Source organism: Psittacula echo (genome assembly GCF_963264785.1).
Source record: "Psittacula echo genome assembly, chromosome: 1".
NCBI classification, from domain to species: domain Eukaryota; kingdom Metazoa; phylum Chordata; class Aves; order Psittaciformes; family Psittacidae; genus Psittacula; species Psittacula echo.
Genome location: NC_137735.1, coordinates 126,221,810 through 126,288,490, shown reverse-complemented (window position 1 = coordinate 126,288,490; position 66,681 = coordinate 126,221,810). Strand labels below are relative to the sequence as shown.

General features: G+C 39.0%; 1 protein-coding gene across 6 annotated transcripts; it reads right to left on the bottom strand.

Moving 5' to 3' along the window:
* Positions 1–6,553: 6,553 nt before the first annotated feature.
* On the bottom strand, positions 6,554–49,287 carry ZFC3H1 (zinc finger C3H1-type containing). 6 transcript variants are annotated; one of them, XR_013956500.1, is made up of 36 exons: positions 47,265–49,287; positions 43,015–43,428; positions 40,078–40,148; positions 39,626–39,824; positions 39,199–39,425; positions 37,485–37,608; positions 35,755–35,852; positions 34,574–34,780; positions 33,662–33,826; positions 30,331–30,468; positions 29,811–29,929; positions 29,323–29,469; positions 27,618–27,792; positions 27,293–27,424; positions 26,047–26,595; positions 25,860–25,969; positions 24,690–24,821; positions 23,508–23,629; positions 22,849–22,950; positions 22,364–22,480; positions 21,292–21,475; positions 19,531–19,717; positions 18,881–19,072; positions 16,711–16,948; positions 15,436–15,541; positions 15,160–15,358; positions 14,615–14,709; positions 13,527–13,637; positions 13,074–13,178; positions 12,811–12,976; positions 11,966–12,066; positions 10,691–10,792; positions 10,057–10,096; positions 7,971–8,033; positions 7,473–7,845; positions 6,554–6,681 (listed from the first exon to the last, which is right to left on the bottom strand). XR_013956500.1 is itself a non-coding variant. In XM_080614429.1 (35 exons), exons 1-35 carry the CDS (start codon positions 47,848–47,850, stop codon positions 7,708–7,710), a joined length of 5,961 nt encoding a protein of 1,986 aa, XP_080470555.1. In that variant the 5' UTR covers positions 47,851–49,287; the 3' UTR covers positions 7,071–7,707. The 6 variants fall into 6 exon arrangements, 4 of the variants coding, with proteins under 4 accessions (XP_080470555.1, XP_080470556.1, XP_080470557.1 ...); XR_013956501.1 differs by lacking the exon at positions 6,554–6,681 and adding an exon at positions 7,071–7,253; XM_080614429.1 differs by lacking the exon at positions 6,554–6,681 and having other exon boundaries at positions 7,071–7,845.
* Between the last annotated feature and the right edge of the window lie 17,394 nt (positions 49,288–66,681).

Sequence of the window (66,681 nt, the reverse complement as noted above, 5' to 3'; positions counted from 1 at the left end):
AATGGTAGGATGACCCCCGGGCTCAGGTGACATGGCAGGACACGTAAGGACATCCCCACTTGAGGATGGGTAAGGTACAGTGCATTTCTGTGCACTCGAACTACCTCAGTAACCTGCTTCAGATTTATACAGGTTTTGAAAGATGCTGAAAAATGTAGACGTCAATGCTGCTACCTCTCTGTACTCCCTCCAAGCTCACCACATCTACAATTACACTCCCATTATAGGATAGAGATGTAGCTAGTAGATCTTGTATGTTAGATAAATAGGTAGAGATATTCAGCTAACAGTCTTTCCACTGGATAGCACTGAGATACAGATGTTTACATTTAACTCACTTAGAAACTATCTTCGAAATCTTTCAGCTGCAAAGGTATGACATGGCATGTAGCAAGATTATTCAGATTATTTCCATTTGAGATTGGGAAGTTCAGGTTAGATATAAGGAGGAAGTCCTTTACCGTGAGGGAGTGAGGCACTGGAATGGGTTGCCCAAGGAATGCTCCATCCCTGGCAGTGTTCAAGGCCAGGTTGGACAGAGCCTTGAGTGACATGGTCCAGTGGAAGGTGCCCCTTCCCATGGTGCAGGGGTTGGAACCTGACGATTTTAAGGTCCTTTCCAACCCAACCCATTCTGTGATTCTATGATTCCCAGCACAGAAGAAATTAATTACTTTATTAGCCAGATGCTGAAAACTGGTTTTAAGAAACAACTGGCAAGTAAGTTCCAGAAACATGAAATGGGCTTGATCACATGCAGTTTGGTGAAAATTCTGCATTCCTAAACCATGCATTCTCCCTACTCCACCAAAATCAGTGTTGGTAAAACAGCCTGTGATTTTCTGTGGATATACAAATGGTGTCCTTCAAACCATGAGGACGGAGCTTAATTTGTTCCACAACAGTTCAAGAAGCTAATGGCTATCACGGGAAAAAAAGGAAGACAAAACCAAAGCACAGGAAGGTATCTAGCAGAGATGTGACCAGAGTCAGGCAACATAAAACTGCAGAGAGAAATGGGTTTGCAATTGCTGTGACTATCTGCCCATCTCTTGGCAACCTTATATTCAAAATCTGAAGAAATATCACTACTGGGGAGAAATTACACCATTAATCAGATTGTGCTGCCATGTCCATATGGAAGACATCTGCTCATAACCTAAAAAGCTGATCAGATAACTGATGCACTCATTTCTCAGCTGAATTGCTCCCTGACATAGATTTGGGTGATCAGACTTCTCATTCATTCACGTAAAGCAGAAACTTTGTTGCCCTGTGATTCTGAATGACATTTTATGGGACACAAACTCAAATAACCTGTGAGGATGGAGGGGAACCCATCCACAGATCTAGTGCTGGGCAAGGCAAGAATTATTCTTTTGTTTCTATCAGAAAATTGATTCAAGTTGATCCCATTGAATGATTAAATCAACAAATATAATCTGGTTTTATGATTTCCAAAATCTTGAGGTGGTCTTTATGGTCCAAAGGGAAAACAAAACCAGGCAACATCCCAAAATGCTGTAAGAGAGCAGAGTTAACAGAGGGCCAGGCTAAGTGGTCCTCAGGAACACAGAGAAACGAGCTTCTGCAAGGAAGATGTTCTTATTTTGTGATAGTTTTCTTCCTTCACTGATGATTAACCTGCTTCCAAGGGGCAGCCTTCTGGTATTTGTGCTTGTTTATGGTGCGTGTTTCCTATCGCTCCTCCTCACTGAAGGCCAGAGTCTCTGACAGTCCTCTCTGCGTGAAGGACTCCTCCGTTTTAACCATCCTGTGAGTATCTCAGAGGGGACAATTTCTCCAGAGATCTGCAGCTTCCAGATTTTGAAGAGTACAACCATGACAGCAGCTGACAATTTATATATCTGAAGGCCATATGAGGACCACCAATTGCTTCCTCAAACATGTTACAAGTCAGTTTTTCTTGATCAAGGAAATTTCAGCTCATCCATACATTGCTATCCAAACATCCCAAACAGGAGAAACACGCTCATGATCACTAACTTTACTGGGATAATCGCATCTCTGTAATAGTCATCATGGTTTGCAGTTTTCAAACAGTCCAGCTCAAGAGTGCTCTGAGTCCCATCACCTCTGCTTGTCTCAGGAAGGCTTCTTCTGACACTTGAGTTTGGGGTGAAGGGTGAAGAGAGTGTGTTCAATTTGCCACAGTCAGTAAGGATACTGAGTGGTTCATCAGTTTTCTCCGATAAATAAAGATTATGCCATCAGCAACATGTGGCATGGAACTCCCAGCTAATTGTGCCTGACATGGATGATCTCTCCAGCAGTAAGGGCTGAAGAAGAGGCAGAAGTCACAGACTATTCTGACATCTACTTACAGAGATTTGGCCATTTTATTTATCCAATGCTAGAGTAAAAGGTTATCAGCAGTTGATAAGAACTGCAGAAGGAGGAAGAAACAGCAGCAAGGATGATCTCTGCCATTCCTCATTGGATTTATTGCTCACCACATAGTTGTTGTTCAGCCCCTTAGGACTGGGAAACAATGATTAATCCTTCAAAGGATTTTAATCCCAGGCCGTAGGTGCCAATTACAGCGAACCCACACCTGACCCTCACAAATCTGAGGCAGGGTCTCAACCACCTGCTGTACAAGATCAACAAGTGTCCTTATTCTTCTCAGTTTAAACCACTCGATTTTGTTTCTGCCGATCACCTAAACAGAAACTAAAACCACATCTTTCATTAAAGGCCATGAGAGTGGGAGAACATCTCAGTACAAGCACTAAGGAAACTGTAAGTCCATAGCTAGCTCTTAATCTCCTGTATACATAAGAAGTATTTACAAACAAAGTTAGTGAAGTGCAGGAGACCACATGCTCACAGCTCCCACAGCCAGGGATGGCAGGAAAGAACCTGGATTGCTGGCCTGGTGCCATGCTTTTTGCCCTTGACTAAAGGAGCATGAAGGCAATTAAAGGCCAGGTGCAGCAGATTAGACAAAGGTGGTGAAATCACACAGATTTAATGTACACCAGGCACATAACAGCCACAGAATGGCTGAGGTTGGAAGGGATCTCTGGAGGTCACCTTGTTGCACTCCCCTGCTCCAGCAGGGCCACCCAGAGCTGGTTGCCCAGGACTGTGTCCAGATGGCTTTGAATGTCTCCAAGGATGAGAGAATGTCATTCTTTCAGTGCTTCCAAGGATGGAGACTCCACAACCTCCCTGGCCAAGCTGTGTCAGTGCTTGACCACTTTCACACCAAAAAAAGTGTTTCCTGATGTTCAGCCGAAACGTCCTGTTTCAGTTTGCACCCGCTGCTTCTAGCCCTGTCACTGGGCACCACTAAGAAGAGCTTGGCTCCATCCTCTATACACCCTCCTTTCGTGCACATTGGTAAGATCTTCCCCCATGTCTTCTTCAGGCTGAAGAGTCCCAGCTCCTGCAGCCTTTCCTTACATGTGAGGTGCTCCAAGCTCATTCTCTTTGTGGCAGCTCTGGGCTCTCTCCAGTAGCTGGGGAACTAGACTTGGACACAGGTGTGGCCTCATCAGTGCTGAGGAGAAAAATCACCTCCTTCAACCTACCGGCAGTGCTCGTCCCAGTGGAGTACAGGAGGCTCTTGGCCACCTTTGCTGCAGGGGAACATTGTTGACTCATGTGCAGACCTCCGTATGAGTGACAACATCACAGTGGCTGTTAAATGGGCTATTAGATATAAAATTGGCTATGAAATCTGTAATATTGGCATCCACTTACACACCTAAGACTGGTCAGGTTCTGATGGACAGCTCTAACATCTCTTGTACTGGCCAAATCGGTACTCCAAAAAAAACCCAGGTGGAAGGCTATTCATAGTCAGCACGGATGAATCACTGAAGTGAAGGGAAAGGGACATCACAGGGTTCTGCCTCACAATCCCAGGCAATAAGACCAGTTTGGTGCTTTTCTCATTTTTATGCTTTGGGTAATGGGAGGCACTAGGGCCCCAAACACAAGCAGCATGACGGAAATGAAATTAATGCAGTTTAGTGGAAACCAGTTATTTCTAGCAGCACACAGGACAGTTTGCGAGTCACAGCGTGAGAACTTTGGTTTGTCTCATTTGCAGATGGCCAAGTAGTCCCCTAGGTAGTGACCGATAACTGTAAGAACGTAAGAGCGATGTGCCCAGGAGAGCAACGCTTACGCGAGGTAGCAGGGCAGCTGGCAGGAACTAAAGATAACGGCAAGCTGGACAGTGCATCAAGCTTCTTGCAAACCTAGAAGCTCTTTTGAAGGGCTTCCAAGAGCTCAGCAGCAGAACAAGAGGTGCCCAGGCAGTGCCCACAGCACGCTAATTATGCACTGTTGATACAGTCAGGCTGAAGTTTGCTGGCTGCTCCTGTTCCGTTAAAGCAGCTATTTTGTGTCATGTTCCCAGCTTCCTGTGTACTTGCACCACATCTCTTTAGTTCTGCCGAACTCTTCATACCTCTCTTGAAAAGTTTGTAGCTCTGCCACTACTGAGATCAGGCAAACCTGCACACTTGTTCATTTTATTGAGATCAGGCAAACCTGCACACTTGTTCATTTTAGGTCACATTCCTGTGACATCAAAATTTCCTGGATCTTTTACGAGTTTTATTTACACCAGTATGAGTTTTCAAATCTTTCACCTGAAACAGGGCCCGCAAAACATGAAAGGAGATTTGTATCTGCTTTTTAAGAGTTGCCAATTCCCACTAAATATTGCTATATAAAACACAATTAACCACTGGGCCTAGAAGAATGAATAGGCTCATCCTTTGAACCAAGTGAGAAGACGTCTTGTGGAAAAACACTGCTGATCCCAAAACTTAATTATAGGAAAAGACAAGTCCCAGTTATCTCAGAAGGGTTAAGACCTCCGTAAGCCTTTCTATCTAAATGTCTTACCTTAATAGTTCTCTAAAACCTGTTTACCCCCTTATTGCTTCCCTCTGCATTCACTTTCCTACATGCCTCCACCTTGGCGTTGTGGAGAGCATGTTTGTTTCTAACAAAGCTAGGTTAAAATTTAAGTTCTGTGAAAACTAAACAGCGCACCAGCCCATAACATGATCATTGCCTTGATGACCACTAGAATGGCTGAGATTATCTTCATGGAGATGGTACTAAACAAACAGTGATTTCCATTTATTTTTCTTCCTAATAAATGCAGCTGAACGTTTTGTTCATTTTGTGTCCTTGCAAGAGCCTAATGAATATTATATGAATAATGAATAACAGCATAGTGGTAGTAGCTTGATGCACTGCTATTGAAGACCTAGACTTCATTTCCAGAAAGACCTAAGGCTAAATAGATCACTATTCACACAGTAACTATACCGAGCACTGAATATGCAGCAGCATAGTTTTGTGTTAAAAATCCTACAGTAAGTCTCCCTTCTCAAGCAGGTTTAAAAGACTAGTATGAAGATTAATTTAATACCCTTGGTTAAATTTCACTCTTCCTGGTGATGAATTCATGAAGTTCTGGAAGTGACAGAAAAGAAACCACCTTGTTTGTGTCTTAAATGGAATACTCTCCTTGTAACTACTGGAATACTGAAGCACAGAGAGGATTAAGCAGTTAACTGCAGACCTGGGGAAGCACTAGATCATTCCTGGCTGTTCTCCATTACTCACCAGTACATTTTGTTTCCTGCTTAGTGAAGTAAAGTGCTTGTGCCACTCAAAGACTTGACAGGTTCCTCATACTTCTTCGTTCCAGCTCCCAGATGAACAATTCCCGTTATGATCAGCCACTTTCACATACCATCAAGCCAAGCAAAATTGGGTCAAAAGCCCACATATAAAGCAGGAGCATTTTAATTAAAACAATATGGACAGAGCATCATGAGGTTTTGGTCCCCCCTCCCCTTGTCTCCAAGTATGTGAGAAGCCATTAAGGCAGACTACCTGTGATTAATCCTTGATGAAAATGTAAAGCTCAAGGTCTCCTTAGAAAGAGACACCAGACCATGTTATAAAAAGGTATCAGAGTAACAGTTGTAAGTGTAAGAAAAGCCTAAACTAAGGAACACATAAGACAGCATGAAAAGTGCTGTAACCCCTGACAGTGGTAAGCTTTTCAATCTTTAACAGCAGAGTAAGTGGTATCCCATTAAAATCAACCGGTTATCAGCAAAGTTTAAGACATTGACCATACCTGAAGTGTTTTTAATGAAACAAAATTAAATGCTGCACTTTTATGGTCTTCATGTTTTCATTCTGAGCTGTACCATATAGGAAATTTGATGAAATTAGGATACTACTCTACTACAATGAAGAATTAACGGGTTTGAGTCACCTTTTCTGACAGTGGTTGCATGAAATCCTGACCATGGAAGTGGGTAGTTGGAGTTTTTTATTTAAGCATGAGTTACACAGTAAGAGTTGTCTAAAAGGCCTAAAGTGCAGAATCACCCTCCATTCTGCCAGACGAAAACCAGTATTTCCCACTTTTCTCTCCTCTGAGAGCTGTTTCACATGTAACTTCAGATAAAGTAAGGGTTTTGAAAGGTACTGGAAGTCCTATGCACAAACCACTTTACATCCAGTTGGCTTTCTACCTGTTTTTTCCATCTGTGCCAAATCATCTCAAAATGGGGTTGTACCACTTGCATGGGTGATTTATGAAGATGGCAGACACATGGTCTTCACATTTGAGGTAAACAGCCTCATTGCTGGTTCAGTGACAGTAGATCCCTGCAATGTGCATGTAGTGACTTCATAAACTATGCCTCATTTCATTAAAGATGAAAAGAACAAAATGTAAACTACTTTCCATTACTGAAGTGGTATTACTGACAGGAATAGTTGTGAGACAAAAAGGTGTGTGCCTGAGGCAAGAGAAGAAAGACACCTACTGAGATGTAGTTATTCTACATCCACAATAGGTAGCTCAACCTCAAAATAACAAAAGACAACAGATTTATTAAAAAATCAGCCTGTATTGAAAACCTCTCTGTAAAACGACCTGTAATTCTGCAGGGTAGTACCAATGCAAGACAGATCAATATTAGCTTTCTTTAAACTGTTAAACTTTATTATAAATTAAAATTTCTTTACAAAAAATTGCACATAATTGACCACTCTTAGGTTCTGATGCACTGGCATTTGCAATAGTTTCTTTAATCTTCAAGTCTAATAGTCTCTGCCGTGAGTCCAATGCAGAAAAGGGCAGTAAGCAACCGTCTTAGAGCCTTCAAGTGCAAGAAGCATACTTGTGGCCACGGCAGTTACACTTTCCTTAAGAGCGGCTGCTTTTGTTTTAAATCCTGTAATGAAAAAGTCTCAAAAAAGGTTTTAAAAAAAGCAAAACCCCCACAATGGACTACTTGCTTTTTACTGTAAACACAGCCAAGTAAATTAATCCCAAACACGGATCTCTCAGGCATCAGTGAGAGTGTCAAGTGAATCAGGAAGAGCAAAACAAAAAAAGAGAGAAAATAAAAACATAAAAAATAATGTCTGTCATTTTGAGTAACTATACTTACGTAGATGACGTTATGAGAATCTGGCAGGGCCCAGAAGCAAGGCCAGACAGGGAGTTCATTGTTCCAGAGGAGGGTCACGTTAATTGTTTCCAGGTTCAAGGAAAGCAGACTGGAGACTTGATATGCTCAGCAATACTCATCTGCCTTAACACAGATCTTAGGCCTGGATCAGCCTGTAGAATCATTCAACTGATTTTGGCATTTAATAGGACTTATGGCTGACCATACACAGTGTTCAGTGATTCTTGCTTTCTGTTCTGCAAGTGTTTAAATTTAAAAGCTCATCTAGGCTGACTCCAACCTCTTGGCACTTGGAAACTAGTTTTCTCAGGTTATCAGTTTTACCTCCTTCTGACGCTTCAAACAAGAGTTGCTGTAAGAGATGGGGAAGCAGATATAAGATTTAGCCAAAGCTTGAGCATCACCACATCTATGGATATGGGATATGCAGAAAATTTATATGAAACCTCAAACTGAATCATAAGGAGAAAACATTACATCTTTCCACAGTGTTGCACATAGAGGTAACTTCTGAAGGGCTCTCTGATATAAATGATGGACCTGTAAAATAAAAACAATTATGAAAAGTCAGCAGTTTCATGGACTCAAAATGAGTGATTTGAAGCACAAAAATCTCCTGCAAACAACGTTTAAAATCCATTTAAAAAAAAAAGAAGTTTCAAAGTGTTCAAATGCTGCTAGAAGCAAAGGCAAGTTTATGTCCAACCTTAATTCTGACCCTTGTATGCACATGATTAATTGTATGAAGACACACTAGTTTTCTTCACAAGATTCTTGCCTCATTCATTGCACAGGATGGAACACACTCAGGGAATGAAGCACCTTACTATTTGTCTTTCATCACTCAATAGGTAGTTCTCAAGGTCTTGCTTATTGCATATCATGCCAACCCTGCAATGAAAATAACTGTTTCATAGGCTTTTCCTTCAGCATCTGTCTAGCTGTGTTTTCACAGCCTGTGTGCTTCTTTGCAACTCTCTAAAAAGAAAAAATGGTTTTACTGTTTTATGGGTGGAAACAGAGGACCAAAATGTTTTATGCAAGAACTCGCTCAAGTCTCCTTCAACTACTGATATCTGAAGTACCAACTTGAATCAGAGTCATTAAGTGAGGTATCTGTTGGCATTTTAAATACTAATACCCATTTTTATAATCATTTTAGCAAACCTTTACATGACCCCTGAAGAGAATAAATCAAGGGATCTCCAGGAACAGGAAATCAAGAGTCTGAATCACAATTCAATACCCTACCTGTTTACCAGAAACTGCTAACTGAAACAGTCACTGATTTGTATAAACAATTGTCAGTGCTCACTAACACCCCAAACTAAGGCTTGGCCCCCCCTCCCCCAAAACCCCAACTTTTCTGTGTGCACCTAACTTAAATGATTTAACTCTATACCATACAGTCAGGCAGCTGCAGAAGAAAAGCTCAGGATTTCTTCTGGGTGTAATCCAGCTACAATGTTTTACATATGCCTTCATCCACTTGGTTCATTTGCTTCAAGGACCCTCTGATTCATATGAAATACATTTTTCTAACTTTCTAACCAAACAAAGCAGAGATCTTTTAAGTCATCAGCCCCACTGGTGACTAAAAGGCAGTGCCTTAAAATGAAGTCCATCTAATACAATGACTGAAGCAGGGATCTGTGACTAATTACAGATTACACCAAAACATCAACACTTGAGACAGAATTAAGGTTGTGTAGGCAACCATGCCTTTGATATCTCCTGACTGTGAACTATTTGATCTTACAAACCAAGTAACTGTTTGCTTGGAGGATGTTCTTTTTAAACAGTCCTTTTAGAGGACAGTAAAAAAGAAAAGAAAATATTTCATATGTGAATCTAACAATAGCCATGCTACCCATTATGGGTCAGTTAAAGCTTCAATACTATTTCAGAAGCAAAGGACGCTGAGAATCAGCTGCTACATGGATGACAAAACCAGATACAGCAGAGAAGTAGTTCAAGCACCACCACCAAGTGGTGAGTCACAAACCCAGGGCCTCAAGATCCCTCACCAAACACACTTTCCACAAGCAGAAGAGTATTTTGAAGGTGACAGCAACAATACCTGGAAGATCCACTCTGCTTGAAAAGTGACTCACTTGCTGTGCAAAAAAACCTCTTGTATTTGTATAGAGTGATGAAAATATTTCCCTTTCCAAAGTACAAATGAGTAAACTTGTTATTTTTGGAGAGAAAGAACTGGTGTCTTTGGTGGGACTAGGAACTACTCAAACTCTTTACATCCACCGACTTAGCAGGCCCACCCTTCAAACTACTTGTAAAAGTAACCATTAGCATCTTCCAGCATAACAAGTCGAGCACAACAAGGCTGCACAAGTACTCATGATATAATTCTACAATTCTACCTTGATTGTCAAAGATACTTCTCACGCTTGAGGCAAATGCTTTGCTGTTTGTACATAAGAGTACTTAAAACTATCCAGAAATCTTGGGTTTAAGAGCTGACCATTGCTTTAGATAAAGCCAAGGTATGAAAAGATTTACAGAGCTTTGTAATTATTCATTTTAGCAAGCTGTGTTGACTTACTTCTCTTTGTCCCATTAGAAAGCATTCCGCAGCAATGGCTCTGAGGAAAAGAAATATATGAAAATATTTATTCTTGAATCATTTTAAACACCACTAGTGGCAGAACACTGACTGTGGAATGGAACTAAAAATTCCTTGAGAAAAAACTAACTTCCAATGATGTTAATCTACGGTGAAAAGATAAAAATAGCCATTTTTTTAAAAACAACCTTACATGAGCAAGAAATTTCAGTGGTTCCCACATTATGAACAAACACTGAAGGAAAAGATCAGTTCAGCATCACTGGACAATGGAGATTACCGCTATTGTGATATATAAAGGGGGGGTAGAGAGGGGGAGACAGAAGTCAATAATTGAATTAAAAAAGCAACTTGTAAATACATCATTCATATTTATCTGCATAATATCCACTCACATAAGCTTCCCCAAGAGGGAGATTCCATTCCTCATTTTAAAGAAGTGACAGTACCTCTGTCTGTTGTAACAAACAGTTACCATTTAAATAATAAGCTAATGAAAGAGAGACTTCCAATACAAGCCAAATTGGAAGGACATTTCAGATTTACCTTTGTGATGTAAACCTTATAAACAAAAGCAATATCTATGAAAACAGATGTATGACTGTTGCATTACATTTTCCAGATGGCCAGGCATGTTGGGATATTATATGTAAACATCTTGGCTTGCAGTTTCAGAATTTGAACATTGCTCTCCTCCCAGTACTGCAGAAGCATTCTGTAAAAGGCATTCATGAGAAAGGAACACTGCTCTAATCACTGGGAACAGAAAAGCAATCCAAAGATACAAACACATTACACAAAATATATTACACCTAACCTGAGCTAAGAGTTGCAATCAGGAAAATAAACCCAAGCCACCATATACAGCATTGACTGAACATGCTTTCAGAACAACAAAAAAAAAACCAAAAAAGTTGATACACTATCAGAGAATAACCAAGAAGTGTGAAATCAGAGAGAAAATGCAACGTTGGCACGTTACAAGATCAATTTTTAGCATGCACAAGGTAAGTGTACATTTGAAAGGAGATTAAACAGTTTTTGAGAGTCATGTGGCTAGCAGATACTCCTCAGTCAGTTCTGCTCACCCATTTCAGGTAGTATCAACACTTTCTAAGGAAACTGCAAATTCCATCTAGACAGAATCGTAACTTGGTTTAAAACGCAGCCATTCAACTTTGTGTGCCACAAGCAGGCACGTCATACTCTCCCCATGCCCCCAACCACACACACTTATTTCAAATCTTGTTTTGAATTCTTTTAGGTCACTGCTGATGACGAACAGTAAGTGTCTGGGGACTTTTCAAAGTTATTCATCAAGCATTCATGAGCTCAGTGCAGAATACAGTAACTCAAGGACTCGCCAATCCTGGAAGACTACATTTTGAAATCCTGCTCAAGTCAGAACTGGTGTGATACTCAATACATGAATAGGTTTTGTTTCCCCGTAAGATTTTTCTGAAAACTAAGAATGGTTTACCTTTGCTAAATAAATGTCAAGTTAAGCATTAAGGTAGTAGCACTGTTATTCACTGGTGTATCCAGCTTTATTTGTTCTATGCTGGAACTGTACTTTTCATTAAAAGACCAACAAGATTTTAATAGGAATCTGACATTTCTCTATACACTTGAATTTTTGACAACTTGTACTCATGTGCAATGCAGAGCTAATTCCTGTATAATTATAATATTTCTGTAAATAGAACAGAACCCTGTCAAATACAAGAAAGACTAAGATGATGTCAGAAGACACACTATGCCTCAAGCAACATGTAATGAGAGGAAGTGTTTAGCTTTTGTAGTAGAAAGCAAGTCATGCATATCTTGCACAAGAAACAGTAGTTATGATAACCAGCTTCATGTCTTGATTACAAATATTTTTACATACCTCAGTGCAAGTCCAGGATTAGTAGGCATGGTAGAACAAAACCGTTCCAAGGTTTTGGAATGTTCAGATTTTGGAATGCAGCTCAAATAAAAAAGAATTACCTGTAGAATTTGAATTATGAACATTAATCCACTTTATAGCTGTCTGATCTTGCTTAGAAAAGCGGAATGAAAAACTGACCAAAAACCTATGAACATTATGACTAGAGTGAGTTACCACCTACCAACCTTGTCACCTACAAACCTTATCCCTCAAGGGTACAGAAATCATTTTGTGTAATAAGAAGTTAGTGTCAAGTTGCTAACACCAATATTTTAGCCCTTCCAGCCTGCATTTTGTGAACAAAGAGAAATAGACTGGATGTTAGCAAAACGAGACCCAAACTTTTTGCAAGCTTTATTCTGTTTAAGTGCTCAACCTACTCTTTTTTCTCTTCTGTTTCTCAACCACTGTAATTTCTATGATCAAAACTGACAGCTTAAATACTGCTTCCATCTGCCAGTGTTACAGCTGTGCAGATACCTCTTGCTCAACCGTCTCTTTCCTCCCTTACACATTCTCCCTATTCTCTAGGAAAGAATAGTTTGTCATTAACAGCTGTATTCACAATATTAAAACATGCCATAATAAAGTTTTTTTGCCTTACACACCCTTTATTCAAAAGGTCACTGCTAGATACCCTTCTCAGTACACTACTCTCCTCAGATACTCATTTATTTTTCTACCAATTCCTAGCTCTCAGTGTTCATACACTACTAGTGCTGTATTAGAACAAGTAAATTAGAGGTACCTGTTAAAAAGTCAGCAGTCTGTTTAATTAAGGCTGTCCACAGACACATTTTTACCTTATTATGAAACTCATAATTGGTCCAATAATCAGCAGTACTAAAAGGAATTGGGTATCGTGTGGGGACTGTAACCAGACATCTGTTCACTAGGTCGGTAAAAAGCTTGAATTCTTGAACTTGGTTGCTGGATCCAACAACTTTGCTATTGACAAAAACAAGGTAACTGGAAGAAAAAAAAAAAAGTAAGAATAAAAGATGGTTCTGGTAGCCTTCACTTAATAGCTTTGAGATTGATTTACTTTCCTTCATGAAGAACTTACTCCAGCCAGATGTTCTGAACAGTTTCCTGCTGCATCACTGCTCCCAGAGCTGCTTCATATGCATCCAGTGCTTCACCAAAACTCGCATGGAGAGACTGGCACAAACTGTTTATATTAAAAGTTAAAAAGCATTGTACATCATGAACAATGCATGTTCTTATATATTAAGACGTAAGATGATCATGTGAGATGAACACTCTATTACTGTTCCCCCAGGGAAGGGCTTCTGGAAGACTTCTCAAGTGGAGAATTTAAGTTAATGTGCAATTTACAGCTCCATAAAATTGTCTCTATTGTGCAGCAGGCAGGTAGGTTCTCTAAGGACTGGCAGATCACTTACTGAAAGAACCCAAAGTGATATACCCTTATGCAAATAACAAATGTTCTGCTTTTGAAAATGAAGTTTACTCAGACTCAACAGCTGTTTCTCAGAAATACTTCAGAAAGTCTCACCAGTAGATCTGCCATAAATACGGGATTTGCTGGTTCACAACATCATCTGTAAGATCTTCTTTATAGACAGGTGATGTAAATTCAATTGGCATTGGAAAATTCAAGAGATATCTACAAAAGAAAAGAGTAGTATTAAATAAGAATATTTCTCTATATGAAGAGTCCTATGTGGATGCAACATTTAGTTCCTAAATCCATTTCACGAGACATATTAAAAAAAGATGCACTTTTCCTATATTTTACTTAGCTGTATCCAGATACAATTTATACAGAAAATGTTACACAGAAATACAGAAAGCACGTACTCCCTCATTATGTACAAAATTAAATGTCAATTTGTATCTCACACTTTCCTCTCTCCACATAAAATACATCAAGTTACGTGCAATCATCTACATACAGTCAGCTAAACTGCATTGCCACTACCAAGTTTAACATAAACAAATGTAAGCAGGAATAAAATCTAACACCTGACTTGAAGATAAAAACACTTCAAAGCCTAATCTGCTTAAGTGTTAGCACAGAAGGTCTTCCTTTGAAGGCCTTCAGAGGCATTTATTTTGACTATAGCGAACTTGCATATCTCAAAACTTCAGGAAGTCTCACAACTATGTGCTAAAATTCACGTGGAAAATCAGCAGGCCAGATATGAACCTGTACCTTCGCAGCAATAATAATCTACTGATTAATAACATGCTGGACCTCTGGATTGAGGTCATTTGCAAGTCTCTAAATCTAGTATTTTAGGTATGCAATTTTAGGCTCCTAGCTTGGGGAAGGGGAACAAACCTCTCGAAAAAAAAAACCCCACAAAACAATTTTGACATACATGAATGATTTTCATTGCCCAAACCCAGACTTCCAACTTGTTGGCTGTTTCATCTTTAAATGCTTGTGGTTTTACAATTTAGTGTACATACACAAACGACAAATATAAACCTTATAAACTACCAAATCATAATTCACTGAAGTTTGAGGAAAACACGCCAAGCTAAAAAAAGAGGTATTTAGAACTTCAAGACCGTCTTGTTTTTCAAGACAATGCCAATATTACTGAAACTTAAACACAAAAAACATTCTAAGTGTACCTTAAGAGATCTATGGGACCATGCTGTTGGCATGTATTCTCAAGGAAAGCTTCCAGAAAATCTTGCAACAGTGGAAGAACACTGCTTGACCTTTCCTGTTTGGGGGGTTTATTTTTTAAAAAGAAAAAAATTAAAATCAGACATCAACCTGAAAATGACAAGAACAATTTAAGCACAATAAACAAACAAGTGGTGTGTCTTATCTCTGCAATACTCCATTGTCTTCATTCTCTCAAGAATCAAGTCTTAACTGGGTGAGTCAGCCAGCAGCAGATAAAAGCTCAAAACTTACAGGGTTTATGGTGAGTATAAATTATTCTTAATAAGCGTATTAAACATGAATTACAACAATCTGAGCTATAACTTTATTATTTCCTGTAATTCCTTTGACTATTTTTAATCATGTCACTAATTTTATCAACTCCATTTTTCTCATCTTTATAAAGGAATACTAGACATTACAAAAGCATTGTGAGGAGTAATCAAAAGTCCAGACTTTATAAAGCCAACAGATCAACAAAATGAGTTTTGGAGTTGAGCATTACCTGTGAAACAAGGAATTTACACAACTGATAAAAGATTTCTGCATTCTGAGGATTCCTCTCAAAAGCTCCAACCCACACGTTGTAGGCGTTGTCACTCTGCTCCATCTGCAAATACAAGGTGGCCAAACTCCCCAAGAGCTGACAGTTGTTAGGGCAGATCTCCAATAAAGATCTACAAAGTTGTGCAGCAGACTCCCACCTTTAAAGAAAAGTAAATGTAAGTTTTCAAAAAAGCAGTTGTGTTCTCCAATTAAAAAAAGTCTTGAAACAATTTACCTTTCCAGAAGTTTCAGCAAAGCTAGCATGTTTCTGTAGAGAGGAAAGCAGACAGGTATTCTTTCATCAGCCTCAACGCTTTCATCAGTGCATGCTTTGACTGCATCTTCAAAACAAAAGTGTAAAATCAAGTGTTAGACCTCAAGCAAATGTCAAAGTTATTTGAAGCCTTCACATAATAAAAAGTCACATTTAACATAATGAAAATAAGTAAGTGTGGAAAAACATTTGTAAGAATGCTGCTTTTGCAAATGCTTAAACCAAGACAAAGATTGCCATCTTTGGAAAAGCTTTCTTAATACCTATCACCACAGTGCAAAGACAAAAGTCTTTCAGAAGTTTTATCCCTTGCTTTTTTAAAAAGCAAAAAACCATCCTACCAGTGAAATGTTAAAGCCACATTAGAGATAGCAGTGTATCCCCATATTTAAAACTTCATTCCAGGATTGCTGGCACTGCTGCTGAAAGCTACTGAGTTAAAGAAAGCTCCTATAGGGTATTATTTTTCTTCTCAGCATAAGAAGTTACCCAATAATGAACACTCCGCTCATGGCTAGACTGCCTTCTCTTCCACAGCTGGACTACTCAATTGATCCCTGAGTATTTCCACACTGCATTACCACCTGTAGCACAGATATATTCTCTGAGGCAATTCAATACTGCTGCTGGCTAACACATTAAGTACTGACATTTATAAAGGCTACCTTTGGCAGCACCACAAGTCAAGAAGTCAATTTCTTCTAGTATTTTTTACATCTCAAAAAATAATAAAAAAAAATTCTGTTTACTTAAACTTTGAGTGAAGGCACACACATGCATCGCTCTGTCTCTTTTAAGGGAACACACTAATCTTCCAGGAAAGTAAGTTCCCAGTAAACATATCCCATTGAGGTGAGGAAGGGTACAAGAAAAACAACAGAAGCTCAGCTTAATGCTTGCATAAGCCCAAGAAAATGCTCCGAGTCAGACAGTCACAAGCCACTAGCCTTTACCTTGCCAGAATATCATAGGTTCAGAGAACAAGCGTGGCTTTGACCCATAGGTGAAAAACTCAGAGAAAAAGTGCGTGTGCTTTGCATGTGAGTTCCTCTCACTTTCCACTCAAGAACATGGACTTTCCTCACTACTCTGATCAAATCAAATGTCCACTGGATTAACATCCCAATAGTTTAACAGTCATGAGCAATATTGCACAGCCTTGAAATTCCAAAAGTTGGATAATATTTCTTGATACAAGTGAGTAATGTATTAGGTAGTTTACCTCCTTAATCTTACCTTCAAACATAGCTAACAGTGTATCAGGATCAGTTTTCACATCTTGAACTGTTTCCCATGGTATTAAAAATGGCTCTTTTTGCATGATCCTTGAAGGACTGACATTAGCTGGATCATAAAACTTGACTGGAAGAATGCCAAATTCAGTTACATGTATGTAAGTCAGCCAAGCCAAGCAACGGTCACTTACAGTAAGATGTTCTGATATTATCTTTTCATTTGCTGATTTTAAAGCATTCTGTAAAGGTTAAAAGAAATACATTATATTTCAGCCATAAAACATTTAAGATCTAAGAATAAGAAAAGGAAACAGGAAGATTAAGTTCTAACATTCTCAAACCTTTTCCACAGAAAAGACAGGAATTCTTTACATCAATCACGACATTTGGCTTATGTGAACGTGTGACTGTGTTCAAACCACATGCATAATTACTAATAAGGGGTTCAGAAAAACTGTAGAAGATTGTTATTTGGAAAAACGAACAGAGGCAGACTTTGAAAACATGCATCTCCCAACACATGCTCCATTTTTCTGCTTAATTCTTGGACAATCACTTCCAGTTGCATAGAAATAATTAGCTCTAGAGAATACATCTATAAGTTGGATTGAGCTTGCTATATCCTACTGCATTTTGTTGAGGGATTTTTGTTTGTTGGGTTCTAGTTTTTTGCTGGGTTTTGGTTTTGGGGTTTTTTTGCTGTTGGGTTTTTTTTTAAGTCCTAGTTATTCAGCCACTAAGCTACAGCTATTCAAATCTACTGAAAGCACACTTTAGACATACTGTTGTTGGAAACACTGGCAACAAGGATACTGCTTCAAATTCTCCTACCAGCCATAGGCAAAACTAGAATAGCCCAGTTAAGCTGGCAGATCCCACATAAAAATCATTACAGCATGCAATCAGACAAAAGTCTAAACACAATTGTTCTTAAAACAGAACAGAATCTCATGGCCAGTAATGTGTCAACATTTTTCTGGATAAATGCAGTATGATCAAAGACTGTACTTTCACAGGAATGAAAGTACATGCAAATACAGGCAAAATTCAGCAGGACACTTGCCCTGCAATGGGAAAACCTGAAGTTTTAAAATATTTCACTCATTCAGCCTGCCAAATAGTTACTTCAGGAATCTGCTTTCAAGTTTTCAGAGACACTTTGCTACTTACTCTGAAGTAGCATTTACTCAGAAATTATTTCCTCTTAAATATGGTTAAAAAAATCTTTCCCCAAGAAATTCTTTTCAACTACACATTTCAAATTAAAATAAAAAAAAAAATTGGTTTTTTGATAATGTTTTGGGGAAAGGTAAGAAAAAACAACGTTATTCTCCCATTTATGCTGGATTTCCATGTCAATTTGACACAAACTGAGTTTTTTCTCTTTGCTTTTTTTGTTCATTCAGTCAAACATTCAGAGTTACATTTATGAGTACTGCTGCATTCAGAATAGCTTTTGGAGAAAGTCAACACAGCGTTACACTTCCCTACTTAAACTACAGCTATGAAAAAACCAAAAGCGTTACAGCCTTAAACCACAGAATTTAGAACCTTTCAGAGTGTAGCAAGCCACACATGCCATCTGCTGGTAGGAATGAATCCACTTGCAACTGACACTACAGCAGCTCCCACTTTGAGCAGGGGCTTATGTCAGCAGCACTGTTTCTCACCTTCATCCACCACTTTGTCTACAGAACAGTGACTTAAACTCTGTCTACAGTCACAATAAAAGCTGAAGATAACTCCATGACTGAGCTGGGCAATGCTTTTAGGTAGCAGCATACTATGCTCTTTCCCAAGAACTACTGGTTTGATAATCTCTGTAGCAATAAATATTAGAGTACTTGAGGCAACACATTAGTCACAGGCACTTCTACAGTTTACCAGAAATCAAAAGGTAAAGCAATTCCCTGGGAATTATTTCAAAACATAATGGTCTACACTATTAGCTACAAAGCAAAGCAGAATAAAAAAATAAAATAAAATAAAAAAAAAAAAGATATATCCAAATTTTAGAATGGCATCATCTCTCACAAAAGAAGTCTCTAGGAGAACTCCTTCAGCAAATAAAGGAAGGAATAGTTCCTTCTGAAGTTGACACTATCACAGTCACCGGCATTATCAAGTTGAAAGTATGAAGACAACTACTGGGGTGGGAACCTGGAAGTTACCTGCAGCAGAGCAAGAGCGTTCTGATGTCTTCCCGTAAATAGGCTTAAGTGAACCCTGTACAAGAGAGTCTCCAGTAGCTGAAAGGACACGAGATGTTGATTTTCTTCTCCCCCTGTCACTTCCACTAGGAACCGTAGCATCCTCCCACATACGTAGTCTTTTCCATCAAAGGAATTTTCCAAACTCAGAAACTAGAGAGAATTAATTCATATTAATAATCAGAATACTAGTGAAGCTTCTTTGTTAAAGTTTAAAATCACATGAATCACAAACTTTGGATGATGTCCTTCACCACCTTATGAACCATATTTCCCTCCCTCACAGTAAATTTTCAGGTTAAACCTCAAAAAATACTGTTTAAATATTAATGATCAAACAGTTAAAAAATTTGCAAGCTTAAGTAACAAAAAAATAAGAACTGCCACATCTTGATTTAAAATAACTTATTACCTGAGGAAAAGTGGTAATTTCTACAAGTATCCTGCAAACAGAACTTTGAACTGCTTCATTTTTTTGAGCAACATTTGAGTTTTCAAAAAGCTATAGTGATCTTCCTTTCACAATTTCCCTGTCACATGGACTGGTTTTCAGCAGTAAAAAAATGCACACTTAATGAACATTTCACATAGACTTTTCTTCCTTCACTTACTGTCCACCAGAGTTGGTAAGAGGGAGCATATCCCACTGCTGTTTCACACATTTCCTGTACCTCCTCCTTGGTTCCTCTTTTTGAGAAGAGTTTGAGGTAATGACACCAAATCTCAGCATTTTCTTTGTTGTTCTCAAGGGCTCGAGCCAAAACATTTAAAGCAGAATCTAAACATTCAGACGATGAGCTGTAAAAATTAAAACCCCCATATCAACTATGTTAGCATGACGACTTACACAATATCAAATATGAGAATGGATGCCTATTATTAGAATGGAAGTGTCACAGAGTTTGGGGTTTTTTTAGCACGTGCTGTCCTTCACTATGAAAGTTTCAAAGTTTCATTAAGTTTTCATTCTTCAAAGATTATTATTAGGTGCAGTTTTAATGCATGGAAAACTAATAACTTTCCTAGGAAAAGAGTGCCAATTCAAATAAAAGTCTAATTTAATTGAAAATGAGCAAGATTCATCTGTAAGCAGAAGTCTCAAGCTGCAATCATATAAAGGCATTTACATCATACAGACTTGAAAACTTAAGTAGAAATTTCAAAGGCTTGGTATAGTAAGTTGGAATATTTTTGCTATGTATTTACTTTCTACAGTCAAACATAAGACTTTATTCCCTATTTCTATGTATGTCATGCAGGTTTTTGCTGCCTCTAAACCATTATAAAAGGAGATTTTACTTCGAGAGATCTATCATGAGATGATACCAACTAAGTAATTAAATATTAACTCAAAGTAACTGTCTTCCCAACCCCCTCTATCACCACTGCCACCTACTGAACATTTCTTCAGAGTACTGGGAAGGAGAGGGGGGAATAGGGGAGGCAGCTGCTTTACGAAAAGTATGCATTGGTCTCCATCAGGTTCTCTCTGTTCTTTTCTTTGTCTTTTTCCAAGTACACTTATACTTAGTGTGCTCTTCTCACCCTGCCACTTGCTAGTAGTATTCTAAGCACTGGCCTTTCCAGTTCTATCCCTTCTAGTGTTCAGGCAGCTGCTGATACAGCTAAACTGGTATTTTGCTACATCTTCCACTACCCACAGTTTGCACAGGGCTTCTAAAAAGAGAGCTGATCCTCTTCATTCCCTTACCCCCTGCAGCAGCTGCTTAAGTTAGTACCACACTATTAAAATCAAAGTTCATTTCCAGAATGAAACCATCATGACAGAATTCCTACTGAAATGATCTGCTTGCCAATAAAAACATGGTATCCTAGGGAATAATTTAAAGGAACAGAGACTGAAGAAACTTGGAAATCCAAAAGTTAAAAAAATACAAAATATGAAACTGAGTGCTCAACTGGGACACTTCTAGATGGATAAAATCATATAGCAGAGGTGTTCATATAAGAAAGCTTTCTGATTAAATTAATTTCAAGCATTATTCCAACAATTCACTCTGTCAAGGAGAAACTGATTTATTAGCCCACTACTTTATCACTGGAAGTACAACATTCCACTGTAATCTTCGGAATACATTAGACTGTGCACTTTTCAAACACAAACTTCTATTTCTCCCACACTACTTTCCATCAACTTCCATTCTGAATCAGAACCTACCTAAAGATAAGGCATCAGTGTAACTTATTACTACATACTACACTGTATACAGTAGGAAGTTTAATCTGTTTTTTTTAATCTGCTTTTAAGTAATTATTTGTGGCATTATTGAAGAAAGCTCTTTAAGAACTGAAAGGAAACAATCATAGCAGCATGAAAGCACAAAATCAAGTCCAAAATGTAGCAGACTTACCCCTCATTTTGATTCAAGTATTTGTATGCAAGCTTAATCCAAAGCTGTACATCACTGGGGTTTTCTTGGACACTTGCCTCCAGGTTGGAAATCTCATCAGTCTCACTGGTAAAATACCGGACATCATCTGGAGTCACCACGGTATCAAGGTCTGAAACTTCTTTTTTATTTTCTGTGGGCTGAGCTGCAGATAATAAAAAGTTTCACTTTTCTAAATGTTTCTTTTCAAAATACAAGCAACCTGTAAGATTACAATTCACACAAGGGGTGGCATTTACATATTTCAAGTATAGCCACTGACCAAAGAAAAATATGGTTATTTCAACATCATTTAAAACTTAGAACTGCACAGTCTGTAGAAAACTGGTTTTACTTCAAACACAAACACAAGAATGCTTAGTGGCAAAAAGGCTGCTTCAATGGACATCAATTAACACAGTTCATTAGGGAGCATTAGGAAATAGATGTAACTGACAAAGAAAAAATTGTCTCAATTCCGAATCTCTGAAAAACCTTTTTACAGGCTTTGCTAACAAATCCTAAAGCTCTCGCTTGCATGAGTCACATATGAAACACTGGCTGGTTACTGATGCTTCAGCAAGCTTCTAAGTCTCAAATGTCGCTTAAAAGTAGCTTTTTTAAGCTCCTGACCTAAACACCAAACAGTAACTCTGTACAAACTTGAGATACCCAACACATGAACTTTTACTACTTGTAGTTCTGGGAGGAAAAAATAAAAATAATTAAAAAAAATCCTAATGGCATATAGGCAAAGCTGAAACATTCTAATAGTTCCCTATGTTCCTTTTAAGAACAGGTAAGTAAAAATTCTGACTTAACATCCTGTCACACATTATACTAGATACTTTTTCCTTAAATACAACAAATTCAGATCAAACTTTTCCCAAAGATTTATACAAACTAAAGTTTGCATGCGGGAAATAGGAAGTGGAGAACTATACAAAGCATTGGTCTTCTTCAGAACCACTTGAAAAAGCAGGTGTTGAGAAGAGGCTGGTAGCTATTTTCTCCCAGTGCTCTTTTTTTAACAGGTGCCACACATCCAGTTTACCATATTTAGTAGGTCCAGTGAACTGTTCCTCATCACCACTGCTACTGTCTACCGAAGGTTTTCTCCAATACCTGGGTCTCCATTTCCTTTTTTCCTTCCATGTTGTAAACGGAGGTACTATAAACAAGCAAAGTAGAAGAAGCTGGTTTACTTTTCTCTGTTCAAGCTTAAAATATCTTTGCTAATAAAGATTTTAAATAACACATACTGTGGGTGCAACACAAGTGCGTAAGTCAACACTACTTATTTAAAATCAATTGTGCTCAAGTACATATGTCATTTCTTCCAAACTGGACTCCAAAACTATACTGCCTTTGAACAAGCTCTGCTGCTTTTAATTTGCCTTCAGCAGAATTTATAATACTGAGATACATAAACTAAGCAGCAAAAAAAAAAAAAAAACCAAAAACCTTGGTTCATAAAATCATTAAGGTACTTACATGATTCAAAAGTTTAGATTGTATTTCATCTATCAAAGTACTTACCATGATTTTTACTCTCATTGATGTTGCTGGCCAGAAGAACAGCCATCTGATCCACTGACATACGGTCTCTGTTTACACCAAAAAGTTTTTCAACATATTTTTCTGAAACAAGAATATTTGTATCTTAGGTAAACACAAAACTGAAAATGGATACACTGTAACTTAACAGTAATTTAGCACAAACCATGTTGAACTCATGAAGTTTTAACTGCTTCAAGAGGTATGGCATTTTAACATACGAGAAAAACGAAATGAAAACATGAAAGAAACCTGTTTAGCAACTCTATCCTGTACTGCAACAGCACTGTTACAAAAGTCCAGCTCTGCTGGAATAGGCCAGGGCAGCAGTTACAAAAAGTAGCGAGGAAAGGGAGAGGGAAAGACCGCACGCCCACTGCTCCCCAGTACTCTGAATCCCAGCAATATTTTATTTTTTGAGTTAAATGTTCTACAGATCCATGTTCTTTACTTCCTGTAAAGACACCAAGGTAACTACCTACTGCAAAGGATTGGACAACTGCAGAAACCTATTTTTTCATACAGCTGTATCTTATACATTGCTTTACGTCAAAGTCCTTGTACCCAGAGCTTTTAATGAAAGCCATTCCCTTCAGAACTGAATCTTCGTATGCAGAAGTGAAAGAAAGACTCTTAAAAACCTGTGGCAGCGCTGATTTCCTCATCAGTGCTTTTTTCTGAACAACCAATCAGTTCTAAATTGTAAGACAGAATATCTTGAAACAGCTGCTTGCGGTTAAGAGTGCAATCTTTCATGTGCTGCCTGAAAAAAACAAATAAGCAATTAATAGATTTATCACAACAAAAATTTAGTAAGACTTCTAACTAGAAAGTTAGTGTTAGTACATGCTCAGGTGAGGCATAAAGAAAATAACGCCCACAGAAAACACTTCAGTCTGCTTTGACATTTCTGTTAAATATGTTTAGGTCTTCTCTAAACTTAAGCCTGCATCAGGAACTTAATCCTGGTCTTCATTATTTCATTATAGCCTTACTCTTAAAAATAAGCCTCTACAAACTTGTTTCACATTAAAACACACTATTTAGAACTCTGCAGGTCAGAGAAGGTAATTATAAAAACTACATATCATTTGTATTTAAAAACACTTGAACTATGGTTTGACGGTAACAGCTAAAAGCTGATCAAAAAGCTGTCTGCCACCAAAAGGGGGGAAAAGTAAAAAAAAAGCTGAAGTCCACTCCAACTGTATTTTTCCAGTAGTTCGATGTTTCCAAATTGAGTTTATTCCTGACCAATTCATATGAGTTTTCTCTTTACCTACACTGTGCAACACTGTTTAGAAAACTATTTTTAATATAATTTAACATTAGGCTTCAGAAACTTACCCAGTATTTACACAGAAAACTAGAATTCCACTACTACAACAGTATTTTTTAATATAATCACATAATATTTAGTACATGCCTTATTTTGGTTAGCAGCACGATACATCTCTAGGGTGCTTAACAATACCAACCACTACCTGAGGTCCATGATGGTTTGAAATTATGCTATAAAGCAAGAGGAGTTCTATCTGAATTACAGAACAACCAAAAGGTAAAATATTATTTAACAGTGCATGCTGCTTTTCTAAATTTACTGCTAAAAAGCCTCTTTTCTTCACGGCTTAGGTGAAAGCAGTTTTTTCCAACCAACAAAGTGTCTGCAATAAAATATTAAAAATAACACTTTTCTAGAATTTGTGCATAGGATCATAAATCCAGACCTTTTAAAGAACTGTAAAGCATGCCTATTTTCATCTTTGAGTCAGACATCTAGAAGAGAGGCTTAGTTCAAGAGAGCATAATTAAGAACAACTCACCACCGACAGTCATCATCATTACATGTGCCTGTTAAATCAAACCGGCAGAAACACTGTTTTGGCTCAATCATATTGCTATATGTTAATGAACTGAGGTACAGTTTTTCCTTAGTTCGAAAATATGGACTAAACCTAAAACAAAAAGAGTGTATTATTGTGACAAAGCATACAGGACATGACATCAGTTCAACTAAGCAAAACATTTAATATAATCCCTTTTTCTGTATTAAAACTCATTATTTCCAAAACCCTATTACTAACCAAAAGTATCACTGACCTATGAGTTAAGAAGGGGAAAACAGTGAGAGAGGGAGGGAAAAAAAACCCCAGTATTTTTCAATCTGAACAGATTCTGTTCTAGCATTCTCTTCTCCCTTAGGTGCAGAATTTCATTCACATAAAAACAGGAAGTGTAATAGCAATCCAGTAGGGAAAGCAAACTACTGAAACTAAATTTCAGTTTAGCTCTAGAAAAGCTGCACTCTTAGGACCTAGTGAGCCTAAGATCAATGTCAAGTAGAAGTATAGAGAGAATGTTAAAATATTAACCTGAGAAAAAAAAAGTAAAAAAAAAAGTCAGATTTTAGAATGTATAAGCAAACAAAAGAGTCTGAAGTGAGCATACAAATGCTTGGTTTAAACATTTAGCTAGACTATAACTACGTCTTTTATGACTTCTAGATCCTTAAGGAAGTGAAGCCATGACCTCCTGCATAGATAGCAACCTCCATCTTTTGCTAATCAAGATTAAAAAAAAAAAAAACCCAAATGGGTTCATGGTAGGATTCAACACTGATTTAAATAGCAGACACTTTTCTAGAATTTCATGTGTAGAAACAAAACTCTCTGGTCAGAAGACAGATGTGTCAAACTGATTACACTTGCAGGCGTCTACTTTAGCCTACTTTATGTCGAGATGAATCATTACAGTCACGCCTCCTTCCACTGAGCAGGAATCCAAAAATAGGTGGTTGGCTCAGTCTTGACTCAGACTACATATATCCTAGCCAAGTTTAAAGACTGCATAATAAATATGCTTCCATTAATTCTTTCCTGGATTTTAGATTGCTTCATATTTTTTAAGATTCAGTTACTCAGGACAAGCAGTGAATAATATTTGAACAAAATCACACAAACACATACACAAAAAGGCTGCTACAGTTTTCATACCTGTAGGATTTAAATACTAGAAGAGGACTATGATATGGTTCAAATGGGTATGGTTTTGATTCAGTTTCTTTACTTTCTGATGTATCAACATCCATGTCCACTGAAATTTCCTAGGAAACAAACAGATATACAGCAATTGCAATGCCATCTAATAAAGACATGTTTTAAAACGTTTTAAAATATTTACCTGACCACACAACAGATCTTCCTTAGGTACTACAGAGGCAGTACTTTTCTCTAGAAGCTCTTTCAAGCTGTCAGCTTTAGCATAAAGTTTTTTCAGTTCATCAATATTCAACCCAAGGAATAGCTCAGGCTCCTCCGCTGCCTTTTTAGAAAGTTTGTTTATAGTTTCTTGCTTTGGAGTGTCCATGTGTTTAAGATTTGGTTTAGTGAAAGAATTGGATTCTTTGAAGGATCTCCTTCGTTCTCTGTTGGAATGAGACAGAACTTCATCATCAAAGTAGTTTTCTTCACTATCCAAAGACAATTTATCCTGTGTGAGATCATGAAGTGATGGCTGAGGTAACGCAAATTCAGATTCCTCTTCTGCATGAGGTGCAGTATTTGACTGTTCCTTGGTTTGAAGTGCACGGGCCTCTTTCAGTTTCTGAATCTTTAGAGCATACTCCTGCTCTAGTTGCTGTAATCGTTTTTTCTCTAGTGCAATCAATTCTGCTGAATGCTTTTTTGGACTTGATGCAGGGGAGTTCTCCAATTTCAACATTTTGTTTGGCTGAAAAGGAAAAAAATTCCCCTTTATTTTCATGGTTACTGATCTCTTGACAGGAGGTGAATGAAACATGGGCAAGATACTTAATTTAGAGTTTATGAAAGCACATTTTCAACTCTTGCCAGAAAATTTCAACAAAGAGAAGGAAAACCTCAAGAGTTTGACACAATTTAACTGGCAGGTTTGCAGGTTTTCGATAAAAAGTACACTACATCATGTACAGAGCTTCAGCAGAAGTTCTGGCCACATTTAAAAGGTGAGCTATAAAACAAGTATACGCAGTGGTGTTGGATGGCTGGGGAGAACACAAAAAGGAAAATTTACATAAAGATCTTAGCTTTTTTTCCCCCACTCTGTATTTTGTTTTTTCAAAAGAAGATCGTATCCCCTCTTCAGCATCTTTGCTAGTTTTAACAAGATCACTGATGCTCTATAGACAGTAAAGTACTTGCTTCCTTCACAAGAATACAGCTGCTCATTATTTATCTATTACTGACATCCCCCTGGCACAGGAATGTAGGCTTTAAACAGTTTTTCTTCTTAAGTGATTAATTCTTGTTCTGTTGAATTCTGAAAAGAATTCTCACAACACTTTTGAAATCTTTTCCTATTTTCCTGAAATCCCATTTGAACTAGGTTTCCTACTCAAAACTGCTACTGCTTTTCAAGTACAGCATGGTTTAAAAGCATGCAGACTTACTGCAAGGTGATCTTGCTCTAGTTTTCGCTTCCCAATTTCCTTACTTGCTACTGCTTTTGCTCGAGCAAGTTCTTCCCCATATTTTAATGCCAGAGCTTTCTTTACTGTAACTCGTTGTTGAACTTTATGAATCTGAAAAAAAAAAAAAGGAAAAAGAAAATGCATACTTTCAGATATGATCACATAATAAAACACAATCGCAATCAGCAAAGGTGTGAGAATTAATGACTAATGCAAAGAAAGCCTAGTGCCTCAAAAAACTCAGCCTTCCCATTTCAAGATTTCTATCCGTAAGAAACAAAACAAAAAAAAAAATTCACGTTACTTGTTCCTGAAGCTTCTTGAGAAACATCTTATTCACATTCAAGATTTTCTCTGTTGCTTGTAGCTGTTCGGCCAGTTTGTTAATTTTATTTTCAGCAATTCGAACATTCTCCCTCTTCTTGGCCTCTTGTTGCAGTAAATGTTTCAAGACAGATTCATCCTTCATCAACAGAAGTCTAAAAGTAGAAAAGCCATGTAACAAAATTTTTTCCAAAGGTTTTTCAGAGCTGCTGCTGCCCCTCTGAAACCTTAGTTATTTAAGAACCCAGCTCTTTTTCACTTAAATAACATTCTAAGTTTCTCCAGACAGTTAATATCCATAAGAAAATAAATACTGGTAGTACATCCAGCAGATACCAGTATTCCATGTTCAGCATGTCAGTATAAAGCAGTGTTCTGGGTTCAGCTTTAACAGTTATTTTTCTTCTACTTAGTAGCTAGTGCAGTGCTGTGTTTTCAACTTTAGCCTGAGAACAACAGTGATAACACCAATGTTTTTAGTTGTTGCTACGTAATGCTTACTACAATCAAGGACTTTTCAGTCTCATGCTCTGCCAGTGAGGATGGGCATGGGAAACAGCAAGGAAGCAGAGACAGAACATCCCACCCAAACTAGCCATAGGGGTATTCCATACCACAGCACATCATGCCCAGTATATAAACTGGGGGGAGTTACCCAGAAGGCCCAGATCGCTTCTCGAATAGGGCATCAGTTGGTGGGTGGTGAGCAATTGTATTATGCATTACTGCTGTTTATTAGTTTTCTTCTCCTTTTCCCCTTTTACATTCTCTCATTTCCCTTATTACTGGTGGTACTGGGTTTGTGTTATACCTTAGTTACTGTTTTTTATCTCACCCCATGGGAGTTACATTCTTTTGTTTCTCCTCCCCATCCCTCAGGGAGCGGGGGCGAGGGGGGCAGGGGAAGAAGGGAGAGAGTGAGTGAGCAGCTGTATGGTTTTGAGTTACCAGCTGGGCTTAAACCACAACAAGCAGATAAATACCCCACACACAACCCCCCCCCAACATTCTAGTTATGAGGACAGGGGAAGGCAAGCAAGTGATGTATCTTTAATACTGTTATTAACATTAAGATACCCAAACTGCACATGTTCTTGCTTTCTGTTAAGTAAGAAAGCAATTCTTCCTCAAGGCACATACACACATTAGTAGACTACAAGTCATAGTATCACAGCACAACAGCAGAGTAATTAAGTACAACAAGTTAGGCATTAAAGGACACAAGACAAAGACTTAAGACAGATGGGTGTGAATAAAGGGAGGAGGGAAGTGTCCTTCAGCTGATATATGACCATAGACCAGTTTGCTAACAAGACCACATAGAAATAATTAAGTAGCAACAGAAGCAGAGAAGGATGTGAAGCATTTATATTTCCCACAGTAATCTGGAAGGGTGAGAAACATGGAAGAGGCATGCTAAAAGAGAAAAGGTATACAGGAAAAGCTTCAAACAGCATATGTAATATGCAGAAACATCCATTTATATGTATCAGGCATATCTGATTGAAACATGCTACCCTCAAGGTGTACAGAGTAATGAAAAGCACACTCAACAAATAGTTATCATTCAACACAACAGAAAACCAATTATTTGCTATACTTTAAATGCTACATTCAAAAAGATTATTTACTATTTTGATCCCGCTAAGCAAACAAAGTAGGACTTGTGACAGCAAAATACTCACCTGTTTTTCTTAAGCTTTGCTTCTGCTTCTGTTACCTGTTTCGTCACTACTGCTATTCTCCCAATTGCATCAACCTCACCATCAGAATTTGGAGGGGGCAAATTGTTTTTCAGTGGATCAGACTTAATTAAGCGTTGCTTTTCACGACTGAAACAGATGTTAAAAGCAAAGATGTTCAGTAGTTTCAAGATATATTTCAATGGGTACTTCAAATAGTTTTAAAACCTTCAAAGAAGTAGCAGGACAAGATTTCAAGTTAAAAGAAAAATTACTTTCCACAACTGCAATGGCAAGCAAACAACTAAGTCAGTTCAAATCCAAGGACTTTTTTAGACTCCTATATTGTCTTACTAAAAACTGAATGGGGGAAAAGCCTCAAGGTAATGGCAAGGTTTTCAAACACAGGTTTTCCTTCCAATTACAGAAATAGACTAGTAGAAGAATACAAAGAATACACAATTTACATTAACAATTAAACTCAGTTGTACCTGGCAATCTCTTCTTTCAAGAGCCTGTATTCTATCTTCTTATCTTCTGGTAGAGCCTCTGGAGTTCTCATTGGATCATTTTCTTTTTCTGATTTTGGAGGGGCTTTGATTTTTGATGCCTGTTACAGTGAGGTTCAAGTCAATACTAGCCACACTATTTTAAAATACAGCTATTAAATACTATTTTTAAGAGGCATTTCAGCAGAAATTTAAGGCTGTTCAAGACTAGTAAGATCTTTTAAAGCCAATACTTTTTTCTTAAAGATGCAATGAATTTTAACTGAAAAAAATGAAACTAAAATATATTACAAATTCTATCTCCAGGATGCCATCCTAACCAGGAAAATTATTTTAATTAGCTTGTGCAACCCAAGCTGCATTGTAATGGTGCAGACAGGAGTAATGTAGTCACTCTTGCCTATTTCTAATGAAATCCAGTATTTCTTGATCAAATTAAGGTTAAACTCCATATACAAAGCAAAATAATTAAAAATAAACCTCCTAAATGCTGACAGTTTACCTCAACATTTCTTCTTGCTTCTTTGATCATAGATTCTAGTCCTCCAAACACACTGCTAGTTGAGTTAGATGGCTCTCCATCAGACTCGCTATCATCTGAGTCATTTAATGTAACCACAACAGACTTGTGTTTTGGAAGCTGTAGGGAGAATATAAGAAGTTTTATAGCAAGAAGTTAAAAGACAGATTTAACTAAGCACATATTTATTAGTAGAGAAAAAAAGATATTACCTCCTTTTGTTATTGTAGCACTACACTACACAGTTTTAAGAAAAAACCTCAGCATTTGTGCACCTTCACTACAAGATGGAGATAACATACCCATTTCTTGAAAATGAGACGTAAAAGGCACTCCAACATTTTCAACCTGTTTCCAAGCATCTGCAGCATATTTAGATCTCTTTAGTCATAGCATACAAATCTCAAACCTTTGACTCCTATACTTTCTGAATTATTTCAATTGTAGTGAAAATTACCATCTGACATTTGCAAGCCATGTTGTTAAGTAACTGAAAGGTAACAATCAACCAAATATGAACTAGAAATACAGTGGTAGACCTACCAGAACTCCCTCATATTTCTGCCACACAGCTGTGATGCCTTTTGTTCCACAGTTATACTTAGCTGACCTTAGTGAGCTGCTCAGGCAGTTAAAATTGGCAGAACACCAACAGTGCATAAAGAACAAAGGAAACAAGATTAATCACTTTTTGACAACATCACTAACTGAAACAGCTCACTAAAGTTCGGATGACTGCCAATTCCAGCACAAAGAAACAAGCAGATAATTTAATTTAGATTAACCTCAAATCTCTGGAATTACGAGCTTGAAGAGAAGTGACTAGTTCCCATTTCCAAAACTGTTCTTTCCATCTCCCAGTGCAGCTCTGGACAGTTACAGTTACATGTTCAACCTTTAGCTCAAGACAAGACCTCTTCAAAGCTTTGTCTTCCAAAGCACACACCCCACCAAAAAAAAAAAAAAAAAACTGAAATGAAAAATACCAGATTTCCACAATTGCTTCTTGTTGATATTCTCTTTCTAGACCATTCTTAAAATAAGGATCATATCTGCTACTTCTGAATGTACTACAGCTGCATCATTTTCACACCATCATAGCACAGGTAGGTGAAATTTCAATCTATAAGACAGAACAAGGCACTAGTCCTCTCCTTGCAAATATTCTGTCTGTAGCTCTATGGAATCCTAAGTTAATGCCACAAGGCCTTCTCATCTTGAGATGCCAAATACAACCCTTCAGTATCACTAGCTTTTAGTATTAAAGACCAAAGCTGCCGAGCTGCTTTTGGCACAGTTGAGTAGAGTAAACCATCTCTAACTGCCTTCCCCATTTCTCTTCTAGAGGAAAAGCTGATAGTAGGGAAGGTAAAAATCTACTTTTCTCCAGGTGTTTTTTCCCAGGTGTTATTTTTTGATGTGGTTCAGCAAAATGTTTAATCAGTAAAGTAACACCAGGCAACTACCATCACACCCCTCCTGCAAGATTAGCTGCTACTGCAGCAGAACTATAGCCTCAGCTGTAATGCACGATCTCTCTATAATGCTCTAAGACACATTTTCAGTCTGTGGTGAACAGGCTCCAAGTGTCCATGACTAGTTTGAAAAAGGGTTACCAGATGCCACTGAAAAAGCAAACCAGTATCTGTAGTCTATTTCACTAAGCAGAGATCCTTAACTCCACACCTAGCTGATTCAAATACACGGTATTAATCCATCAACTTTAACTGAGCAACAGGCACTGACTTTCCATTGCAGGTTTTTTAACATTTACATAAGAGCACAGCTGATAAGAGCCTTTCATTATGTTACTAAGACAAATTAACAGCTCCCCAGTAACACGTGTTCTCCCTCATTTATGCAAGTCTAATGTTCCCTCATTAATGAATGACTTCACTCCCTCAACCGAAGGGTTTTTTTTTTAGAATAGGTTTAGTATTTAAACAGAAGAACACTAAAAAAGTTTAAGTAAATGTGAAACAATGACCGAAAGGATATTAGCATGTCCAAATTGAAGAATTACTATAGTTATACCTAGAATTTAAAGTAGATTATGAAGATGGGTACAGACAAAAAAAATATACCCATTCTAAACTTAAGAGCATAATTTTCCTACAGAAAGCAAAGTAGGCCTTAGAATGACCAGAAAAAAATGAACATTCAGGTCTCTACCATCTTAGGTTTTGGGGTTGTTGGTTTGGGTTTTTTTCCCCTATTACAGCATCAGGTGACCATAAGTGATCATACAGTCCGTATTTTTGAGCAAGAAAGTTGTTGGCCAGTTACAGCTAGATTTGACAGTGATCTAGCAGTCTGAAAGATACTATATATTCATCCAAATTCAGTAAAAAGATTAGTTTTAGAGATGACATTCACTGACAGAAAGGCAAAGGTATGGACTCAATCATACTATATTAAGCATTAGAGAATCTGCATGGGAAAGAGCTGCCACAAACCAAGCTTTACAACATGCGCTGTTAAAATAATCACGAATTAGCCTCTACTTATGGTTCACTGCCATAAATAGTCAATTACATGGACTTCAGTCTGGCCAGTACAGTTTTATCAACACATTTTCAACAATCCAAGAAGACTGCAGACATCACAAAATCAAATGCTAGCTGTACATACCTCCTGTGACCATTCAAACGAAGGTCAAGTTACAAAATATGGCTTAAGCTAATGTAATGAAGTCTGCTGCTGCCTGAGGAGAATGCTCTCTCCTCAGTCTTCCAAATGCACTCACAGACATGCCATCCGCTAGCACTTCTGTGCCTGCTCTGATGCTCACACACTGTTCACTGAAAAATTCCAACTCCCCCTTAGAAGGAAAATACTTTTTTCCCCACCCTAGGTTAGTTTTCTAATCAGTTTAGCACATTAACCAGGTTGAAGTGAGGTCTGGAGCATCAGTCCTGTTGCTTAAGAGAAAAGGAAGACACCATTAGGCCAAGAGTGGGAGAAAGAGCAAAATCATCTCTTTTTTGGCAACACAGTGATTAGATTGGCTCAGCTACCATTGAATAGCACCCTTTAGTCTTTGTTAATGTGGAAAAGAACTTAATTGAGCCATATTTACAGTCTCAGTTCAAATGAATGCTGGTGTGTTTGATGCTCTCAAGCTGTATATTTTTACTTTGGTGTGAAATTCTAGAAGAGCACACAGATTATTAAAGTTATGAATAATTCAAATTTTTACTGCCCCACCATCCTATGCTGCACCACTACAAAACCTCAAGTCTGCTGCTCACTTGAACTGAGGGTAATTTCAACTTGTTTTCTTATGAATAGAAAAAAGCCAATATTTTCTTACTGTGATCACCGCTCGTGGAAGCCTCGGTACTCTAACAAGCTTTGTATTTTGTACCCGGGGCTGAGACACAGTATTAATACTGACAGCAGTCAGATTGCTTCTTGGCACAGGCTGCAAGTTATCTGGAACAGGAGGGGATGATGGACCACTGTTACTTGAAGTTTCCTAATAAAATAAAACAAAATATGGCCATAAAAATATGCACTATGCAGAGTTGTTAAAAAAGACAAACATAAGCATAAAAGTTTGTCTGATACAAGTCTTGGAACTGTGGTTTAGGCAGATTATCCAGACATATTAGACAAATTTTGCAATTCTGCAACAGTATCAAACAAGGCACACAAGGACATGTCAGTTATTCACAGGTCAATTGCAAAAGATTTGTGACTTATTAATGATGTCAAAACAATCTATTTTTAAACACACAAACTGTTATTCTCACTCCAAAAACAAGCAGAACACCAAAAAAAACAGTTAACCTCTCGCAGCTCCTTTTGCTAGGCTGTTAAAACAACGTGGCTTGTTTTCTGACAGCCGATTAATAATAAGCTTTTTCCTGCATAAAACACAATCCCCATTTCCCCATACATACTCAATTTTTAGTACCTTGAAGTTTCATAATTCCTTCATAAATAAAAACCAAGCTGTAATTTACAATTCAAAGGGTGTTCTGGCATGGCTTTTGGTTTGGTTTCTTTTAGGGTGGCAAAGGGTGATGGAAATTTAGAGCCTTTTTTTAAGTAATCAGAAAGGCAACATTAAAAAGCCAAGGCTTTTTACTCTTCCAAATTTTTTTATTAATTTAATATTTAATATTAATCTAATTTTTTTTACTCTTCACTTGGCAGGTTACATTTAATTTTGGTCAAGACTGCCATCTAGAGGTTTAGATTAAAAAAAACAAAGGAGTACCTCAGATCTGAAAGCTCGTTTGTTGGCTAAAGACTTCAGCAATTCTTCTCTTAAGAGCATCTCCTCTTCCTCTTCCTCATCAGCAAATGGAGGTTTTGGTGGCTGTTCAGGCTCTTCAGGGGGAAGTGGGGGAAGAGGTGGGGGTGGCTCAAGAGAAACACAAGAAATACCCTCCACGTAAAGTTGGCTCAAAGATGGTACAGGCTGCTATAAAAAGGAAAACAAGGGTTTGAAACATTAAAATTACTATTACTTTATGATTTAGTAGAGGTTGAGACCTAAATTATTTTATGGTTTAAAACTAATTCAAACTGCAGTGGATTTACTTCACTCTCAAAGGCCACTGCTGAACAGTTTGTTACTCAAAGATAATGCAACCAGGTTACATTTGGATAATAAAGTAGTGCAGGCATACAAACTATGCATAAATGAGAATCAGAACCAGAGAAAGCCACAAAACCATGGCTGACCAGATAGGTTCACACTGCTTGAAAAAGCAGGCCTTAAACAGTTTTATGAATGTGTCTTAGCTAACAAAATTACCATTTCCCTCACTTAAAAATTCAGAAGCTGTCCTGGCAAGAAACAACTTTCTACTGCTTTACCAAGGCAGCTAACACTCATTCAGTGAAGAGAAGGGGTGGGGGAAAAAAATTCCCAGGACTAATTAGATTCCCAAGGGACTCTTACATGAGAAGACAAAGCATATAGTCAAAATGAAGGAAGTTTGAAAGGACTGATCAGCTATGTTTTTGGTTGGTTTTCCCCCTATGTAACAAGGTAACAATTCAGAGAATAAGCGTATCTACATATGTGACCTAGAGAAAGGAGACAAAGCTGCCTTGCACTAGCAATTCCAATTCATTATTTGTCCTTATGTGCCTCAGGCAATTTTTGCTTTCTGTTATGAAACAGCACAGCTCTAACAATGAAGAGAAAAATTTAGTTCAAAAGGGAGAATTTCTATTTAACAGGAACTGGATCTGCCAAAACTTTGCTGAAATAGAGTTTTAAAAACCAAGTCTATCAGTTCAAGGGAATCACCAAATAGAGAACTATATCAAAACCAGAAATCTAAATTTAATCCTAACAAATTCGGATTTAATTTAATCCATTACAAATCAGATGTAATGAGAATTATCAACATTTAAAAAAACCATGCTCCTTTCAAGGTTACTTACTGGAATTGGAGGTGGCAGTGGCAAGGAAATTGGTGGTACTGGAGGTGGAAAATATCCTACTGGACACTCAAAGAAAGGAGGCTGCGCTGGAGAAGAAGCTGTAATTAAAACAAATTATTGAGCATAAGGAATTTGGCAGGTAATTACTAAACACCAGTTCATGCTTATAATTCAACTGGTTTAATACAGCAGCAGGAGACAAATGTTTTTACTACACATCAATTTGAAAGGTAACACCAGACAGCTCAGTGCATATATTTCTTACATACATATAGATAAAAATAGTAGTCACCTATCCTTTTTCTATTTTACATATGAAATCCAGGTACAGCCAAACAGTACTACTAAAGTAATGATTCAGAATGATTTAGCCCTGTTTGATTTAATTTGCAAGAATCTACCTTCTTAAATGAGGTATCTCAACACATGAGTCTCCTGATTACTCGCCACAAAAATACAATGCAAACTGGGACAGCAGCAGACCAAATGCACACCTGATATTGAATTCTGAAACATAAAACTAGAGCTTGAGATGCTTCAAGAAGAGAAGATTCATGTAGTATATGTGCCTGAAACAGCAGGTGCAGTATTTTACCAAACTAATAATGCATAAAGAAGGCTGGCAAGAAATGACTAAAAACGACGGGAGAAAAGGACAAAAAAGAATATGGAAGATGAGAAGCAAGAGAATAAAGATGGCCAACAAAGCAGAATGCTTAATGATGCTTTCTCAACACTCCACATGCTGACATGGAACAAGGAAACCTGAATACCTTAAATGCACCTCAAATTCAGAGTCAATAAATGATTTAGGCTCTAACAAACCTCTGGGAGGCATATGCCCTACCACAGGTACTCAAAGCAGTACTGCCCCCAAAGTCAGGTTGCTAAGGGCCTTGTCCTGTCCAAGTATATCTGAGGATGGAGATGCCACATTTCTAGTTAACCTGCTTTAGTGTTTGACCATCTTCTGTGAAAGTTTTCCCTTGTATCTAATCTGAATTTATTTTGTTACAATTTAGGCATTGCCCCTTGTCCTTCTGTAGCACACTCCACAGAAGTTAGAGTTTGGCTCTGTTTCTAACTGCCCAACTATGTAGGTGAAAACAGTAGCAAAAGCCTTCTTTAGCCTTCTCAACACAAACCCCATTCTCCTACTTCCTGTCCATAAATCAAGTGCTTGAGTCCGCAGTGAACTTTATCAAAACAGCCCTTAGTCAAAAAAGCCCTCTGCTAGATTCCTAGTACATCACTATCCTTCTGCTATGAAACCAGAAAACTGATACAGTCCTGTCAGTGCTTAACAACCCATTACAATCACAGTACTACAATCTGCTCTGCAGATCACCTTTATCACCCAAAGCCACACTGCTGACTCACATTTCACTTAATGTTCATCGGAACACCTGTTTTTGTAATCCTGCTGTCTATCTAGTCAACACCAGAGCCCCTACTTTCTACACAGCTGCTTGGAAATGTAGAAATATAAACTCCACAGCACTGCAATGAGAACAGTGTAACCTCAAAGACCTTCACAATACCACTACCTCAGAGATGGAGAACAAAGAGAGCCAGCATTAAAACAAGACAGAATTCACTCACCTTAAAATGTTAGTTCTGTAACTGCTACATTATGAAAGACTTTCCTTCTAAAATGATGACTCATTTCCTACTTTTTAACTATTGTTACCAATCAACATATTAAAAAAAAAAAAATATATAAGTCTTACCTGGAGAGTTAGTTTCACTATCTGTATCCATAGCAACTTCATCATAATTATCATACTGATATATGCCTCCTGCATTATCTGTAGACTGCTTATCCACTGATCGTCTCAAGTCTGTATCTGAGGACTAAACACACAAAAACGTGTATTTTATTTAGCTGGTCTTGTGTTATGCTTTTGGCAGAAATCAATTAAATTTCAGGAAAAGGTCCTTATAAATTTGTCTAATTGTTTTATAAATACTATTTACTTAGTTTGTACAAAAAGCAAACTGAAGATTACCTTTTAATCAAATCCACTGCTGGTAGTAACTTGCCAAATTAACAGTTTTAAAACTGGATCTCTTGAGAGAGGGGTGATCATGATAGACAGAAGCAATTTTTAAATACCTAGCATGTCATTATCTATCTGTAAATTGCAATGGCTAAATACATACTTCTGAAACACTGAAAGAGAATTAAATGCTTTATTATTTCTGTTTAGCTGTCATGGCAGTTACCAAGAGCACTTCAACTACCCTTGTTAGAAACAATACAAAATTGCACAAGTATCATCTTCACTATGACAGCAGTTATGTGTTTAGGTGAAACATGTTCTGATTGTTCTATGACTGGTATCTCAGGTGGAGAATCCTTTTACTGTCCCAGAAGTCACATACCACACTGAAATGTGGCTAGAGAATGACAACTAATGTATAGGATTGTTTAAAGAATGCCTAACATTATACACATGCCAATCAGTATTCAGTGAACACTGAACATAGGCAGAACAGGTAAGCATGACTTCTTAAGACTCCTCAATTTGTCTCTTTCAAAGGCATATAGTAGACATTTTGATAGTTTTTAGAATTCCTACTGTTTAAACACTTTTAGCCTCAGTTTTCCACTCATTATTATAAACGGGATTCCCCTATAACATTACCTCAAACCAGGGAGTGCCAATTCCCTTAACTGTAGTTTCATTTTTCCTTACAGCATCAGTAGCTAAAAGCACTTGAAGCATCTAGCTGCAGCAGAAGTACTGCTCCCATGATGAAAGAATTAACGCTGACAGAACAGTCATTTTCTTTTTTAAGATACCAATGTTTTAGAAATACAACATTAGCAATTCAAGTGCCTTTTGCTAATCTCAAGAGAATGAAGACAGCCTACAAGTGCAGCATGACCACTGCAGTAACTCTACTCCTTCATAAATTTGACACAGTTGTGTCATCCTGTAATGAGGTTGAATTAATTATGTTTTGTGCCTGAACATATTTTGTACCTTGACCAATTAAAAAAGTACTACAAAGAAACCAAATGCCAGACGACATTTTGAAAGAAGCAGGCCACTGAAGTTGTGTAGACATAAGTTTGAAGATGTAGAGACAAAACTGCAGCCTAAGAGAAGAAAAAGCAAAGGAAGTCTGGTTGATTGGTTTGTGTTAAATTACAGGCTGCTCTTTGCTTGTAACATTCAAAATACCTTTAGAAGGAAAAGGCCACTGACTTCCAAATATACAACTCACACAAAATTGATCTTATCAAATCCAAAGGGAATGCCTGTCTAGCATTGGATTAAAACACTGGAAAAACTGAAATACTTTGAGCTTTCGCTTTTTTTGGAGGTAGGAGGGATGGAGAATGATGGACACACATGAGACAGAACCATGACGGGCAAGACAGAAATCACTCAATCCCAAATATAACCCCTGAACACCATATAACAAATTTGTTACCCTGCTTCTTGATCTCCTCTTTCCTCCAATTAGTTTCATAAATCGATTGTACTGCTCTTCATGATTTGAGAGGTCCCTAATTTTCCTGATTTCTTCTTCTCTCTTTCTTCTCTCCTCTTCCTCTTCTTGTTTCCTCTGGTCTTCCTCTTTCTGACGCCTGTCTTGTTCCTTTTGCTGCTGCAGCTTCTTTGATGTCTTTGTCTGTTGTCTCCTCAAAGTTTGCTTGGCTTTAAATAAAAAGATATGTGATTAACTTCACCTAAATGGTTCCTTCTAATCCTAGATTCTTCAAGAGCTTTGTGCAGATAGGGCTTCAGAAGGATTAAAGACTCACTGCCCAATGTTTCACATAATGTATTATGTTAGATGTTTTTTTTAATTTCAGAGGCCATGCTATTCATAGCCACTTCAGCAACATTAAACTTACCTGTAACACTAGGTTTTTTTGTTGAATGTGCTTTTGTACTGGCTTTGGCTTTCTGTGTTACACTTTTCGGTTTTGTTAATTTTTCTTTGCTTTCCTTCAACACCTGTTGCTCTTTTTGCTGCCATTTTTTACTAGCAGACTGAAGTGCAAGAAGTCTAAGTTGCAATTCAGACATCTCATCCTCATCATCATGCAGCTTCTTGAGAAAAGAAAGAATAAGACAGAAAGTCAGGAAACATTACATAACTTTTTTTTTTTCTTTTTTAATCTTTCGAATTCTGTCCCAAAACTTTCACCAAGAGAAAGCTTAAAAATCCTACTGTACTGCTAAATGTCATTCATTAAGAATAGACTGTTTCTACTACTGAAACATTTCTGGACTGCAGTTTGGAAAAAGCCATCAGAGTACCGTAATGCAATTATTCCTCATCTACAGAGGAATACTCTCTTACCTTTTCAGATATAACATCTGAGCTGCTAAGCTTTCGCACCGATGTTTCGGATGTTTTGTCTTCTGTACCTTCTAAAAGAAAAATACCACATTTTTGAGCACTGGTACGAAGTGTAAAGTATAGCAGTAGTTTTACGTATAAGAACACACTAACAAACATTAATATAAACTTGGCATGTCTGATGAAATTCACATCATCATGATGCCATGAGCCTAAAGCAGGATTTGTCATTTCCTAATCGTTCTGTCTCAAAGTTGAGACATATTTCCCCAAGAACCAGTAAAAACCAGATTTGGAGGCAAGGGGAGGAAGACTTCTTGCCATTAGTTTTATGCCACCACCTCGTATCAGCTGCTGTCCTGAGCATCTCAGATTCCACCAGCAGCTATTTTGAGCAACTGGTCAGTCTTTTGCAGCATTAAATATAATGGCACAAAGCTGCATTTAAGAACACACTTGCTCCGTTCCATGCCAACAAAAACAGAAGAGAGTTATCCTATGGAAATACATAGTAAATGGTTAAGCTTTCTTGCTAACCATTAAGATGTTGACATATTAATTTGTTGCTGCCCAAAAGCCATATATCCATCTGATTATATAGTGTATATACATACACATACACATTAAAGTATTACACTTTATATGTAATATACATAATACTGTATACTATTACATAATTATTATAGTTTGAAGCAATTGATATAATTGACAGCAAAATTACAGATACACAATTCATGTATATCACCACATATATGTTTATTTGCATCAGGGGAAGGAAATAAATATAGAGAGAGCAGCTTAGAAATCTCTTCCAGTATTAGCCTTTCCTCAAAGAGAGTTTCCTTCCCACAATTCAAATTGGTAAAAAACATTGGCACTCTGTACTGCTTTTACTCTTCCTAACATTTTATGAAAGGTCATATTCAGAAAGCTGTTGTTTAAACTATATATGTATATTTATTGTTACAGAGTACCTTATACCTAAACAAAAATGGCACATAGCTAATGCTGGAGGCCTTCCTGTTTGCACATGCCTGCATCTTTTAAAAGTACACATATAAAAGGAAGAAAACCAGGATCTAAGACGTGTGTATTCTAAAAGAAAACCCCAAAAATTCATTACAATTACCAAAGATCTTAACCATTCAGTCCACAGGATGGAACTAGGGAAACACAGATGGTACAGTAATTTCTGTGATGCAGACAGACATATGCAGGGACACACTACACAAACTAAAATGTTCATTCAGACAGAAGGGGACAACACAGGCAGAACAGACTAATGAGCAAGAAGGAAAGCAGGGAATATGGTAAAGTGCGTCAGAGCAGTTGAACCACAGAGAATTAATTCTAACAAGAGACACAAACCTCCCTGAGTTTAAAGACAAGCTCTTCAACTTGAACAGGTCTGGAGAAACATCCAGTACACCATTTCAAAACAAATATAACGGAAAAACAAATTTTGCTAATGCCTTAATATACGCATAGTAAGTAGAATACTTTCAACTGATACAGTGGACCAGCAATAACTCAAATCAGACAGGTTTTTCTACTTTAGAAGTTTGCACAACATTGTCAAAAGCAGTAACTTATAAAATCTGTGTGCTCTCAGATCATTCTTGTCATACATTTGAGTGGTACACAAGAACTGAGATGCTTTTACAGTGCGTACTATAGCATCTGTTTTTCGCTATCATATGAACTGTATTTTCAACGTCAGTGCTTCTAAGTTTTGACACAAAAAAGATTTTTATTTTTTAATAATTTTTTTTTTTTAAGATTCTTTTGGTTTTTAAAAGCTCTTTTACTCCTCCTGCCTTGCTATCTTCTCTTCCTGCAGGCTACTGCTGTTAGCTCTATGGACAAGACCTGTTGTTTCCTTCATGTCTCCCATTAAAAAAAGCTACATTACATGAGGTGGTTTGACTACTGTTTACCAGTTTTCTCTTTGTTTCTTCAGAGGCTTTGTCTTCCAATTCTCATTCTGAAGTTACATATAAATCATTCTGATTTTCAGTGCTCTAGTCCTTCCTTTCTTCATATTCCTACTAATTACTCACCTGTATTTTTAATCCATCCATTTACTACTTTGTCTCTTCCCACTCAAACTGACAGCTTACATACACTGACAAATTAGCTAAGAGATAGAGATAAGATTAGATAAGAGATATCCACAAGCACACCCTCAACCACAGCAAACACTTATTACAAGCCTCAGAAGAAGTTTAAGCTAACTACTCGACTTTGCACAAAGAAAGCTCAAGGACTTTTATCACAGCTCAGCTGGACAAAACTTATTTCTTGCTAAGTCGCTCATGCATCTGAGCAATTATGATTTTTGGCCTGCAGTCCAGAACTACCTGGACAAGATACTAATTCTAACCCTTTGGTTGCATATCTTCTACAGATCCTTTCTATTTCTGGCCCATGATTTCTTCACTAGCTGCAAATATCAGTAATGACCAAAACCATTCTGGTGAAAATCTCTCATAAAGGCCTCTTATACTAAGGAAAATGCATAAGACACAAAAATGCAGAAAAATGTCTCTAAATGTTACCTTTTCATCTTAAACCCAAACAAAACACATTCTGCTTCTGCAAAAACAAGGAAGGCAAAACAGACAGAAAACTTTCACTGAAAGCCAATGATTTCTGCTGATAACAGCAACTAAAACCTTCAGGTCTTGTCCTCATGCTTTGTGCCAAGTATCAGTTAGACTACAAAACACAACATTAGTTAAAAAAATTTAAAACAAACAAAACCAAAGCAAAAACATGCTTCCCAGTATGCTTACATAATTCAAGGAATTACATAAAGCAGAAGTAAATAAAATTTTTAATTTAAAAAGTTTAACATTTTAATTAAAGTAAATTTTTCCCCAACAGCTAATAAATATGATATGCAATGGCAAGCAAAACAACTCTACCAGTATTTACCTTGGCTGGATTCTGTGACTTCAGGTTTTTGTGACGACTGCTTCGTTCCTTCTTTGCCTTTTTTTAATCTGCTCCTCTCAGCTGGAGTAGGCAGTTTTTGTCTGAGAGGTTTCAGTTCAAACGCCTGAAAGGCTATAACTGGAGGTTTCTCCTCAGGAGGTACTTCTTTTATAGCATCTGTTGTAATACTGTTATTATCTACAGGTACTTGGTCCTCAGTGTTCACTGTTTTATCAGCATCTTGTTCATTTTCTTCCTTGTTGCTCAAAGCCAGTTTTTCATCCTTATTAATGTACTCAAGTTCTAATTGTATCTGCTTATACTTCAACAGCAGATCCTCAAAACTTTCTTCTGTAGAGTTTTCACTTTTTGAAGAGTAATTCTTTCTAGATGGGGACCTTCCAAAAATTTTGGCTGAATTACTGGTCAAGAAAACTAAGACAAGAACATGTGGCAATATTACCACTGAAGACTAAAATGAAACAAATACAATTTAAGATTATTCCCATATATTTAAGTTTACCTTAAGGTTAGCTTGGAAAATAAGCTTTATACAGATGAACAGCATGCACAAGATGTATCCATTATTCCATATTGACAGCTTAAATAACAATTTTCTCTAACAATTTAAAATATCCTACTTATGACAAGAATTTCATTAATTGCTGAGAAGTCATGTCTCTTGCTCACACCATCCTCCCAGAAACAACAGCTGCAATGCTGAGACAATTCCCTATCACAAAGAGTCAGACTTACAGAGTTCTTAACTCAAGAATGAACTCTCCATTTGACATTCTGAGAAAGGCCAAATTCTCACTCATTTTACCCTTTCATAAAATGCTAACTGTAACCACAGCGCAATTACATACTGCAGTAATTGTAGCTCAACAAATGAAGTAAGGCACAGAATAATCAATAACTGAAGGAAATAAAAAAGCACCTAAAGGTTTGCAACCAGAATATTCAAAAAACACTAAAATAGAAATGGTAATTAACTACTCAGAAAATGTCTGTGCATGCCCAAGGGATAGATGTTCTTGACAACATGTTGTCCAGTGCAGGAAACTGAAATATTCTTAGGCAACTATCCAGAATAAAAGTTCTCACTATTAGAGGTTCACTTCCTCATACCTTAACCTGACACTTGAAAAGCTAAATTATCCTGTAAAATAATCATGCCCAAGGGGAAATCTTTTAGGATACCTTATCAGGTTTAACTTATGACTGTGATAACAGCTGACTCATGCCCAGTTACACAAAATGCTTTTTAATCAACATCATCTCTTAATACAGGGAGTAAAGCTAACAGCTAAAACAGGTGTCCTCAAAATGCAGACCAAATAAATCTACAAGCATATAATTTTATATCTGTCTTCTGCTCACAACATGCACCAATAACCTGGATGTTTCATTATGTTAACTTTTAACACAAGGATGAAGAATCTAGGCACGTATCCTACAAAAGCAACTTCTGTAGCATCACGAAATGTTTTCCTATACAATGCTCTCTTTAAGCATCAGCACAAAAAGCAGAAGCTAGAAAAGATAAACTACATGAAACCCAGAAAGCAATCAAATAATCTATAAATACGCTGAAAACACTAAGAGGTGTATGCAGTAACCGTAGCTCAACAAATGAGGTAAAGCACAGAATACAGTATAACACCAAACTGTGTAATAAACCAATTTGCCAAATTCTCTTCCAACACATTTCTATTAAAAAAAAAAAAGACAGCTACATTGGCAATTTTGAGTCACAGGAAAGTCTGACACTAATTAAGTGATTTAACAATCTGTAATAATAAGTCTATTATTTAATATGAAAATACTTCAATAATTAAATAAATTCTAGAGTCATCTAGAGTTGGGTAACAACACAAAGCTTTGAAACTTTTTTCGTGCTTGGGTTAATACACAACTTCTAGAGCTCCCACAACAGTATTAATGAGAAACTGTGTTTCACTTATGTAGAAGTTTTTTTGTACGTGGTTCTACATACAGAATACAAGACTACATTGAGTGCTATGAAACGCAGACAGGCATATATACATTAAAATAATGGTTATTCTTCAATCAACAACCTATTCTTCATCCTACAACCAAAAAAAGAGAGCAACTGAAAAAATTGGTGGGTTAGAAGAAAAATGTACACTGTGAAGAGTTAGAATTCAACAGGAACAGAAAGTCACATTTTTGTCCCGTATTTCAGGCTGAAAATTCCAGAATTCTCTATGGAAGGATTTCTGCAGAATGACTATCCAACATCTTCATGTTAAAGCTGCTAGGAATTAAAAGAGAAAAGCCTGTTAAAAGCTAACACCCAAAGAAAACTAACCTGAGTTCCACTGGGTCATTTACTCCATTTATACATATACTCCTGCAAGGCGCTGTGCAAAGTATTAGTTCCAAGGATAAATAATAAAAAGCCATCTCTCTCTTAGCAGACACACGAACATCTCACTTTCCTGCAGGAATTGCAAATACTACTCCAGGCCACAAGCCTCCATGTACCTGTTTATGTGAAGTTCTCTTCTGAAGAAACATGCCCATGAACTACACCCTTACTCTATCAATAGTATCAACAAGGGGTACCTGACTATTTAGGGATACTGTAATATTGAATCCTTTAGGTGGCAAGAATATGAAAAATACAGGAAAGTACACTAAATAAAAATCATGGCCATTCCTTAACTATATGATGCATAAACACCTATTAAAGAGCAACAACATTAAAACTTTCTCTATCACTTTTAACCAGAAAAGCGCACTTTAAGTACTGGGGAGCAGGAAAGATTTCTTAATTTCTTTCTTTTGGCTTGAAAATGGAATTACTGGTTTCTGAATGACCTTTCAATTAAAATGGAGGAGACTCCATATCATATTAACAAGCTTTGCAAGGTCTGCTTAGGATGATCAATATGATTGCCCTGCAAATTACTTGTTACACAGAAAGTAAGCATTTTCTGGTATTCAGCACAACACTGCAAATTAAGATACTTTACAATCCATTTTCAGCACTAGAACTGTCTTACTGTGAAACCTTGGGCAAATCACATCTTCACTCGCTGCCTCTCAATGTCAGACCTTCCAATGAGCAGCTTTTCTTAAGACTTTAGTAATGCTGTAATATTATCAAATCAGACTGACTAAAAGCATCTCTTATCTCTAGTTTACATATTCCACCAACATTTTTAAAAAATCCTACCATGGATAAATAGATCTTGTATCTAAATTAACACAAGGATCCAATGAGTGACTTTCAAAGCCTTAAGCACTGGCACAAGTAGGAAAAATTCCTGTTCCTGGGATCAACCAGCAGAGTCAAACAATGCACATCCTTTGACTATAGGTACAGAGAGCAACAAAACACTGTAGGATTCTGGAAAACAGGTTTTAAACACTAGTTTTCTCTGAGTGTTTTTTACACTTGTCTATGGTTTCAGTTAGGCAATAATGCAGTTACATCAAGTTTCAGTATCAGGCTGCCCCTAAGTTAGACTCAGCGTCAGTTCTTCCTGTCTCTGCTATAGCAAACCTAGAAAATGAGGAGGTTATTTCAATAAAGTCACCTAAGGAAGTCTAAGAGCAATTTGCAGAGAATATCCTACGCTGCATGCTGGGGGTGGCTTTATAGAGAAACAGGCATTTCCTACATCACCCAAACTCACATATAAACCACACCCTCTATACACAGTCCTACTTCAACTTAAAGTTAACTTCAGCTATATGTAACAGCCTCTGAAGGGCTGGAAGCACAAATGAAATAACAGTGGATCCTTTATTGCCCAATGAGGGAAATTAACAAGCTTAGGGGTTTAGCTTTACAACCAAGCCACTTTAATTATACGAATTAAAACTGCCGCACTGACCCCGCTTCACAATATTCACACTTCGGGCTAAAAAAGCAGCCACCTCGAATCCAATCGGGTAAGGCTTTGTTCCCGGCTATACTTTTCCCCTACACGGGACTGATCAGCCAGGTCACAAGCCAGGTCACGGCAGTAATCCGGCTTCCCAACAGGCTCTCCTTGAGAAGCAGGGCCTGCTTGCTGCCTCAGCCAAGCCCTGGGGCTGGAAGGGGAGCCACCTGCTCCGTTAGGACTCCTCTGCAGGAGGTCCTAGTGCCAAAGCCGGAGGGCAGAGCGGCCCCTCCCACGGCTTTCGGCCACGTAGCACGGTACCGGCGCTCACACACCACCCCAGCAGCACACCGCCTCCAGCCTCCGTTCCCCCTCATGTCTCAAGGATACATTTTCGCGGTGAGGACTCCCTCCAGCCCTGGCCGCTACTGAACCCGGCACCGCCTCCCCCTACGGGCGGCCTCCCCGGAGGGTTGCCGCCCCGATCGCCGCCGCCTCGGCTCCTACCCCAGCGACCTCCGCCCCTATATGGCCGGCCTCGGAAGCGGAATCGGTCCAGGGCATTGTGGCTGCGCTCCCAGAAGGAGAGTCGGGGGCCCGTGTCGGAGTGCGATCCCGACGGCATCCGCGACGCCGGCATGGGCGGCGGATGGGAGCGGAACGAGTCCTTGGGCCGATACCCGCCGTGTCCGTGTGGGTGCCCCATCTCCGGTGGGGGCTGGTGCCGCGAGCGGGGGAAGGGGCGCCCGGAGGAGGAGGAGAGGGACATGCCCCCGCGGAGGCCGGGAGGAGGCCGGCGCCTCGAGTAGGGCCTGCTGCTGACGAGGCCGCCGCCGGGCTCGTAGCTGTAGGGCCTAAAGCAGTTGTCATCGTCGCTGATTTCGCCGTCTTCCAGTTCCCCTTCTTCCTTCGGGGAGAGCCTGCTACGATCCAGCGCCGCCTTCGTAGGCGCGGCCGCCGCCTCCGCGGCCGCCATGGCGCCCAGGCCAGCGGTCTCGGCGGAGCAGAGCGCCGCGCGTCCCGCCCCAGCCGCTCGGTCTGTTTCGCTTCCTACGCGGAGCGGGGTGGAGCAGAACACAGCGGTGCGGAGGGGACGCCGGGCCGGGCCTTACGGACTATCGCGAGACCACACCTAGTCCCCTGACGCGGGAGAGGGAAGCACGATCCCCACGGCAATACATGACGAGAGGAGGGAGGCAGGGAGCGCTGGACGTCCTGGGTAATGTAGTTCCTACTGCGGCGCACGGCCGTGTATGGTAGGGGGCGGGGAAAGCCTGCGGCTCAGCCTATAGCGGGGCGATGGCGGGCGCCGAGGGGGGTTTGACTCGCCATGTTGGCGAAGGCGGTCGCCATCTTGTTGAGGAGAATTGTCTGCCTTAGTAAGGGGGGTGGTGAAGCCGTGTTGACTGGCTGTGTAGCTGTGGGTTGCACTGTTTTCTACCATAAGAGTGTTAATATCAACCTCTTTTAGTACCGTCCGAGGTAGTACCAACTGTAGCACTCCTGGGTCGCGGGTCTTCCTGGGTGCTCACGTGGGTGCTTGTTCCCCTGAGCCACAGCCCTTCCTCCGTTGTTGGGGGCCGTGTTGTGCAGCCCCCCAAAATGGCACACAGGCTTATAAAGGGAAAGGAGCGGGTGTTCTGGCAATGCCCAGCACCCTGGTGTACATCATTAACCTGCCAACTGCCTACCAGTAGCTCAACTGCTGTTAAATATTTAAAGGATGTTTCTGCAAAGCTTTCCTGACCTTGATTCAGAGAAATCTCCAGGAACTCGACAACAAAGTTCAAGTTGACAAGCAGGTATTCTTTATTGCAGCGCTGGGAGACACGGGGGACAGCTCCTCCCAGCGTGTCTCCTCTGAGCACCAACCAGGCTGTAATTATGTTGTCCTTAAACAGACATATTCATTAGATTACATACATTACATCATACTTCTAGAGAATCCCTCCCACGTGCACTAAAACGTGGTAGTAGCCTTGGGACCCCTGGTAGTTATTTCTTCATCATTTCATTTTAGGATCCTTGTCATATCAGTAACCACCAGGCAGTTCTGGCAAAGCTTATCTTAGTCAGTTCCTTTTCTCTGTAGTTGCTAACAAAGCCTAATGTCCTTGGAGTTACTTACCTACAACCCCATTCTTCAATCCACCCCATTCTTCAATCCACCCCATTCTTCAATCCACCCCATTCTTCAATTAACCCCATTCTTCAATCAACCCCATTCTTCAATCCCCCCTTTTCTTGTCCTGTTGCAAATTCTTTTGCAACTGAGTTATATACTAGTCCAGATTATGATCGATGCAGTCTCACATGTGTGGGTCCTGAAGGCTCAGCTCGCCATATCTTCTCTGGCTCTGGTGCTTTCTTGACTCTTGAATAGTGTATGCAAGCAGGTTGTTCCTTTATCTGCGCTGCTGTAAAGGTAGTCAGTAATACTTGGTATGGTCCACTTCTCTACTATGGGATCACCTGCAAAATTCTTAATATAAACCCAATCTCCTGATTTAAAAGGATGAATAGAATAATCTAAACCTCTGGCCCTGGTCCCTAACACTCTGCCGTCTATTTCTTCTGTTTTCCAAGTTTACCAAGAACTGCTGAAGCTATCCTTCTCCTACTTCTTGAAGGCTCTCTCCTTTAAATTGAGGTTGATATGGCCTTCCATGTAGAATCTCAAATGGGCTAATTCCTTCCTTTGACCGAGGTTTTGTTCTGATTCTCAGTAAGGCCAATGGTAATGCTTGATACCAATATAACTTAGTCTCTTGACAAATCTTTCCAAGTTGTTGTTTAATTAAGTGATTCATTTTTTCCACTTGCCCACTGGCCTGAGGCCTATATGGAACATGTAATTGCCAATCTATTTCCAATTTCTTGCCGATTTATTGTAATAATTTTGCACTGAAATGTGTACTGCAGTCATAGAAGATAGTTGCTGGTACCCCAAAATGAGGTATTATTTCATTTAATAGCACCTTACTCACTTGTTTTGCATTATTTACCCTGCAAGGAAATGCTTCTGGCCACCCTGAAAAAGTATCTATCAATACCGAAAAATATCGATAACCTCCTTTCCTAGGTAATTCAGAAAAATCTATTTTCCACTGTTGTCCCAGATAATTCCCTTTTCCAATTGTCCCAACCTGATTCCTATTTTCAGTCTTAGGGTTATTTTTCAGACATAGTTGACATTGTTTTGTCACTAATTGCACTATGGTATATAAATTTCTTCCTATGATCTGCTTGTTTTAATGTTTATACAAGGCATTACTTCCCCATTGAAGTTTGTTATTTTCTTCTTGTATCAACTTCCATAATTGATTATAGGGGATCATTACTCGTCCATCAGGTATTTTTATCCAACCCTTTTCATTTTCCTGTCCTTCCAAGTCTTCAGTTAGTTTCATATCTTCTTTAGAGTACCTAGGTTTATTTTGCTCAATTACCAGTTTACCATCAGGAATTAAGGATGTAACTTCAACTCCTTCTGTTTCTGCCGCCCGTTTAGCCTCACGATCAGCCAGATTATTTTCAATCTCTTGATCAGAGTTACCTTTTGATGTCCTTTACAAGGTATGATAGCCACTTCATTAGGTAATTGTACAGCTTCTAACAATCGCAGAATTTCCGTTGCATGTTTAGTTTGTCTTCCCTGGGTATTTAGAAGTCCTCGTTCTTTCCAAATTGCTCCATGTGCATGAACTACACCAAAGGCATATTTGGAATCAGTCCATATGTTTATCCGCTTGTCCTTCGCCAACTCCAAGGCTCTAATCAGAGCTATTATTTCTGCCTTTTGTGCTGAGGTGTTAGAGGGTAATGGTTTAGCTTCTATTGCCTTTGAAGTTGTAGTTATGGCATATCCTGCTCTTCATTTACCGTCTTTAACAAAGCTGCTGCCATCAGTGAACCAGGAATCTGCACCCTCCAGAGGCTCCTCCTTCAGGTCTGGTCGGCTCTAGTATACTGTCTGTGTAGTGGCCAAGTAATCGTGAACCAATGGTTCTGTAGGGGTTTCCTGTGGCGTATCAAAGACAGCCTCCAGTTCTGGTGAAATCTGAAGACCTTTATTTCGTGTCTCGCATCCCTTTTATAGTCTACTAAGTGCTAAGCAGTAACTTTCCGATCTTTTACTCCCTTATCATCCCAATTTAGCAAAACTACTAAGGGTTACAAATATTCACACTGTTTAGTCTGTCTTTGAGATGCACATCCTGCTTTATCTTGCAAACCGCCTGCTTTGTTTTGCTAACCGATCTTTACCCTTCATTGTTCTTTTTACAGTTCCTAAGGCTTAGGCCCAAGCAGGGCATTAACACCTGGTGTTTTCTTCACAGTTCCCAAGGCCTAAGCCGGACCAGGGCAACAGTACCTGGTATTTTCTTTACCATTCCCAGGGGTTCCCAGGGCTTAAGCCGGACCAGGGCGATAACGCCTGAATCCATTTTGTTAACTATTTCTATCCATCACCCACAGTTTCCTGAAGGAAAGATGCTGGATTCACAATATTAGTGATCACAATTTCCACGTCATCCAGTTCTACTAGGATGGCTTGATACTTCAAGAAATGCAATGGCGATAGCCAGTGTGTACCTTTTTGTTCCAGGACTGTTGATACTGCGTGTGACACTAACACGATGATCTTTTGTCCCACTGTAAATTTTCAGGCTTCTTGGATGTTTAAGATAACTGCTGCCACTGCTGTCAAGGATCCAGGCCAGCCTTCACTTGGTTTATCCAGCTGTTTTGAAAAATAGGCCACTGCTCTTTTATAAGGTCCCAATCTTTGAGACAAAACCCCCAAGGCTATTCCCTGTTTCTCAAAGGAATATAGCCAAAAGTGTTTAGTTAGGTCCAGGATCCCCAGAGCTGGAGCTGTCATGAGTTCTGTCTTTAAACTTTTAAATGCTTCTTCAGCTTCATCTGTCCATTTTAGAAAGGTTGGATTTTCTTTTAGCAGCTCGTATAAGAGTCTTACCAGAACACCATAATCATGGATCTAGGGTTGACACCACCCTGTCACGCCCAGAAACATCCAGAGATGTTTAATCGTGGATGGTCATCGTGTTTGACAGATTGCTTCCTTCTGAGCTGCTCCAAGTTCTCATTGTCCTCCTGTTATTTTGTATCCTAAATAAGATACTCAAGTTCGAATTAGTTGAGACTTCGGTTTAGATACCTGGTATCCATTTAGCCCTAGAAAAGTTTAACAATTCTACAGTCCATTGAACACATTCTGTCTCAGTTGCGGTAGCAATTAACAGGTCATCAACATATTGTAGTAAAGTGCCTGTCTGGGTGGGTGCTTCCCAGGATTCTAATTCTCATGCCAATTGATTTCCGAAAATGGTTGGACTGTTTTTAAATCCCTGAGGTAACACCATCCAAGTGAGCGGTGTCCTTCTTCCTGTTTCAGGGTTTTCTCATTCGAAAGCAAATAAATTTTGACTTTCTTTGGCCAGGGGCTCACAGAAAAATGCATCCTTTAAGTCCAGAAAAGTAAACCACTTCTGATTATTATTCAGTCAATAAGATATAGGGATTAGTTGCTACTGGATGAATATCCTCCACAATTTTGTTGATTGCTCTGAGATCTTGAACTAATCTGTAACTTTTCCCATCAGATTTCTTTACTGGCAAGATAGGAGTATTATATTCTGATTCACATTCAATTAATAATCCATATTTTAAAAATTTATCAATGATTTCTTTGATTCCTTTCCAAACCCCCAATTTTAAGGGATATTGTTTTATTCTAACTGGGCAGGCCCCGTTTTCATTTCTACTTTAATAGGCAAAGCATTTGTTTGCCTTACCTGGAATTTCAGATGCCCATACTCCCAGATATACCCAGTTAAAGACTTCTTCTATTTCAGGAAGGTTCTCATTAATTTTCTGTTGGATTAAAGATAAGCTCAGAATTTTAATCAGCTGATCATCTTTTACATTCAATTCCATTTCTCCTTCTTCAGAATCAGGAGGACTTGCAGCAGGGGTTACTGGATTTATTGGACCGTGCGGGTTTTGTGTCGCAAATCTTGGGGAGACATAATCTTCTATCTTCCTCCCTTTTTCTCAATTTCAGATACATTTCACCTACGTCACATCCTGAATAACATCTTTCTAAATTGGGTTTCAGTCTTTTTCTATCCTTTTCTAAGGCTAGAATCAGAGGATCAGGTGGCACTCTATTTCACATTCTTTCTGCCACTCTGGATGACAATGTGAAAAACATATCTGCATACATTACTTCATCCCATTTTCCTTGCCACCTTAAAAATAACATTAATTGCAACAATGTATTATAATTCAAAGTCCCATTTTTGAGCCATTTTTCCTGATCCTCTAAGGTATATAGTGGCCATCATTGGTTACAATATTTAATTAAAGTCTTTGTATTTACTGAGCCCCTGGGGGATCCTCCTAATTCTTTCCAAGGAGCCAGAGTACATCCCAAAGGGCTCTTTTCTCTTATTTCTCTGCTCTGTCGATTTCCCATTATTTTCTTATACACACTATACACACACCCACTCACACGGGATCCCAAAAAATTCCACTCACTTGCTCACAATTTTGAAAACAAAGACAAAAACATACACCAAGTACACAAAATACTAATTAACAGCACAATAAAAATAAAAACAGTCTGCCATTCATTAATTACTCAAGCACAGCAGCAATTGGGTCAGTTACCAGAAAAATACAACCGTGTTCCCTCATATGACGTCTCCTATGCCTTACGGAACAATTCAGAATGGTTACCTGTATACCAAACTGATGCTAGCAGCCAGGTATACAGCTTTACCTACGAGATTTTTCCATCCCGATTTACAGAAGGCTTTCTTTTTCCTGCGTACTCCTTACGGAATATTAACCACGCTCCCGCGTTCCTGCATTGGACGTCTCCTATGCCTTACGCAATGCCATAAAATAAAATAATCAAAAGAATACGTTTACAATGATGGTCCTTGTCTGCTCCCACAGTGATCCGAGTGAGTTGAGGGGTCCCTTTGGGGAAATTTTTCCCAGGGGCCCCAGGGATCCCTGTCCTCAGCGGGTCCTGTAGCCGAGCAGAGAGTGTCCCTTCGTGGTTGCTAAATTGATTCGGAGAAATCTCCAGGAACTCGACAACAAAGGTTAAGTTGAAAAGCAGGTATTTATTGCAGCGCTGGGAGACACGGGGGACAGCTCCTCCCAGCGTGTCTCCTCTGAGCATCAACCAGGCTGTGATTATATTGTCCTTAAACAGACATATTCATTAGATTACATACATTACATCATACTTCTAGAGAATCCCTCCCACATGTGCACTAAAATGTGGTAGTAGCCTTGGGACCCCTGGTAGTTATTTCTTCATCATTTCATTTTAGGATCCTTGTCATATCAGTAACCACCAGGCAGTTCTGGCAAAGCTTATCTTAGTCAGTTCCTTTTCTCTGTAGTTGCTAACAAAGCCTAATGTCCTTGGAGTTACTTATCTACAACCCTATTTTTCAATCAATCCCGTTCTTCAACCTGTAATTACTTTGAAGTTCGGATTGGCCTTATGGCTTCTGTGACTGTAAAGTGAGCATCAGAGAAGGTAAAGCAGTTACATAAACTCCTTAAATCATTTGTCTGAATGTCACTTTCGCTGAGTATTCTGGTGCTGCCTCATTGGTTGTTTCAGGGCATTGACATCCTGTCAGGGTGTTGTCTGGTGAGCAGTGATTACTTTTCTGGGCAGAAGGAGAAACATTATTTTAAATAAAGCCTATCAGTCTTTCTGAGTCACATTGGTGTCTCCTGGAAAACTGAGAAAACTTGACTTTTAAAACTTACAGCACAGGCCCTGAGAGTTTCTTTGGATAGGCCAGGTTGGATGGGGCTTTGAGCAACCTGGTCTAGTGAAAGGTGCTCCTGCCTATGGCAGGGGGTTGGAAATTGATGATCTTGAAGGTCCCATTCAACCCAAACCAGTCTATGATTCTGTGATCATATATGCTAAACATCTTTGCAGACTTGCCATGGTTCTCAAACTTGGAGAAGGACTGCTGCCTTTTTGTTCTTTTCTTGAGGGTAAATTATGAAGGGTTGGTAGTTTTTGGTTTAGGGTTTTTTTTCAGTGAATAATGTGCTGTGAATGTACAATTACCAAAAATAAAACTCAGTATCATGTTACTATTTATTTTTCTTTCTTTGCCTTTCTCTCTAGATTTCGTTAGATCCAACAAAAATAGAGAGAGTAGATAATGCATATGCTTTGTAAAGTTCAAAATGTTGTGCCAAATAAACTTACTTTTCTTTGAACAAAACACTTTGCATCATCTTGTTTTGACCAAACTGGACAAACTACATGACTTAGAATAGATACCATTCCAATGACTTGGCTTTGTACAAAACTCAGGGTAATGAAATGCATATATCATGTCCTAAATTTCTCCAGTTTCTTCTATTTAGAATAGTGTGGGTTCTATTAAGATACTTGCAAGGAAGAATGAAGCAAGTTAAAAGTTTAGGTTTGGTATTTAAAGGTGGGATGAAAGGGGAGTGGAGATGGAAGGTTTCCTAATGGTACAACAGGGAGATTGGAACTAGATGATCTTCAAGGTTCCTTCCAACCCAAATCATTCTGTGATTCTGTATCTATCATATTGCAGTAGTTGGTGTGTTATTTGTATCAATTCTTCATTTCAAACAGATGTTATCTTTAGAAATGGTGGTTCATTGGTTCATACTATTTTACATATCCCACAGTACTAAAACCACCTGCAGATATGACACAGGACCTGCTTAATACTTTCTGAAGTAGCAGCTGGAGGGGAGGTCAGGCAGGTTTCTTAAGCTGTGCTAGATTCCTATGTCTGTGTCTGAAATCTGATCCACTGTAGTTACAAAGAAGTTTCAATATCACTACATCTAAGCTGCAGAAATTCCCTCCCAGCAGATGTTTATTTACTTGGGCATTCCAGAGCTTTGCATGTATCTGGTTCTAGTTTCATTTGTACAGTTACCTTTATTTCTAAGTGGTTTACACACCAGTAGGGAATTAGTATCAGCATCTTTTAGACTGGGAAAGAAAATGTTTGTAGAGCTGAAATTAGCAAAATAGCAGCATTTCCTATGGGAAATTAACCTGATGTGGGTATTCCCACTCTACTGGTTGTTATTGCATGTTTACCTACAACAAGTGTGCTGAATTTATTCCACAATGCTATATGACCTGTATTATAAATTTCTAGCAGAGATACTCAACCATCTGAAAGAAAAAAAGATTCTGAGACTCTTCCAGTGGTTTTACATATCCTATGGTATCATATGTCCCTTCTTTTATTTCAGTCATCTGAGACCGTCCGCTTTTTGCTCTTGTCAGGTGCAATCAGGCAAGTAATTTTATGTCTGAATGTTCAGGAAGAAGCAGATTCATCAACTGTATTCATTACTGTTAATAAACAAGGAAATCAGTAATGTTAAATTCTTGTTTGTAAAGGTAATAACATGGCATGTGTAAAAAGAATGCATTAATCTGATGGTTTTGGTATGTATGCATTGGAACAAAAGGCTATTTGGAAACCAAGGGAGCTGCAATTCAAAGAGAAAACATTAAGACATTTTATCTTAGCTGCATTTGACTTCGTGCCTTTGAAAGGGATGATGTTGCTGCTGGAAAACAAATTTTTTGTATTAAATACTGAAAATGTTTTCAGTAAAGTACAAATGAAATAATTTAAAATACAGGAAAGCGTACATCTTAATACGGGAGCACAGAATTTGATCTATTCTTTATCACACTCCCTGACAGGGGTAGAGCAGTTGACATCATCTACCTGGACTTGTGCAAAGCATTCGACACTGTCCCACATGACATCCTTGTCTCTAAATTGGAGAGACATCAATTTGATAGGTGGACCACTCGGTGGATAAAGAACTGGCTGGATGGCTGCATGCAAACAGGTGTAGGCAATGGCTCAATGTCTGGCTGGAGACCAGTAACGAGTGGTGTCCCTCAGGAATCAGTGTTGGGACTGGTCTTGTTCAACATCTTTGTCGGTGACATGGACAGGGGGATTGAGTGCACCCTCAGCAAGTTTGCTGATGACACCAAGCTGGGTGGTTCGGTTGATACGCCGGAGGGAAGGGATGCCATCCAGAGGGACCTTGACACGCTTGAGAGGTGGGCTGATGCCAACCTTATGAAGTTTAACTGTGCCAAGTGCGAGGTCCTCCACCTGGGTGGGAGCAATCCCAGGCACAGCTACAGGTTGGGCAGAGAAGAGATTCAGAGCAGCCCTGCAGAGAAGGACTTGGGGGTGTTGGTCAATGAAAAAATGAACATGAGCCGGCTTCAGTGTGCGCTCGCAGCCCAGAAAGCCAACCGTATCCTGGGCTGCATCAAAAGGAGCGTGATCGAAGGTCGAAGGAGGTGATCCTGCCCCTCTGCTCCGCTCTCGTGAGACCTCACTTGGAGTATTGTGTGCAGTTCTGGTGTCCTCAACATAAAAAAGACATGGAACTGTTGGAACAAGTCCAGAGGAGGGCCACGAGGATGATCAGGAGACTGGAGCACCTCCTGTATGATTCGGAGGAAACTCCAGGAACAAACTTGCCAACAAAGTTTTCAAGCTGACAAGCAGGTATTCTTTATTGCGGCGCCGGGAGACACAGGGGATAGCTCCTCCTAACGTGTGTCTCCCCCTATTGCTCCATACACTGCCTTATATAGATGCTGGGCATACATACATATTCATGAGGTTACATATGAATTACAGAATTTTCCAGAAAGTCCCCTGCATGCGTACAAAATTGTGGTAGGGGTCTGTGAGGGTCGTTTACTTCTTCCAGCAATCTTCATCACTTCTGGCTGCCTTTGACGTGCGCGCAGTAGATGCTCATACCAGCTTAATTGGATCGTTAACACCAAAGACATAATAATCCTTCTAGCTTCCTACTTATCAGTTAGTTTAACTGTAGCCCATCCTGGACACCTGCCATTCCCGGATACTCCTTATCCCTATGTCTCGTTATTCTAGACTATTTTTCTTAAAACTATGTCAACTATAACGACTTATCTTGCACAAGAATTCTCAGTATTTTCTCTAGCTGTACTCTATTTTTCCCTCTACATATCATGCCCCTCAGTAATTTTCCACTGCTACTGTTACAAAGCCAATAAACTTAGCATTACTTAAAACTAATTCTAAAAGTTTATATATTCCATTTTATGATTTTATGGCCCCCTTTGTTTCATGTCTGAAGACAGTCTGAGAAAGTTGGGGCTCTTCAGCCTGGAGAAGAGAAGGCTGCGTGGAGACCTCATAGCAGCCTTCCAGTATCTGAAGGGGGGCTATAGGGATGCTGGGGATGGGCTCTTCACTAGGGACTGTAGTGACAGGACAAGGAGTAACAGGTTCAAACTTAAACAGGGGAAGTTTAGATTGGGTATAAGGAGGAAGTTCTTTACCGTTAGGGTGGTGAGGCACTGGAATGGGTTGCCCATGGCAGCTGTGAATGCTCCATCCCTGGCGGTGTTCAAGGCCAGGTTGGACAGAGCCTTGGGTGGCATGGTTTAGTGTGAGATGTCCCTGCTCATGACAGGGGGGTTGGAACTAGATGATCTTAAGGTCCTTTCCAACCCTAACTATTCTATGATTCTATGAATATTACCTGCACCTCTAGACAAAGTGTGCTGGTTTTGGCTGGGGTAGAATTAATTTTCTTCATAGATGCTGGAATGGGGCTGTAGTTTGGATTTATGCTGAAAACAGTGTTGATAACACAGGGATGTTTTAGCTGCTGCTAAGCGGTGATCACACAGAGTCAAGGCCTTGTCTGCCTCTCACCCCACCAGCAAGAAGACTGCGGGTGCCCAAGAAGCTGGGAGGGGACACAGCCGGGACAGCTGACCTCAACTGACCAAATGGATATTCCAGACAATAAATTATAAATCCCAGCATTATTATAGCTGTGGAAGTTTTAAATATCCCTGACATAAAAAAAATCACCATATTCTAATTTTCTCACTATATGTTTCTCAAGTTCTTCATCTGGAGTTGAAAACCAATACTGAGTTAGTAGTCTCCATTATGTTTTTGCCTTAAGGGACCTTATTTCTGGTCCACAAAACATTAAAAAAGAAAATCAAAGTTTAAGGCAGAAAATTAGTGATATGTTTACCATTTAAGTGGTTACAGGTAAGATGGAATCTTGTTTTTCAGAAGCACAATCTGAGCTTTAAGGACTGGGCCACATTTCAGGATATAGAAGACATTCAGTATCTTTTGGTACTGCAAAGTTTGTCTGAGGCTAACTATATGATTATTTTTGTTCCATTCCTGCTTTGTAAGTGTCAATTATGATTGTCTGACACCAACACAAGACTTAATCTAGGCAGGTTTAAGCTTAATTCACTTCATATTAAATTGCAACTTGTATTGGTGCATTTGGTCTGGCTGGGATGGAGTTTCTAAATCACAGCCCATATGGTGCTGTGTTTTGGGTCTGTGGCTAAAACAGTGTAGGTGACATACCAGTGCTTTGGATGTGGCTGAGCCCTGCCTGCCCAGCCTTAAGGCGCCCTCTTTTTTTCCAGTCTGCCCATGCCCCCACGAGTGGGCTGGTGGTGGGCAGGAGCTGGGGGGGGGCCACAGCCAGAACAGCAGACCCAAACCAGCCAAGGGGATGTTCCACACCATGTAACCCTGTGCTCAGTAACAAAAAACAGCAGAGGAAGACGACGGATGGTGGGGGAGTTGTCTTCTAAGCTGATGTTGTTCAAAGACTTATGGCTGCGCTGATGTGGCTCAGCATCACTCTGCTTGTGGGAGGTGGCAAGTGATTCTCTTTGCTATGCTTGGTTCTATATTCTTTACCTCCCCTCTTAAGCTGGTTTTTATCTCGATCCATGAGTTTTCTCACTTATGACAAAGGCATTCTACATAAAAAGTTGAACACTATAGATTGTATTTTAATTTCTAAGAATTAATAAGGGAAAACAATGGAAGACTGGTGAGCAGGATTGTAGACACACCCAAGTGACTTGCAGCTGAGGTATCTGAAACAAATATGCTAATTGTTGTTTAGCTTTGTGTGTGGGACAAGTAGAACATTTGTGTTCAGATAACATAAGCCTGTGATAGACAGAGGCACCCTATCAGACATGCTTGAGATTCTTGCCCTGTTGTAGGAAAAATCAAAGCATGGTAATAAACTCTGCCTGCATGAATCCTTGATAAACAGGCAAAACCAGTGGTGCCCGTGTCCCCGCTTCTGCCCAGGGGCTGCTTCAGGGATCCCCCAGCTGGTGAGGTGATGGAAATGAATTTACTCTTTGCATTTCATCTGTGGTTTTGTGGTTGTTCCTGCATCCTGCCCGTACTGGCTCACACAATGTTCAGTTAATCCATAACTGGACACTATGCAAGGTGCACAATTTCACCTAATGCTGTTGTTTCCTAACTCATTTCCTGTTGGTGTTTTTTTTTTTTTTTTTGTTTGCTTCTATAGCAGAAATATGTGAAATCTTCCTAAGAAGAGATTTATATCCAAGAAGAAACATCCAGCTTCAAAAGAAACATGAAATGAAAACATGTTCTGACTGAATGCAGTTAATGCCTTCAAAAGACATGTGAAAGTAAAAAGAAGTAAAAATTAGGGACAGTAACATTGAGAAAAAGAATGAAGAATCACATTCAAGCAGCAGTCAGAGCTGCACAATGATAGATGGAAATATTTGCCTCATGAGAAGCTCAAAATCAAGTACTACTTCACCAAGAGATACAACTGAGCAAATTATATTAAATGCCTTAAGGAATCTTCCCTGGGATGAGTTAAAAATACAACATAGAAAGATGAGGTATTTATAAGAGATAGGAGATTAAAATGAGATCTTTCACAGAAGACTATTTATAAAGCTTTTAAAATCAAAAAGCAGTCTGTAATCTTTACTTAGGTATTTATGGTGAGTTAGTGCTAAAATATGAATAAGTCACGCTGGTATGTTCTCAGACATTCAGTGATGAGAAAAAAATCTCCTTTTTATGACTTTTATTATTCAATAGCTATTGAAGACATCTTTAAGTTCTGGCAGGTGTTAAAATGTGATTTTAGGTTTTCACCTCAGGTAATAATAATGTCTGATGGAAAAGCTGGTTCTGAGAGTTTTGTCTTTCCCAAAGTGCATACAAGAAGCTTTTTGCTTTTGGAAGAGGCTTTCTATTTAGAAACGTAAAATAATCACTGCAGGTAACTTCAGATGGAACGCACTTGAGTAGCACTTCCTCCTGTTAGATGTTGCTAAAAAGAATGGCACTTTTCTCTAGGGAACCTCAATGCCCTTTCCTTTTTCCACAGAGATCTGCAACTGAGGATCCTGCACCGATACTTGAGACTCTGGATAAGCCTCTCTGTAAGGACTCAGAGAAATGAATGGCATGCTGAGGAGAAGTAAGCAATCAAGGTCAGAAACTGAACCATAGAACTAGTGCCTTCTTTAAAGCAAAGAACACTGTAGGCTTTTCCTGTAGAGTTTGTATTGTAGTTGAAGCTTGTACTTATATTGTACATCTAGCCCAAAGTTAACCCCAAAGAGATTGTAGTAAGTGTGCAGTGATTTTTTTTTTGCCCTTTGATGGGATGATGTGTGTGTTAATTCCTCAAATTGTGTACATGGTTGATCAAAATAAAGAACTAGAACGATCTTGCAGTGTTTTCCTTTCATTTCTTGTTCTACCATATGCATATACTTTTACTAATCAGAAATATCTTGGGAGTTTAACTCCTCTTCAGATAAAAAAATATAGTATGTGGATGCTACAGCCAATTTTATGTTAGAGATATTTAACAGATCAAATGTCTGGTCATTTTTTACACTTTGATACATACGCAAGTACACAGATGGATGATTAAGTTCAACACTTTCAATTGGTACTTTCATATTTTTCCTAAATGCTTTTAAAATAATTCAAATACTACTTAAAACAGAAAATCTGAAACTAAGGGCTCAAATTAGCATGATGTAAAATAAGCAATTTTACCTTTTCTATTTGACAGGTAAATACTGCTGAGGGTTGGGTTGTACACAGAATGTTGGAAGGAGAGAGAATTGAAAAAATAAAACTCACATTAATTTGACAATACTTATTTTTCCCTGAAGAGGTGGATGAAACTTTACTATAGCATTTTCATCTATATGAAGGTACAATTCCTTTGTTTTTGTTAAAAACACTTTAGAAACATACAGTTTTTCTCAGTTCTTAAAATTCCTCAATATAAATATTTTTAATGTACTATTTGCTACAGCATATACTCAGAGCAGAAGATAACAAAATTGGTGTTGAACACAAGTCACAAGTTAGTTGCTGCAACAATAAAAGGACCCATTAATAAACATCTTTTTGGATGGAGAGAATGAAGGGTTACGTGAGGATGCTTGTTTATTTGTACTGGTCAGAAGCGAAGATGATCAGAGGCTGGAGCACCTCTCCTATGAAGACAGGCTGAGAGAGTTGGGGTTGTTCAGCCTGGAGAAAAGGCGGGTCCGGGGAGACCTTAGTCTCACAGTACCAAAAGGGGGCCTCCAAGAAATCTGGGGAGGGACTTTTTACAAACGCATGTTATCACAGGACATGGGGTAATGTCCATGATTTAAATAGGCTCCCAAGACTGTATAGAACGTGATGTCAGCTCACAGTTTTGTGAGCTATCAAATAAACATCGAGTATCATTAGACAATCAATGACAATTAATAGCTTTGGTACAATTACTCTGTCCCATATAGCATGTTGTGTCTGCTTTCAAGTAACAAGTATTCCCAGGGTAACTAATCCCAGGTAGTGGGTAGGAGTTGGAGCTGCATGGACATCTCCATTGGATCAAGTTGGATCAGTTCCTATTTGTTGCCAGTGGGGGTGCCCTTCGACAAGGAATTTCTGCCCTCTGGGGACTCTAGGCTGGTTTTTTTACTGACAAATTACATGCTATAGGAAGGACAGTGACACCTTCACTAGCGTGATGAGGGATATGGGAACACACCCAGCATTTTGAAACACGTAAGTCTTTAGATAATGGTAGGCCAACTGAAGGAAAGTATTTTAATAGTTTATATTAAGATATAAAGACTTCGAACCTCTGGAGGACAGTGTCTTTATGGGTTCCCTTCTCTTGATCTTGAGTCACTCGTGTGTCCCCAACTGGCAACTAAGTTCCATGCAGCTGGTCGCTCACTCCGCTTTCCCAGTGGGATGGGGAGGAGAATTAGAAAAAAGTAGAACTCATGAGTTGAGATAGGAACAGATTAATAACTGCAATGAAGTAAAATATAATAATAATACATAATATAATAATAATACATGATAATAAACAAAATAGAGGAATAAACCACAAGAAAGACAAGTGATTCACAATACAATTGCTCACCACCCGCTGACCGATACCCAGCTCTACCTAGCCAGCTCCTCCCAGTTAATCTACTGGGCATGACATCCTTTGGTATGGAATACCCCTTCGGCTAGTTTGGGTCAGGTGTCCTGTCTCTGCTCCCTTCCAGCTTCTCATGCCTCTCCTCACTGGCAAAAGCATGAGAGACTGAAAAGCCCTTGATCAGGAAGTGTTGCTTAGCAACAGCTAAAACATCGGTGTGTCATCAGGATTGTTCTCAGACTAAAGCAAAAACACAGCACTGCACCGGGTACTGGGGAGAAAGTTACCTCAGCTGAAACCAAGGCAACCTGTGAGTGAATAGTCCTCGTGCATTTCATTAGAGCCTTGCAGTAATTCAATGTGACGTCATCAGTCACTTATAGCTTGGATCTATGCGGTGGCTTAGATGGGGTATGCAGTAACCTTATGGGTTTACTTACAAGAACTTCTTATGGGGATAGTGCATGGTTTTTTATTCACAGTGCCCTTGATGTATATTGGGGCCAAAGGTAAAGCATTTGGCCATTTTAGGCCAGTTTCTTCACAAATTTTGGCCAGTATGTTTCTTAAACAGAATTCTTCCTTTCAGCAGCTCAACAGAGCAAATGATGCTGGATTCCTAGGGCTTTACAGACCCCCTGGACAACTTGTTCTGTGAAATGAGTCCCCTGGTTGCTGTGTAATACAAGTAGTATTCCAAAATGAGGCATTCACTCAAATGTTTCTTGGTGATTGCTGTGGTTTAACCCCAGCTGGCAACTAAGTACACAGCCACTTGCTTGCCCCCTGCCCCAGGTGGGATGGGGAGGGGAACTGGAAAAAAGGTAAAACCTGTTGGTGAAGATAAGAACAATTTAATCATTAAAATAAGCTATAATATAATAATAATGACAGAGACAGAGAGAAAACAAAAAACCACAACATTGGTGTACAATACAATTTTCACCACCTGCTGACTGATGCCTAGCCTGTCCCTGAGCAGCAATTGGTGGCTGTCATCCAACTCCCCCCAGTTTATATACTGGGCATGACGTGCTGTGGTATGGAATACCCCTTTGGCCAGTTTGGGTCAGCTGTCCTAGCTGTGCTCCATTCCAGCTTCTTGTGCCACTCCTCACTGGCAGTGCATGAGAGACCGTGAAGAGGCGGTTGCCAATGAATAGGGTTGTAGACCTTTGGTGGAAGTACAGGCATGTCCTGATTTGGCTATGATAGAGTTAATTTTCTTCCTAGTAGCTGGCACAGTGGTTTGGCTTTAGTCTAAAAATAATGTTGATAACAACCTTTTAGTTGTTGCTAAGCAATGGTTAACCCTAAGTCAAGGACTTCTCATGCTCTGCCAGAAAGGAGGTGCACAAGAAGCCAGGAGGGAGCACAGCCATGACAGCTGACCCACACTAGCCAAAGGGGTTCATCATACTGAGGATATAAACTGGGGGAAATTACCCGGAAGGCCCAGACTGCTGCCTGGGTCAGGCCAGGTATCGGTCAGCGGGTGCTGAGCAATTGTATTGTGTATCACTTTTGTTTTCTGAATTTTCATTTCTCCTTTTTTTTTTTTTGTTCCCTATGATTGTTATTCTAGTTATTATTTCTATTATTATTACATTTTATTTCATTTCAATTATTAAACTGTTCGTATCTCAACCCATGGGGTTTTACCTTCTTCCAGTTTTCTTCCCCATCCCACCCAGGGTGGGGGGAGTGAGCAAACAGCTGCATGGTATGTAGTTGCCAGCTGGGGTTAAACCATAAGCCAGCACACACTGAAACTGGGTGTCCTGTGGAGCTGCTGGAACAGGACTCATCTACAAAAAGGTTTACATCTCGCCTCTGTAGGGGAACATCTCTGATGTCATGGAGTGGTGCTGGTGGATGTTCTGCAACAGAAAGATGGCTGTGGCAGTCTCCATAGGAAGAGGCAGGATGTAATGCTGCAGGGTTAAGGACAGAACAGCAAGATAAATGTTGGCTGCTGACAGGAGTAATTTTCATTGGAAAATATGTTTTTGCAAGTTGGAAATATGCTGGGGTTTCCCTTTTAAAATGAGGGTGAGGATGACCTGGGACTGGAGTATCCAGGGTTTCCTTCAATCAGAAAAAAACCCACCAGCAGTTACTTTCTGTGATTTCTTTTGTTTGGGTTTTGTGGTTTGTTTTTTTTTCCATTGGATGTCCTTTCATACCAGCTGAAAAAGCCATCCCAGTAGACCTGGGCCACCAGGTTGCCTATTTATACTATTGATAATATCAACGAGGGAACCAGACTTCCAAAAATTAACGCTTTACAAAAGTTATATTAAGAAAAAAAAGGAGCATGCATGTTACTTCTCAGTTGGTAGGTGTGAAAACATTGGGATTGCAGTCTCAGAGAACTAAATTGATCTGTAAAGGGGTATGACATGACCCTCTCTGCCAGGACATTTTTTTCAGCTTTTCTTACAGCACTTTACTGTTATTCTTCAGCCTAATCTGAACTATGAATGTAGGAAAATTAAAGAATTTTAAGTGTTTTGTCCAGCTCCAGATATCTTTTCTTTACACTATCTTCAGAAAAACTCCGTAATCTTAACTCATCAAGAAAACAGAGGTGGAAGAGGATGACATTCACAAAGGCCATTTAAATGACATTTAACGCACAGAAAGCTAATATTTCAATTTGCCTGTGCTGCTAAGTAAGTGGGGTTGGGTCCAACCCCTGATCCCAGGGCCAACTGGATTTTAGGACCAGCCCACTCTCTAGGAACCTCCTGGAAACAGCTCATTGGAGAAGTCCAAATACAGCTGGAGAGTACATTTACAATTACACAGTATCATTGAGAGGTCAGTGCTTGCGCTGCACTGAGGTGTTCTTTATTTAGCAGTATAAATTTATCATCAAAGCCTTCTCTCTTAGTTTATGGAGAAAGAAAAATGCCTTTATACTGGTCGTTTCAGTTTGCCTAATGACTGTGACTTCACAGGGTGGACACATTGCAGAAATATCCTTGTGTTAATTAATAGAACAGTGGCTTCCATAGGCTGAACTTAACTTTTATGTATACACCACAGTGTCCTAAGACACTGAATACCTGAACATCATACCATGAGGCATTTCTGCAAATGTTTCAGTAGCTTACAACAGGCAGCAGCTACTAGTGGACTGATTACTGTGTAGGGAACTTTTCATTACCAGTTATATATTGGATGTGTTTTCTAGTGAAACTGTAAGACCAGTTTTCAGGGGAAAAAAAATCAGCAGCTGTCTGTGTTGCAGTACTGATTCTGAAAGAGGTCTTGAGTTCTTCGTTTGCAAGACATAAATCTAAAGACTTTGACAAAAGTACTTTTAGGTTTGAAACTTTGGCAAAAATACAATTGCACAATACATTTGCTCACCACCCACTGGCAGATGCCCAGCCCAACCCAA

Coding starts and splice junctions, on each gene's coding strand:
- ZFC3H1 (XM_080614429.1), bottom strand. CDS start 47,850: ATGGCGGCCGCGGAGGCGGCGGCCGCGCCTACGAAGGCGGCGCTGGAT. Junction 30,469..33,661: donor TTCCACGAGCGGTGATCACA/GTAAGAAAATAT, acceptor TTCTCCCTACAG/CTTCCAAAACACAAGTCTGT. Junction 16,949..18,880: donor ACGCTCTTGCTCTGCTGCAG/GTAACTTCCAGG, acceptor TAACCTTTACAG/AATGCTTTAAAATCAGCAAA.